General features: G+C 40.9%; 10 protein-coding genes and 2 long non-coding RNA genes across 23 annotated transcripts; 6 read left to right on the top strand and 6 right to left on the bottom strand.

The window, feature by feature from the left end:
• The first annotated feature begins 11,428 nt into the window (after positions 1-11,428).
• On the top strand, positions 11,429-12,546 carry LOC123475434. Its single transcript, XR_006650475.1, has 2 exons — positions 11,429-12,156; positions 12,222-12,546. It is a non-coding gene; the product is annotated as an uncharacterized LOC123475434 (long non-coding RNA).
• Positions 12,493-13,614, bottom strand: LOC116934941. The gene is made up of 2 exons (XR_006650476.1): positions 13,023-13,614; positions 12,493-12,800 (listed from the first exon to the last, which is right to left on the bottom strand). It is a non-coding gene; the product is annotated as an uncharacterized LOC116934941 (long non-coding RNA).
• Positions 13,615-14,055: 441 nt separating this feature from the next.
• LOC116932151 (double-stranded RNA-binding protein Staufen homolog 2) lies at positions 14,056-17,424 on the top strand. 4 transcript variants are annotated; one of them, XM_032939929.2, is made up of 13 exons: positions 14,056-14,218; positions 14,428-14,675; positions 14,734-14,809; positions 14,870-15,224; positions 15,280-15,485; positions 15,544-15,650; positions 15,725-15,817; positions 15,878-16,039; positions 16,109-16,232; positions 16,296-16,585; positions 16,646-16,732; positions 16,793-16,891; positions 16,962-17,424. In XM_032939929.2, exons 1-13 carry the CDS (start codon positions 14,173-14,175, stop codon positions 17,061-17,063), a joined length of 1,995 nt encoding a protein of 664 aa, XP_032795820.1. In that variant the 5' UTR covers positions 14,056-14,172; the 3' UTR covers positions 17,064-17,424. The 4 variants fall into 4 exon arrangements, with proteins under 4 accessions (XP_032795820.1, XP_045034006.1, XP_032795819.1 ...); XM_045178071.1 differs by having other exon boundaries at positions 14,057-14,218; positions 16,109-16,585; XM_032939928.2 differs by having other exon boundaries at positions 14,057-14,218; positions 14,870-15,246; positions 15,311-15,485; positions 16,109-16,585.
• A 1,899-nt stretch (positions 17,425-19,323) lies between these two features.
• Positions 19,324-25,097, top strand: LOC116932136 (nuclear pore complex protein Nup153). 2 transcript variants are annotated; one of them, XM_032939881.2, is made up of 7 exons: positions 19,324-19,527; positions 19,591-19,834; positions 19,901-19,993; positions 20,058-20,324; positions 20,401-20,546; positions 20,605-20,968; positions 21,035-25,097. In XM_032939881.2, exons 1-7 carry the CDS (start codon positions 19,456-19,458, stop codon positions 24,334-24,336), a joined length of 4,488 nt encoding a protein of 1,495 aa, XP_032795772.2. In that variant the 5' UTR covers positions 19,324-19,455; the 3' UTR covers positions 24,337-25,097. The 2 variants fall into 2 exon arrangements, with proteins under 2 accessions (XP_032795772.2, XP_032795771.2); XM_032939880.2 differs by having other exon boundaries at positions 19,591-19,837.
• On the bottom strand, positions 24,508-27,585 carry LOC116929699 (guanine nucleotide-binding protein-like 1). Its single transcript, XM_032937023.2, has 10 exons — positions 27,396-27,585; positions 27,036-27,331; positions 26,813-26,980; positions 26,597-26,746; positions 26,408-26,533; positions 26,302-26,329; positions 26,149-26,240; positions 26,000-26,084; positions 25,859-25,899; positions 24,508-25,800 (listed from the first exon to the last, which is right to left on the bottom strand). The coding sequence occupies exons 1-10, from the start codon at positions 27,514-27,516 to the stop codon at positions 25,150-25,152; spliced, it is 1,758 nt and encodes a 585-aa protein (XP_032792914.1). The 5' UTR covers positions 27,517-27,585; the 3' UTR covers positions 24,508-25,149.
• A 134-nt stretch (positions 27,586-27,719) lies between these two features.
• On the bottom strand, positions 27,720-35,569 carry LOC116929673. 2 transcript variants are annotated; one of them, XM_032936974.2, is made up of 6 exons: positions 35,283-35,569; positions 33,357-33,452; positions 29,224-33,257; positions 28,751-29,166; positions 28,224-28,680; positions 27,720-28,160 (listed from the first exon to the last, which is right to left on the bottom strand). In XM_032936974.2, the coding sequence occupies exons 1-6, from the start codon at positions 35,329-35,331 to the stop codon at positions 28,044-28,046; spliced, it is 5,169 nt and encodes a 1,722-aa protein (XP_032792865.2). In that variant the 5' UTR covers positions 35,332-35,569; the 3' UTR covers positions 27,720-28,043. The 2 variants fall into 2 exon arrangements, with proteins under 2 accessions (XP_032792865.2, XP_045034004.1); XM_045178069.1 differs by having other exon boundaries at positions 28,766-29,166.
• Positions 35,570-37,025: 1,456 nt separating this feature from the next.
• LOC116929732 lies at positions 37,026-38,823 on the top strand. The gene is made up of 2 exons (XM_032937073.2): positions 37,026-37,220; positions 37,335-38,823. The coding sequence occupies exon 2, from the start codon at positions 37,359-37,361 to the stop codon at positions 38,262-38,264; it is 906 nt and encodes a 301-aa protein (XP_032792964.1). The 5' UTR covers positions 37,026-37,220; positions 37,335-37,358; the 3' UTR covers positions 38,265-38,823.
• On the bottom strand, positions 38,811-43,691 carry LOC116929692 (sphingomyelin phosphodiesterase). Of its 2 annotated transcripts, none has more exons than XM_032937012.2 (10): positions 42,996-43,691; positions 42,154-42,240; positions 41,407-41,850; positions 40,786-41,318; positions 40,511-40,683; positions 40,219-40,410; positions 39,973-40,143; positions 39,533-39,916; positions 39,299-39,475; positions 38,811-39,056 (listed from the first exon to the last, which is right to left on the bottom strand). In XM_032937012.2, the coding sequence occupies exons 2-10, from the start codon at positions 42,203-42,205 to the stop codon at positions 38,999-39,001; spliced, it is 2,184 nt and encodes a 727-aa protein (XP_032792903.1). In that variant the 5' UTR covers positions 42,206-42,240; positions 42,996-43,691; the 3' UTR covers positions 38,811-38,998. The 2 variants fall into 2 exon arrangements, with proteins under 2 accessions (XP_032792903.1, XP_032792904.1); XM_032937013.2 differs by having other exon boundaries at positions 42,154-42,236.
• A 1,518-nt stretch (positions 43,692-45,209) lies between these two features.
• LOC116929745 lies at positions 45,210-46,437 on the top strand. Its single transcript, XM_045178073.1, has 5 exons — positions 45,210-45,349; positions 45,416-45,565; positions 45,635-45,709; positions 45,785-45,949; positions 46,044-46,437. Exons 1-5 carry the CDS (start codon positions 45,249-45,251, stop codon positions 46,225-46,227), a joined length of 675 nt encoding a protein of 224 aa, XP_045034008.1. The 5' UTR covers positions 45,210-45,248; the 3' UTR covers positions 46,228-46,437.
• A 1,105-nt stretch (positions 46,438-47,542) lies between these two features.
• LOC116929737 lies at positions 47,543-50,070 on the top strand. The gene is made up of 2 exons (XM_032937078.2): positions 47,543-47,813; positions 47,875-50,070. Exon 2 carries the CDS (start codon positions 48,667-48,669, stop codon positions 49,525-49,527), a length of 861 nt encoding a protein of 286 aa, XP_032792969.2. The 5' UTR covers positions 47,543-47,813; positions 47,875-48,666; the 3' UTR covers positions 49,528-50,070.
• A 1,827-nt stretch (positions 50,071-51,897) lies between these two features.
• LOC116929707 lies at positions 51,898-53,773 on the bottom strand. 5 transcript variants are annotated; one of them, XM_032937037.2, is made up of 6 exons: positions 53,471-53,773; positions 53,334-53,408; positions 53,119-53,271; positions 52,912-53,055; positions 52,743-52,846; positions 51,898-52,685 (listed from the first exon to the last, which is right to left on the bottom strand). In XM_032937037.2, the coding sequence occupies exons 1-6, from the start codon at positions 53,736-53,738 to the stop codon at positions 51,900-51,902; spliced, it is 1,530 nt and encodes a 509-aa protein (XP_032792928.1). In that variant the 5' UTR covers positions 53,739-53,773; the 3' UTR covers positions 51,898-51,899. The 5 variants fall into 5 exon arrangements, with proteins under 5 accessions (XP_032792928.1, XP_032792931.1, XP_032792930.1 ...); XM_032937040.2 differs by having other exon boundaries at positions 52,756-52,846; XM_032937039.2 differs by having other exon boundaries at positions 53,119-53,268.
• Positions 53,774-55,716: 1,943 nt separating this feature from the next.
• On the bottom strand, positions 55,717-58,606 carry LOC116929723 (transmembrane protein adipocyte-associated 1 homolog). Of its 2 annotated transcripts, XM_032937059.2 has the most exons (8): positions 58,491-58,606; positions 58,271-58,435; positions 58,060-58,192; positions 57,838-58,000; positions 57,578-57,774; positions 57,273-57,520; positions 57,077-57,206; positions 55,717-57,003 (listed from the first exon to the last, which is right to left on the bottom strand). In XM_032937059.2, exons 2-8 carry the CDS (start codon positions 58,381-58,383, stop codon positions 56,854-56,856), a joined length of 1,134 nt encoding a protein of 377 aa, XP_032792950.1. In that variant the 5' UTR covers positions 58,384-58,435; positions 58,491-58,606; the 3' UTR covers positions 55,717-56,853. The 2 variants fall into 2 exon arrangements, with proteins under 2 accessions (XP_032792950.1, XP_032792953.1); XM_032937062.2 differs by having other exon boundaries at positions 57,077-57,162; positions 58,271-58,519.
• Positions 58,607-66,731: the final 8,125 nt, after the last annotated feature.

The following is a 66,731-nucleotide window of genomic DNA, read 5'->3' as shown; positions in this document are numbered from 1 at the left end:
GGAAAAACAGGTGTTTTTACATGTAAAAAAAATTCCGACAACAATTTGATTTGTGGTATCTTGTATTCATTTGTTGAGAGAATTCTTTGTTTCATAATGGATTAAAAAACAAGAGTTTGTTTTGCCCTAAAATATCGTGGTGTATCGTTGATGCTCTGTCATATTCACGTATGCCTTCCATGTGATTTTTTCGTAGTCTGTTATCAAAAATCTTAGAAAAGTACAGGTGTGGAAGTGTATATAATTATATTGTGATATTTATTACTGCAATTGTGCTCACAGCATCTTGGGACAATGGTTTTTCTCAAGTTTATATACTTTGTAAATCATTGCTTTTTCTCAATTTTCAAACGACTTTTAAATTGTTCGGTAAATAAATAACTTATGCATTATAGATTTTGATTCGGTTTTGTCAGTAATTTTCGTTGCGTAGCAGTACTAATTTTCAAACAAAACTTTAAATTTGTTATTTATGGGAACACGGTGTACGAACGCTTTTTGCTGGGATCGTTGCAGAATGACGTATTCTCACTAGTAAGAGCGCTCATAACTAAAAATGAAATTTCGTCTGTTCACAAGTAAATGTTTTCAGAAATACAATGTTCCAAAAATAGACATTTCCATTGATAAAAATAGTTTTAAGTAAAGCTATATTATTTTTACAAGTAAACATGTCTATTGGTAATTAATGCCATAAATAACAAAATAAAAATTTTCTTATTAGTAACATGATTCACAGATAAATATATCCACTAGAACTTTTTCCCATTGCGACTATGTTTCAGATGTAATTTGTTTTACAAGTAACACGGAATAACATCATTTATACTTAACATTTTCATAGGTAACATTATTTACAAATAAATATATCCACTAGAACTTTTGCCCGTTGCAACTATTATTCAGAAGTAATTTGCTTTAGAAGTAATTTGTTTCCTTAGTAAAGGAAAATTAATTATTTTTTACATATATTCATAAGTAACATATTATCACAAGTAACTTGTTCAGTAATAATAATTTTCATGAATAACATTATTCACAAATTACTTTATCCACTAGAACACTTGCCCATTGCAACTATTATTCAGGGGCCGTAGTCTGAACTTGGATTGAGCCTCAATCCAGATTGGCCTCCATTGACTTGACATGGCCAATCCATTGGCTTGAGCCTCAATCCAAGTTCAGACTACGGCCCCAGACGTAATTTGCTTAAGAAGTAGTTTGTTTCAGTAGTAACTCAAAATGAACTTTTCAAAATATATATTCATAAGTAACACTTATCACAAGTAACCGGTTCAATAATAATTTGTTTCAATAGTAATAAAAATTAATCATTTAAATTTATATTCATAAGTAACATTTAACACATGTAACTCGATTCTTTAGTAACAGTGTAACCCTCTACGTATTAGATCGATAGTAATATCGATATTTTTCCTCGCGGCGACTCTTATGAAAAACTATAAGGCTATTTGGACCCTATTCAACTATTCCGTGCTGTTTCGTCAACTTTCCAGCAGTGTATCGTATTTGTCGATTAAAATAAAATAATTTAAAAATAAAATACAGAAAATACGTATTTATATATATATTTATATTATATTATATATTTTATTACGTATTTGTATTTTGCTGTTCCTTGTTTTTAATTTAAGTATTTTTATTTGTTATTTTTTGCTCAAAGTGATTAAAATACAAATACTATTTTAAAATACTTTTACCGTCCATGGTCATAAACCCCTGGTTCCGCCACTAGGGCTATTTTTCCTCTCGGGAAAGGGATACCCTCTTGCGGGGTCTACTATACAAAAAAGCCGGGTTATAGGTTGGGGCGAAAGAGTGATTTTCTACCCGGTGGGACTGCCATCTAGCGATAAGCGATTTTCTGCATGGAGGAAAACAACACACCCGCAAGAGGCACTCAAAACTGGGTGGAAAATCACTCTGTCGTGGAAAAAAAGTACTTTGTATTTTATTTTGTATTTTATTTTATTTTATTTGGTATTTTAGGTTTTTGAAGAAAAAATGTATTTGAAAGGACGAGTATTTTAAAATAAAGTATTTTTATTTTAAAGTACTCATTTTTTTAACAAATACGATATACTGCTTTCCAGCGTATCAAACTAAATGAAATTTTACAAAATCTATTGTAATAAAAATATATACAACCCCGGTATATATCTTAGATTTATATGTTTTTTTCAAATTTCACGATAGGGATTCTTTCAAATTTCCCGATAGGGCTTGTGCATAGTGAAAATTCTCGCCAGATTATGTATAAACTTACCTTTGTTCACCAGTGACCGGTTACAGGTAATTCACGTTATCGTATCTTTTTGTGAGAAATGGCTTATCATTGACTAAATATAGTTTCTTATGAGGAAACCATTCTTGCAAGATAAACGTCAAGAACGCAAAAACTGTCAAAAGTATGGGGTTGAACTGCTGAAACAGGTGTCGGGCCGAATAAAGTCCAACGTTAATGGGTTTGAGCCCTATAGAAGGTACAGTATCCTGCACAAAAATCCGAACACCGATTCAATTTTTTAAAGCCACCTGTTGGCGGGGTAAAGGGTTTTTGTTTGTTTTTCTTTAAGAGGGAGGGTAGACGGGGTGATGGACAAATAGGGCAGGGCTGGGTAAGTCTAGAAATTTTTTTTATGCCTCAAGGTATTACGCTTTGAGGCAAGTAACAAGTCAGGACATTTTTGCAACCCCCAGGGTGATGTGTTTTTTTAAAACGACAGTTGGAAATGTTGGTTTTAGGCTGTGTAATATTCCTTACCCAAAATAAATTAGAGAGCTGCCTGTGCACAATTATGTCGATACCGATGGCATATGTGTAGAGCCTCTGGATGCGACGCCGTAGATCAGTGTTCGATTCCCGATAAAGAAATGCAAAATATTTCATTTCTTTATAATAATCTTCATTCGAATATGCTGATGATTGATATATTTTTTTAGAACGAAGTAAATTATTATTTTTAAGTTATTTAATAAACAAAAAAAGCACATATTGCTCGATGAAAACTTATTTTTTATATGAAAAAGAATTTCTCGTAAAGTAAACACAATAATTCATCACCTCATATGGAATCGAACACCGATCTCTATCATGACATTCAGAAAGGCTACACCTACGCCATTGTCAACGACAGACTTGCCAATCGATCAATTTTTTGAGTTTGATCGGCGATCAACTCATTTCAAAATAAGTTGATCGCCGATCAAACTCATTTTAGCGATCAATTTTTCATTTTTCATACGCCATCTAGCGGTGAATAAAACGAACATGTACAGTAAAACGAAAAAATGTTAAACATTGCGAGTTAAATTATGGGAGCATATTTCCACAAATTATCAGTAGATGGCGTGGAATAAGAAATTTTGAGCGCAGAAATGAGTTGATCGATCGATCATTTTTTGAGTTTGAGTTTGATCGCGATTGAAAATTGATTTCGATCACGGCAAGTCTGGTCAACGACGTAAACATTCACAAGCAGCTGGAACATAAGCTAAATTGTTTCGGTAAGCAACATTTCCAAGCCAAAGCCCTAAATTTCCAACTGACGTTTAAAAAAACAAACCACCCTGGGGGTTGCAAAAATGTCCTGACCTGTAACTTGCCTTAAAGCGTAATACCTTAAGGCATTTTTTTTAGGTCTTGACTTACCCAACCCTGCCCTGCCCTGCCGTGTCCATCACCCCGTCTACCCTCCTCCTTAAAAAAAACAAAAAATCCGCTACCCCGCCAATAGGTGGCTTAAAAAAATTAAATCGGTGTTCGGATTTTTGTGCAGGATACTGTACACACGGCGGACGTGGTACGAGAAATATTTCAAAAAAATTATATTTCTTCTGGCAAAACGCAAATTTATTCTATAAGGTGGCCCAAACGTGAATCCAGTTTAATGAAAAGGAGTTACTGCGGCTGGCGGCCAGAATTCTTCTTTTTTATTCATCTGATTTGCTCATGCTTATCGCTGTGGTTCACTAGATTATCCTCCAGTTGTTTTGTCGACCGTAGAAAATTCTAGCTTGCTCAACACCCCCTCCCCCTGTTGCTTATGTACAACTATCAAACCACCCTCTAATCAAATGTTATGAGCATGAACGAAATTTGCTGTTGACTACCGGTCTACCCCGATTCAGCTGTTAATGCTACCAATGTTTGAAAAGTTCTCTTTTGTTAACTCTGTTTTGGAATACTATATACAGCAGCGATCCTCCTTCTCTTCCGTCTTCTTCATCTGCCACTTTCTTTTGTGTGCCCGGCTTATGTTTTTTGTTTGGGAAATGGCACACTCCCTTTTGCCGCTAAACTCGGTGCAAGCCCGCACCGTTCAACCTTTCTTTTTTTGGCCGTTACTGCGTTTTTAGTTTTATTGTAGGTTTTCACCCTTCGATTTTCTTAATGGCTTTCCTAAACCGCATTCTCGAACGCGCTCGAACGTATTACTACACATACAAACACAGGATGACGCTCAAGTACTTCACAGTTGCTTGTGCCGGTAAACCTAGAATGGAAGGCAAAGAAAAATACGAGAAAAAGGGAAGAAACACACACGTTATCTTGACACGATCCGTTCCAACACCAATAGATTAAGTCGTGCATGTTATTTCCACCATTTTCTGTTCAACTATTTTTTTTTCTTCACCTCAAAAACTGTTGCCGTAACTTCAGAATTGGAAGCTAAGGATTAGATCGTATGTTGTCGTACAATTTTTCAACGCCATTAGCTTACGACTCGACGAAAGTTACAGGCAATAGGGAGTTGTTGTTTTTCATTTTATTCGTTCTTCCCGTTCAATGAAGACGATATCCTTTTCTACATTGAGTCTAATTTTTATTTTTTATTCCTCCTGTTTTTTAGCATTCAACGGATGAAAAATCATCTTTTAAAACGAGCCAGTCCCAGTAGCCTACTTGTAAGGCTTCTCTTATCTTGGAGAAACCATGATTTGGTAGGCTATAATAGCATTTCCATAAATCACAGACTATGATTTTGAAACTCTGCCAAGCTAACACTTGGTATTGCCTTAGAAAAATAATTTAACTTTGACCAAAGAAACCTTTAATTTTGTTAAAGTGTAAGTTAAGATAGAGTAGTGCTGCACATGACATAGAGGAACGAGATATACAACAGTCCATGAGTATGAGGTGATAGTGTACAGTGGGGACCCAGAATAAGGGCGGTTGCGATAATGCCAAAACGGATAAAACGATTTGCAAAATAAAGCAATTGCAACTGCCCTATAGATATCTATGTACTACGTTTAACTAAATAAAAACAAAGAAAAAACAAAGAAATTTGAAATTTGAAAAAGAGAAAGTGCGTAAATTTCCTCCAACCTGTTAAAATTGTATGTTTCTAGATGGACAAAAACCAACGGATGTCTCCCTCATCCACATCCGATGGATTTTTTTGTTGTCTGGTTTTCCACCAAAAATGTATGCCATCTGTTACGAACGTTAACGTGCATGTAACGTCGTAGCAGAAAATAAGGGATGACAGGATGAATGAAAAAAGATGGAAAAGATGATGGATGGGAAAGAACACTTTATTTCTTAGTAAATGCGATGGGGGAGACAATTTTTACCGACGAGGTAACAGAGGACAATTGAGATGACTTTCTTACTCTATTACTAAATGGATACTGAACTAAAAGGGGGGCAAGGGCTCTTAACTTTAACATAAATTTAGAGGGCCCTGGCCAACCACGATCCTGCCCGTGAGGGCAGCACCGTAGGTGACATTATCCGAAAATACAATTCTTTTGGATAGCCAACGAGCTTAAAGGCTTTGTTATGAGCAATGGAACCGTTTCCAACCTTCACAAAGTAACACAAAGATTCTTCTATTGTTTGTAGAAATTTCTTTGGTAGAGCAAACCGATAGCCATAAAGTTCTAGTACATTACACACAAGGTATTGCCCATTTCTTGTGTATCTCTGCGAAGTATAAAAAGGAAGCAGCATTTATTATAATATGTAAAATACGGCAGTCTACGGCCCTCCATATTCTATAACAAAATGAAACAACATATAAACATAATGTATCTCAATGTATTTTTTAAAAATACAAAAAATACAAAACAAACTAATTTGTCTTCGGTTTTTTGGTTGGCCGTTGCCAGAGTTGGGGGGAGCGCGCTCTGAGCGGCGCTCAGAGCGACGAGCGAAGTCGCTCAAACTGGAAAAACGTGAGCGGGAGCACGAGCGAAGACCTCCTGAGCGGAAGCTCAATGACTGCAACGCCATCTAGTGGTCAATATTTAAAACTAATTGGATGACGGAATATTTCCAAATGCATACTCTCACTCAGACTACGCTTCAATACTGGGCTCAGCAATTCAGCATCAGCAGTCACAAATCATATTCATCATCTCGTTCTGTGCTTGTGCCAATCAAGTAATTCAGAAGCAGCCCAAACAGGCATTTTATTTATCCATGGCCTCCAATCAGAGAAGTAACAAGACAGGTGAAAGAGTTTTTAATGAAATTGAAACAGACTGTAATTCTCAATCGTCTGATCACTCTGATGTCTCGCACACGTTGTAAGTAACAAAATAACGTTGGTTTTAATATTTATGTACTGTCACTGGACAGCACTTTTGACAAATTAGTTTTTTTGAAAAAAAACCGGGAATTCCAGTAAGAACCCGTAGGATATATCTTCTAAGTAAGTTGTAATGCAGTTGTAATGCCAAAATGAAGACGGAAATATACAGATTTCATATGGCATTTTTTGTACGTGAGCGAAGAGCGCGAGCACTAGCGAGAGCGCGAGCGACAGCAAGAGCGCGAGCGAGAGCGCGCTCACTTTTTTTTTGCGAGCGAGAGCTGAGCTACGCTCACTTTTCAGCACTGAGCGGAAAGCTCTGAGCGCGCTCTCAAATCAGTGAGCTACTCCCAACTCTGGCCGTTGCCTTGGATTAGGGCAAGTATTTGCCATATGGCCCTTCTGTAGACACTACAAAAAAAACAAAAAATAAATCAATTTTGTTAAAATAATAATAAAAAAAACATCACTTACGTTGTGGCAAATCCGGTGTTTGGCAACCTTGTCCATATGCCGAACCCTTTTCTTTTGGATTTCTTTTTCTTTTCTTTTTTTTTTCGTTTTCCCTCTAGATTAGGAATTGCAGATGGTGGAGTCGTAGAAGCAGGAGACGGAGAAGCTGGAGTCTTAGAAGCTGGAGACGGAGAAGGTGGAGTCGTAGAAGCTGGAGATGGAGAAGCTGGAGTCGTAGAAGCTGGAGACGGAGAAGCTGGAGTCGTAGAAGCTGGAGACGGAGAAGTTGGGGACGGAGAAGTTGGGGACGGAGAAGCTGGAGACGGAAAAGCTGGGGACGGAGAAGTTGGGGACGGAGAAATAAGAGGTGGTAGAGAAGATGTAGAATAAGATGTTGAAGAATGAGATGATGGAGAGAAAGATACTGGACGTGGTAGAGGAGAAAATGCTGGAGAAGGAGATGATGGAGTCGGAGATGGATATGATGGAGTCAGAGATGGAGATGATGGAATGAGATGATGATGTGTCAACCCTGACGCACGGCAACGTCCTTGACGCGTCGTACGCCCAATCCCCAAGTCTTATCTTTTTTCATGGAAAGCAGACTGCCGTCTGCTGTCTCAATTGAATTACCTCGAAATTCGAAAGAGACTCATGCCTTGATCAGTTATAAACGTGTTTTTTGTGAGTAAATAGTGTATATTGTCACGCGGTAAATTGTCGTCCTTTATACGATTTACTGTACGTGGAAGTTCTTCTTGTCTACCCTTACTATTCGTAAAATTCTCCTTGTTTCCCCTTTTTCTTAAACGAGAAAATACATCAACGTGATCCTTACGCTTGTTGTTATCAGAACAGCACAAACGTTCTGTTGTAAGAAAAAGGGGTAAGAAGAGGAAGGCTCAAGGCGGTTAGACAGAGAGAGTAGGAGGGGGCAGTTTAGTTTTGAGTGTGACTAGTGGTGGGATTGTCGAGTTAAGCCGACAGTGGAAGTGTTTTTGGGAGTCTGCGCTTCTTCGAATAGTTCGAGCCAGCTTTCAAAATTACATTTATTGAGACTGAAAACAGCCTAAGTGATTGCGCCCGTTTACAACGTGACATTTGGTGGAGATGCAGGGTAGAAGCTGCTGATTTTACAGCTTTATTCGACCACACAAGAAGACCCGTTAGTCAACATGGAACGCAGAAGAGTACAGTTTCGCGTTGAGGACATGGAACGCAACCCAATACCTCCTTTGGTCAGAGCTCAGCTTTCCCCTGATCCAGAAGTTGTGCGTCGCGACGGAAGACGTGTTAGAGAACGAGAGCCACCCATCTTTCGGAGCGACCCAAAGGAAGATTCCGTCGACTGGTTGTTTCGTTTTGAAGAAATATCGTCCTACAACCAATGGACCCCCCAACAGCAGCTCAGCAATTTTGGAATGTTCCTTGAAGGTATAGCACGACGCTGGTATTTAAGTTTAGCGCCACGACCCACCACCTTTGCTGAGATCCGTGACAGATTTCTTCTTGCATTTAAACCGCCGAATTATGACTTGGATTTGGAAGCCAAGTTACGCTCACGTGTACAGGGTGAAAATGAACAAGCAATAAGTTACTGTCATGATGTTATTTACCTTTGCTCCTGTGTCAATCCGCAAATGAGCGAAGGTACTAAATTACAGCATTTGCTACGTGGGTTAAAGGGTTCATTGGTCAAGAAAGTCTACCCATTTCTTAAATCGGATGAACATAATGTTCAAGATTTCATGAGATTGGTTCAAATTCAATGTCAAGCCGTTTTATTGGCTGAACAGTCTACTGCGGAAATATCAACGGGTACCCCCTTAATGACGCTACAGACCCACCTGGCCCCTCCAAGTTCTCCTTTTGTAACCAAAGAAGAATTACAACAGTTTAAAAAGGATTTAACTTATGAATTACGCGGAGAATTAAATTCAACGCTGAAAGATCTAAAAAAAGAGGTGAGCAGTGATCTTAAGGAAATCGGAAGAGAACTCAGCCTCCAGGTCCGTGATATGTTCGACCGACAAGAAAGCCGAAACAGAAAACCTATGCAGTAGGAGAGGTCGTCTGGGTACATCGGCCGGTACGGAAAAAGGGGCGGTCTGAAAGGTTGCTCCACTCTTATTACGGACCATTTGTGATAATTCAGAAGCTCTCCGAGGTCGTCTATGGTGTTAAGAGTCAACGAGGACAGAAAACAAAAACTGACCGTGTTCATGTGTGTAACCTTAAGCCTTATGTTTCCCGAACTAACGTTCATAAATCACCTACCAATCCTATTCCCCTAAATCCCAGCCAGGAGGGCGATGCGATCGTCGCGGAGGTGGACGATGCGATCGTCGCGGAGGTGGACGATGCGATCGTCGCGGAGGTGGACGATGCGATCGTCGCGGAGGTGGACGATGCGATCGTCGCGGAGGTGGACGATGCGATCGTCGCGGAGGTGGACGATGCGATCGTCGCGGAGGTGGACGATGCGATCGTCGCGGAGGTGGACGATGCGATCGTCGCGGAGGTGGACGATGCGATCGTCGCGGAGGTGGACGATGCGATCGTCGCGGAGGTGGACGATGCGATCGTCGCGGAGGTGGACGATGCGATCGTCGAGGATGTGGACGAAGCGGTTGCCAAAAACAAACCTGAAATTATCCAAAATCCACCAACCCATTCCTTCTCAGCCCCACGTCTCATCTATGACAACCTGCGATCAAGACATCACTGCTGATGGGTTCAGAAAAAATCTATCGTAAAAAAAAAATAAAATAAAAAAAAAAATAAATAAGGGGGAGAATAATTTGTTCATCCACTAGCTTCCCTTCCCCTCGCATTATTTTTGTCTTCAATTTATTTACCCTCCAATCCAATCGTTCTTTATGACTAATCTGGGATTTTGTGTTCAATTGCTTTGTTTTGAATTTCCATGTTAATTCTGTCAAGTTCATATGGCTAACAAATATGGGATTATGGGAATCATTACCCTTCCTTCCTCATTTATGATCGGGACGATCATTTCAGTCGGGGGGGAATAATGTCACGCGGTAAATTGTCGTCCTTTATACGATTTACTGTACGTGGAAGTTCTCCTTGTCTACCCTTACTATTCGTAGAAATTCTCCTTGTTTCCCCTTGTTCTTAAACGAGAAAATACATCAACGTGATCCTTACGCTTGTTGTTATCAGAACAGCACAAACGTTCTGTTGTAAGAAAAAGGGGTAAGAAGAGGAAGGCTCAAGGCGGTTAGACAGAGAGAGTAGGAGGGGGCAGTTTAGTTTTGAGTGTGACTAGTGGTGGGATTGTCGAGTTAAGTTGACAGTGGAAGTGTTTTTGGGAGTCTGCGCTTATTCGAATAGTTCGAGCCAGCTTTCAAAATTACATTTATTGAGACTGAAAACAGCCTAAGTGATTGCGCCCGTTTACAACGTGACAATATTGTGAAGAATTGTGGAAAAATGACTGAAAATTTCAAACTATCGACCCATTCAAACAGACTTGAGGATTGGGCATACGACGCGTCAAGGACGTTGCCGTGCGTCAGGGTAGACACCCTAGCGGTATTGTACCAAAGCGCAACAGCCGCTTTGGTCCCAACCCTACTCACCCGATAAAGGAGTGAAAAACATCTATTGGTTAAAAAAGGTTTGTTGCCATTATAAAGATAGATGTAGGGATCGGCCCCGATTAGCTATAATCGGGTTAACCGCCCCGCCCCGAGTTAATGCAATCGGGGCTGAATGGGGGTGCAATTTCTTCATATGGGGCGGGGCGGGGCAAAAATCGGTGTTAACCCGCTTGCCCTGACGCCATTTGCAAAAATGGTGCCTGAATTCAAACTACGAATTTGGGTCGGGTTTTTATCAGGGCAACAGGGGCGAACTCCTCGATTTACATCATAGTAATCGATTTCGACTCGATCGATTATGTTTTTACGTCGATCTATTGATTGTAATCGGGGTGGCTTCCCCGATTAGGCACCCCGATACAACCCCGATTAAGATCGGGGTTCAAAAATTTTCACCCCGAGCCCCGAACGTCCAGCCCCGAGCCCTGAATTTCGAAACCCGATTGGCAAAATGCGCCACGATTAGGGTCGGGGCCGATCCCTAGATAGATGTTTGATTCAGTTGATGTGGTTTGAAGGGGCTTCGCATATGCTACGTCCTTATAACCCAGACACAAGTGTACCTGCTGACGGCTGCCAGGTGTCAACTCTCAAATTTCATTTAAAAATAAACTTTAAAAAAAAAAAAAAAACATCAACCAGCTGATCGTCTGCTTGAAACAAAAGAAGGTGGCATCCCGTGATCCCTTGTAAAAAGGCATTGAAAAAGGGTTGGCCTAGGTGACGGAGACTTCTTGGATTAATATCGTATATATTACTTAACTTTTCTTCAATGTATAAAGCCAACAGATAATCCATCTCGCGATCGTACCAAATATCGCGTTTCACTTTCTCCTTCATTCCGTCAGTTTTCGGCCCCATTTCATCCAAATATCACCTGTGCAAAAACAACACTGCAAACACATCAGAATAATTTTTAAATACTTATGTCATGCTTGTTTCGTGTAAATTCGGGTGCTTTGTTTTCAGAAATCGTTTGCAAGTTTCAACGTCATTGGCCGAAATTAGCCCCGCCTTACTTTTAACAAGTTTAGCGAAAAAAATGCTAAGCCGACATAAGTATCAAAAAAAAAATTTCAAAATCACGTCTTAAGTGAAGAACGATAAGTTTTACTTATCGAGCCGAACTTGACTTATGTCGGCTTGGCAAAAGTTGGCTTAAGTCGACTTTTGGCTAAGCAAAAGTACGGTGTTCAAAATTCGACCCCTGGTTGAAGCACGATAAGCGCTAGCCCCCTCGGAAAAGGGAGACGGCATGCACTCTTTTGGGCGAGTTACCAAAAGGATTCCAGGGTAAACGACTTTTGGTTGCAGGTTTCCGACACTTGGACATCTGGCACACGACGCCAGGACATCTGCCCATCGACTTTAGGAATAGTGGTTCCCGACATTTGGACACACAACAAAATGTTGCTGAACCCAATTAGCAGAATACTCGACCAGTACTCAGCGACGAAAAGACTTCCAGTTAAACGACGAGTGGACTCCTAGGCAATCGACGTTCGAACTCCCGGGTAATAGACGTTTGGAATCTTTTTGTTTTTGTTTTCTTTTTTTTCGAGTGTTCTTTACGACATAGGAACTCCTCATCCAGCGACAAAAGGACTCCCAATCCAGTGACGCACGGATTTGCTTATTTGTTGCAGCTGAAGGATCGTTAAGAACATAGGTATTTTTAATTGACTATGATTATTGTATAGATATTTGTGCTTACATTTATCGGCTGGATAACTTATTTATTTTTATTATAGAAGAAAAGTTTAATTACAATTATGTAAATATTGTACTCTGAAATGGAACGAACATGGGTAACCATGTTTGTTCCAGTCAGACTTCAGAACACAAACAGATTGTAGTTCAAATGTTAATGTATTAAACAACATAAATACAAAATTCTTCGTTCACGGTTGTACAATTTTTCTGGGTAGATTCACATATGGCAATCACGATCAAACGTAAATTTAAACAGTGCTTGGTTACACTTCGGCAGGACATAAGGAAAAAAAATAATAATAACTTAAAAAATAACACAAGGCTTAAAAAATAACACAGGCAAGGAAGCCCCTTAAACAACTGCTTGCCGTCCACGAACTCCAGGCCTTCGCTGGCCAGACATTCTTGCGATTTCACAAAATTCTCGACTAATTCGTAAACAACACTTTGGTTTTCGTTAAAGGACATGTCCAAAAAGTAAATAAAACAATGACACAATGATTGCAAGTGGCTCTAAACTCACGTAATTGTATTCAATTTTTTTACATTACAGTAATAAGAGAATCTATAATCTAGCCGATAAATCCAAGCTATAAATAGAAGATAAATATAAGCTAGACAATAATTACAATGAAATATGAAGACCAATCGAATTTAAAATACTTACCGAAAGAAAAAGAGTCCAAACGTCGCTGGCCCGGGAGTTCACTTGTAATCTCGTAAAGGACTTGCTGGGTTCAGCAACATTGATTGTCGCGCCCAAACGTCGGGAACCAGTAGTCCTAACGTCGCTAGACAGATGTCCTCCTGTCGCGAACCGGTCGTCCAAGTGTCGAGTGCCAGAAGTCCAAGTGTCGGAAAACCTGGAGTCCTTTGGGCAACTAGCCCAAAAGTCCCTATCCCCCCTCGGAAAAGGGAGACTAGCATCCGACCTTCGAAGGAACTTCTGTCCTCTTCGTTCAGTGCGCCAGGCGGATGTGTTGGGTACCTCTTAGAAAAGAACCAATCACACGAGGACATTCAATGGCGAAGTGAACCAATCAGAGAACAGCTTATGAACTTCAAAGCAGACGAAAAAAATTTCTCAGCTTTTGGCTGCTTGTGGCTCTCATCACTCTTATCACTAGGTGGAGCTGATTCGAGAGAACATAATTAGGCCACACCTCCCCGCTATTCCTTCGAAGGTCGGATGCGGGTATCCCTTTTCCGAGAGGGCTAGCGCTTTGTCGTGCTTCAACTAGCGCTCGGCCCCGCGCCAATCGGGGAACGTTTTAGTGGATTGGGTGCGGGGATGATCTTTACCGGTGCGGTGATTTCGGTGATCGGTGCCTTCCCCGATTATCAATGAATAGTGATCTAAAATGGCAGTTGCCCTGCGGCCAACAAGAAAAAAATGTGACCCTAGTCACGTGATTCTCGTTGGCCTATCAGAACGCAAGGTCACTGGTAAGACTAACCCCCTATGGCTGAAGCGTTGTTATCGGTGCAGCACCGATTATAGCACCGTTCCGCACCGAAAAAAGAAATCCCCGCACCGAACTTCCGCAATTGATTTTTATCGGGGAAGCTTAGCGGTGTCCCCGATTAGAATGTGATCGGGGCCGAGCCCTAGCTTCAACCAGGGTTCTTTAACCATGATCAGATGCAAAACACTGCCCAGTTTACACCTGGAAGTCCGCAGTTTACCCATTCCGCTTATGCATTTTACTCTGACCCAATCCTACCATATTGTGGACACAGCGAGGAAATTCTGATTCGACGAAATACTTTTCAATTTTTGTATTTACGTTTTAAAATCCCTTTATGGTTTGTGTGTAATGCATCGTATTCAAGGAAGGAGGTCTAAAGAAAGTGCAACATTTGGTAGGGATATTGACGTTAGTAAACAAGGCACAGTTGTATGAGATTGTAACAATAGGTTTATCGCTTAGCGTTATTAAATTGTTACTTCTTGTATTATAACGTTAAAAAAAAATAATGTTCGCTTTGAAATTTCTTGCTTACTTGTTATCCTGTGCAAGAGTTTATTAGGAGAGTTTTTATTTATTATTTTTATTTTGTCAAATATACAGAGCATGAAGCCAATTGGAAACAATCAAATGTCACTCAAGAAGCCCTGTCACCAAAACCAAGTTCAGAACTAATTGAAGAGACAGACAATGCCAAATCACTGGAAAGTGTAGACTGCACTCAGAAAAATAAGGAAAGTGAATGCAACTATGTAAATAATTTATCAACTATTTTGCAACAAATGTGTGAACAGTCAGGGAAAAAAAAAACTCCCATGTGTCTAGTCAATGAGCTGGCTCGTCACCACAAGGTAAAATCCTATCAGTCACAAAAATTTCATTTGAACCTTCTTTCTTTTGTCATTCTAGATACATCCCCAATACCGTCTGACAGAAGAATCAGGACCTCCACACCAAAAAATTTTTGTTGTAAATCTCAAATTGGGTAATTGAAAAAAAAAAACTGTATAACATGTATTCCCATTTTTAACTTTAAGTTATATAGGTGATGAACAGTATACTGCATCTGGGCAAAGTATTAAAAAAGCCCAACATGCTGCTGCAGAATTGGCCCTTCAAAAAACCAACTTCATCCTTCCTGAACCTAAAAGCAAAGTGAAACACATTGTAAGCTCTAAGAGTGACAAACCTGTTACCCCAACAGTGGAACTAAATGCCCTTGCAATGAAACTGAATTTTCCACCTGTATATACAAATTTGGCACCACTTTCAATTAAACCGATGATGCCTGAAGAACTACCACCCCTCTGTAAAGGGGATCATCTCCTAAGTCAAGTCGATCAAAAGGGGAAGTTTCTGAACACGAACTTTCAACGTCCTTTCATGTACACGCCTCAAAGGTTTCCTTCCAATTCAAACCAGGTATACCATTATTCTGAACTAATCTATGCCTAGATTTGATTATCCTGGAATTGTATCGAAGAAGTATTACTTTAACCGTCATCAACCAACACCACTGAGACATCGAGTTACTTTGGCAGTTGGTCAAGTTTTCGTGACGGGCGAAGGACCGTCACCCCAAGCAGCACGACATCACGCTGCTCAACAGGCATTGGAGCAGTTGCGAAACCAAATACCGGTTAATAAAGCACAACTGGATGGCAAGTTTTCTTTTAACTGCTTTTGTTGTTCGGAATTGCAACGGTATGTCTTACACAGATAGTCCACTGATCAGTGAAGCAGATACGGACACGGATTTAAAATCTCCTGTCTCCCTAGCTCATGAATTGGCTCTGAAATTGAATCAAACGGTGGAATTTGCATTGGTAAGTTGGTTCGCTTCGCCGTGTGCAAGCCTTATGGTATTTGTGATGACTAAAATTCTGGTTTTCTTGTTTAGTTGAATGAGAGTGGGCCGCCCCACATGAGAAATTTCGTTGTGCAGTGCAAACTTGGAGAAGTTACAACACAGGGAGAAGGTAACTGTAAAAAGGTAAGCCGTCTTGTTGTTGAACGCTTGACCGTTACATATCTACCATTTCGTTTCTCGTAGATGGCGAAGAGAAAAGCGGCAGAATTAATGTTAGATGAATTAAAAAAAGTACATGGAAATGGTATCTTGCGCCCTTGTGAGGGAAACAACATTAGCCAACCGCGCATCCGCGTTAAAAGCAAATCAGGCCTCGCAAGGAAAAAACCTCGAAATTTGGTCAAGGTGCTTCTACTGGCTATCATTTAATTCATTTTCCTTTAGCGTAGTGGCTCTATATTGCGTAATTGATAGGATGTCACATCTGCATCGAACGGAAGTCTTGGTACAATACCCCAAGACCCAATTTCGCAACTGGTACAGTTACAACAGGCGCGGAGGGAAAAGGAGCCAGTGTTTATTGTTTTATCAGAACGCGGTATTCCACGTCAGTCCCCCGAGTTTGTAGTGGAAGTTACCGTTGGTTCAATCACTGCAACAGGTGTTGGAACCAAAAAGAAAGAAGCGAAACGTGCTGCAGCTCTTAAGGCTTTGGATGCTCTCAGCGATACTAGAAAGTTATCGCCGATTGAAGGTGAAACAACTGTCGAACCACTTTCTTCCGTATCAAACGCATCAGTGTCTACTGTCAATTGCGCTGGTCGTCAAATGGTTCCTGGCCTTCTCTTAATAGGAACTACTCCTGGCAAAAAAATAGATCTTTGCCGCAATACTAATGCATCGACTGTTGCTGGAATCCAAGAATCTTCGCAGCCGGTCATTCCGCCTAAAGTATGTCTATTCATTTTCATGTTTTGATCAATTAGCTCAATTGTGGAAAATCTATTCCAGAATTCTGGGGGATTGCGTCCGGAGATTCGTCTGCGCTACTTAGCCCAAGTTCTTGAATACGAGGTTGAATTTTCGGATTTCCCGAAGGTATGGAATTTCCGTTTACAATATAATACTCTTTGATTACTCGAATCCCCAATTGTTTAGGGTAAAAAAGGAGATTTTGTTAGTCTCGTGACGTTAAACACGAACCCGCCCCAAGTGTCCCACGGGCTTGGTGCCACTTTGGAAGAAGCTCATGATAACGTATTTATCCCTTGGCCAAATTAATAATGTAACTTAACGTAAATGAAATATCTCAAATTTTCGTATGTAGGCTGCTTCCAATATGTTGAAATTAATTGCCGAAGGGGCTCTTGATGATATGGCTGGCCCAAACAAAGCAAACGCAGATCAACGAAGTTCGGAAAACCAATAATTCAAAATTGCCCGGAATCCTCACAACATGCAAATTTGTATATTTTCTCCGAGCGATAGTAAAGCTGCGGTCTAAGTATAAATTTTTTTTTTTTCCCTCCTCTTTTTTCTATTCCTTATAGCCTTTTGCTACGAGGAAAGTGAAAATCTCTTTTTGTTGTATATCCGTTTTGGCTTCTTCATTGTAGTGATTTTTTTTTCCTTACTCGCCGGCTTACAGTGTCCTTTTACATGACTTTCTGTGAAAACAAAAATATTGATATTGATTATCAAAGAAATCAATCAAGAATCAAGTCAGTTAGCATTATGCCACTTCACTTCTGTAATGAAAAATGTAATACATCGTCGAAATCGGATGTAAATTACTGCTGTCATATTGAATTGATATAGTAAAGATAATATCCCAGCTAGAGAGATATATCTCTAGGTAGCACCATGATTCATAAGAATTGTTGTGATAGTTACTTGCAAAATCCTACGAGTCATTACGTGTTGATACTCAAGTGGAAGAATACCTTAGTATAGTCTTAAGTGATTCAATTTCCGCACGATACTGTGGTATGCATTCGCTAATAGATTGCATATACCTCAAGGAAATAGGGGTTAAACATGGATATAATTCCTGTAGTGCTAATTAGTACATAGTTGAAAAATAGTTAATTTATACTTTATACTGCACCATATGACATAGCACATGGGATAACATATATCGTCCTTTTACATTACAACTAGAAGGACAATAAGCATTCAATCCGGTTGACCACGAGTGAGAAGAAATAAGAACCAAACTGAGCATCAGTGAGTGATATTTGAAGTAGGCTACTGTGTCTTCACAAGTTGAGTGAATAATTTTTAAAGGAGGAGTTACTATTTATGCACTTTCCTCGCAGCGAAAATTGAAGGACAGCCCCACGTTTTAGTCATTTTAACTTTGTCCTCACTTATCCAATATAATTTTTCAAATACGAAATTGCTTATAATCGTATACAACATAGGGTTTATCTTTACTATTTTAATAGAACTGTGGAGAGTCCGTGCTACAACGAACATAAAGTTTACCATCAATACCAAACAATGTCTATTAGTTGGTGAAACATATAATATGACGCAACCTACGTAAACAGCATAACTTACATCAAAAGTAGTTCAATGTCTACAAGGATACTTACATTTTAAAAAGGAAGATGGGCATTTTTAGAGATGGAAAATTTCAAATGGAAATGTAAAATCTCCATATGGAGAATTCCCGTTTTCTACATGGAGGAGTACGGTCAGCAACATGGAGGAATACGAATCCTCTTCGTTTTGAAATGACACTGGAACGACGAGTCTTTGTTATTGCGGCAGGCAAGAGAAAATTAGGGTGACACTTGTTCTTGGCTACCTATTAGGTCCCTGGTTGTTATAGCGATTCCCTTATTCGAAGGTAGAAACTTTCAAAGCATTGAGCTATCAGTTACATAATTCTCTCACAGAGAAAATCGATAGTGATATCTCTACTTTTTAGTAAGTTGTAACTTGGCTCTTAATTATCCGATAACATTTTTAAAATTACAAGTTTTCGATAATCGTGCGACCAATGCGCTTAAATTGCTGCTTGATGTGGAGATAGTACTAGTTCATGTTCAAACAGCATTGAGTCAGACAAGTGATAGACAGGTAATACATCCACGTTTACACTCGAAACAACCGTCTCATGTTTGGAGAAAAAGTATGCTTCCCATAGTGCATTTTTCGATGTCGTCACTTTGTGAAAAGTTAAACGATAAATTCCGAAACCAACAAGCGCAGAATTTTGTGTTATTCCAAAGAATCCTGCCTCGTTAACATTGGCCATAAACTAGAAATAGCAAAAACGAATTTCAAAAACGGCTTTTTAATGAAATAATCCAGGCTACATGGCTTGTTTTTATGCTATTTTGTGCTTTTGACATAGCATTTTTGGCGGTTGAAATTGATCGCCATTAGTCAGATACAGAAGATTGATCAAGCCCAAACGGGAAGCTAGTTGTTTTTAAAACTAATACCTTTTGATTTGACTAGCAAGTACAGCGGTTATTAGTAGAATAGAATATTATTAGAATTATAAAAATTAAAGATGAACTCAATTGTGCCGCATACACCTATCATGAAGTATACCATTTATAGGTATACTTCATGCACCTATGTTGCCCCACAAGCAGATACTGCCATCTATCAGTAAATGGTATAAGCTCTCTTTCTGATGTGTTCTTCATTTGTTTCGTCTAACCGCCAATCAGAAACTTTGAATCCGCCATCTTTTCTCGACACTTTTCCTCGCCGCGTGTGGGTCGTTGTGCGACGGGTTAAAAACTTATTTCCTTACATCACTATCAGGTTCCCATTATTGATTGACACTTTGCGAAACAGTCATGTGGGAAGACAATTTAGGTAAAGTCAAGGCAAGACGGAGCAAAAATTCTAAACCATACGAAAGACCAAAGGTAGGACTTGTTCAATTGTACGTGTTTTCTTGCCCTCAACGCATCCGGCTTTTTCTCAATCAGTCAATTTTAAGACGAGTAACGGATTCGGTCACCGGATTATTGCCACAACCTTCTTGGCTGGTCAATTGGTTGCAGTCAACATCTCCTAAGAAGGAAGATGATGAAAATGAAGAAGTTGAGCAGGAACAACCTGTGCCGTCAACGAGCTCAGCAAGCAATGGTGGAAGTAGTTCTTACCAAGAAGGAGTGGAAAGAGAATCCTTCATATTTCGCCGACCCCCAGGAACATTTAGAGAGCAAAACAGTGGTGATTTTACAGTTAATGAATTATTTTTAACTGTATAAAACTAATATGATTTTTCCCTTACAGGAAGAGCCGTTCCAGATGTTCCTGCCTTGGACTTGTTTCCAGAGCCAGTTGTAGTTGAATCAACCTCTAGGGAACAATTAGTTCAGACAAATGGTTTGTTCAAAAAAAATTTTTGGATTTTACTGTTATCTTTATGTTTATGTATGCATTCTTACAGGTGATGATGACTCTAACTCGGAGTCAACTAGTGGGTGTTCCTCTTTATTACCCCACCCTGAACATAAGAGGGAAAACAGAAATGTTGGTGAACCTCTCAGTATAAATCAATCTTCATTACAAATTATTGGAAGCTCGTTGAGCAAATCTTTAGCTGTTGACCTCAAAACCAACCGTGGGCGTAAAACCCTTAGCCTTCACACATTTGGTCAAGAATCAAATTTGTCTGTCAATGCTACAGAAGAATCTAGATTTCCGAAGGTTATAGGTGAGTCTTTTTAAAGATGACAGTTGATTTATTCTTTTCCTGTTCCAATCACATGAAAATTATTTTGAACTTGCAGATGAAACTGCTGTCTCCTTTTTTGACAAAGAAGATACTTCACTTAATCGCTCTGCAAACAAACGAGATATTTCACTTCCTCAGTTATCGTCTTTTGGTAGCAAAAGGCCACGTTTCAATGTAACTTCCTTTGGCCCAACCGCTGCCGTAAGTGTTTTGTTTCCTCGAAAAAAGAATCGTAGTTAATAATTGGTGTTTTCTGTAGGAAGCGAGACGGTCGTTGTTGAACGAAAGTGTTGTAGACTCGCCTTTTTATGCTGGTAGAACGACTTACGGTGGAGCTTCAGCTTATCGCCGTGCGGCCCTACAACCGTCTACCACATTATTCCCATACGTACGGAATCGAATTCAGGCTAGACCTGCATCCGTTTCTTCAGCTCCACCTACTCCAAGTGGTTCTGTTTCGACAACAATGTCATCATCTAATGTGGTACTCAGTAGCTCAGCACAACGAATTCTTCAAGCGCTTGAAGCGATGTCTACACCAGTAAGAGATGCGAAGAGAATTCCTGCAACATCCATCAGCAGACGGTCGGTTTCTTCGCACGACGACGAACTTTCTTTTACCGGTAAATGTCTGAGTAGTTGCGTAGTAGCAAACCGACGAATTAATTATATTTTTCTGGCATCGAAAGGATTCGGTTTAAGCCGACGACGGCCAAATTTGGGACCTCCAACGTCCAAACTATCTGTTGGTACTCCGGCACAGATCGTTGCCCGACAAGCGCCAACAAGTATCCATCCGCTAGAATCAGCGGCAGTCTCGAGTACCCCCATCAGCACACAGGCTGGTGGGAAGATGCGAATGCGAACGTCTGCCCCTGTTCGTAAATCAGCTCCCCGTATTCAGGAGGACGAACACAATGAAATAGAAGAACTCGCAGCTGTTCCGATGCCCCTCGGTTTAACTAGTTTACCTAGCTTCAGTTTGCTACCGTCACTCTCGGTGGCACCAACACAAACCGTTGCTTCCTCTTCAGTGAAAACATTAGCGTCTGCAGGAACCAGTTCTAATGGATTAGTTAATTCCGCTGCGATAAGCGTTTCAGTTTCTCGTCCAACTTTCACATTTTCGGCGCCCTTGGTTACGGTCAGCTCATATGAAGTAGAAACAACGACAAGTTCGAAACCGCCTAGTTTCAACTTTAGTTCTCCCCTACTTGTTAAGCCTGCTACTGGAAAGGCAACCGAGAAGGGGCCTGTTCGGGCGATGGAATTAAACTTGAAATCAGGTAGTGTCCTTGAAGTCCTTAAAGAGAAAACTCAAGATGTAGCATCTGCAACAGAAACAGCCACTTCACAGATCCCAGCAACTTCAGGATTTGGAGAGAAATTCAAACCGCCCACTGATTCATGGACGTGCTCTGTCTGTTGCGTTACAAACCCTAAAAGCAAAACTTCATGTCTAGCATGCGAATCTCCTGCCGTGGCATCGAAACCAGCAAGCACTGTACCTATTGCCCCCAAGCCTACCACAAGTGGGTTTGGCGATCAATTCAAAATGGCCTCCACTCAATGGGAATGTTCAGTTTGCATGGTCAGGAATTCGGATACAGATAATCGATGCAAATCTTGCGAGGAACCTCGCCCGGGAACTAAGTCTGCCGTCGCTCCATCTGCGGTTTCTACTTTTAAATTTGGCGTCCAACCGGCACAGACAAGTACCAAGTTTGGAACGGAATCATCATCAACTTCGTCCCAGACAACAGGATTCTCGTTTGGATTATCGAACAAAAAAGAAGATTCTTCTGCTGGATTCAAATTTGGCGTCCCACCTGAGGTCCCAAAAGAAGTAAAGGAAACTCCCGGATTTAAGTTTGGAAATACGATTGAACCCAAGAAAGTAGAATCGGTTCCTGTTGTTGCATCCATTGAACCGGCCAAAACTGAAAAAGGCGGTTTCAAATTTGGTGCATCAATCGAGCCAAGCAAAACAACCGCGGAACCAATTCGTGGATTCAAATTTGGAAATGATAAGAAAACAGAAGAAACAAACGTTACCACCCCTATCGTGTCTTCTGAGTCTGCTTTAAAGCCTATCCAGTTATTCGGTTTCAAATCGTCCGAACCAACAACAAATAAAGCAGAAGAAACGAATATGGTAGGTCAAAGCTTGACCTCAGATTCTTCGGCAAAATCTGAAACAGAACCACAAATCTTTAAGGTCCCGGCCCTCGTCCCTCAGGTAGCGACAGGGATCAGTGCTGCAGCAACTACTACAACCCCAGCCTCCAAAGCGAGCCCCATTTTTAGCTTTGGTACAGCACCTGTTGTTCCGGCTCCCAAAACATCCTTACTTGAAACGGGCAGTGTGATGGACATCCTAGGGAAAAAACCAACGGCTCCCTTGGTCGTTGGTCAGACACCTGTCACCTCGGCGCCCACATTTTCGTTCGGAGCAGGAGATCAAGCAAAGACTTCATTTTCGTTTGGCAGTGGAGAAAAATCTACTCTGAAGCTGGGAACGGGGACCACTGGAAAAGAAGCGGAAACTTCTAAAAGTTCATTGTTGGCACCGACCACATCATCGACCTCTTTTAATTTTACTGGAGCTGCTACTTCAGCATCTTCCGAAGCGCTGTTCAAACCTACTGCAGCCCCCACTTTTAATTTTGGTGGTCCAACTACCTTTGGCGGTGTGGCTGCAAGTACAGCAACCACTTTCGGTGTTCCATCAACGACTGCCACGTCTTCGGCGTTCGGTATGAAAACTGCCGGAACGGTCGCAACAGCTTTTGGTTTACCATCAGCAACTACTGCACCTGTAGCTTTCGGTGTGCCAGCCTCAACAGCCGCCCCGACGACGTTCGGTTTACCAGCGATATCGACGGCTGCTACAACTTTTGGCCTGCCGACTACTTCGGCCGCCCCGACAGCTTTCGGTTTGCCGACCACTTCTGTCGCCCCAACAACTTTTGGATTACCCCCCACTTCGGCAGCTCCGACGGCTTTCGCTTTACCCACCACTTCGGCCGCCCCGACAGCTTTCGGTTTACCAACCACTTCGGCTGTTACTACCGCTGCAGTTGGATCGCTGGTGCCGTCAAGTTCTAGTTCCATTTTCACGTTCGGTTCAACCACAGGAGCTACTACGACGTCGTCGTCGTCTAGTGGGTTTTCGTTTGGCCTGGCACCCTCATCTTCGCAAGCACCATTCAGTTTCGGAGCCTCAGCACCACCGCCGTACCAATTTCCTAAAGAAACACCAAAACTTTCCAGCAGCAGTGTTGGTGGATTTGGATTTGGCGGGCCTGTAACAGCAGCAACGACGTCGACGACACCAGCAGGAAGCGTCTTTTCTTTTGGATCTGGCAATGTTGCATCGGCGGCCGCAGCAGCAACCCCGTCAGAGGCACCTAAATTACAGTTTAGCTTTGGAACGCCTCAGGAAACAGCAACGTCTACGGCTCCTAGTTTTGGATCTTTTGGTGCCAGCGCCACTACTAAGACCACAGCTGCGCCATTTATGGGTTTTAATTCGTCAACGTCTTCTACCCCGGCATTCGGTGAAATGGCTACGAAATCTTCTGTTACTCCTTTCGGAGCCACGCCATTTGGTACTTTACCGCCAACAGGTTTTGGAGCCGCCGCCACTTCCTCATCTTCCGCGTCTCCATTTTCATTTGGTGCCCAACCTTCCGGTGCCACCGCTCCTGCTCCTACCTTCAATGCCGCATCTAGTTTCAATTTTGGGGCACCCACCGTCGCATCTCCTTCTGTAGTTCCACAACAACCGACTGGTCTTTTCCAGTTTGGAACTGCTCCTACACCGGCGGTAAATTCGGGTTTCAATTTTGCCTCGTCTCCGGGATTCACAACACCTGATGCTCCGTCTCCCGGATTTGCTTCCGGTTTTCATGGAGCCAACCCTTTTGACAACACGGGCAGTGCAGGTGGGCCCAATCGCAAAATTCGCAAAGCAGTTCGACGACGATAAGACAGCCCATTGGGTAACCCGACGATTAAGCGCTACTTGATTCTACAAAAATGTTTCTTTTTTCGATGTATGTATGTGTGTGAGAGAGAGTATACGTGTAGGTGTGGATGAAATTCCCATATGTAATTACTTCTTTTCCTCTTTTTCTTTTTCTTTTTTTTTTTTTTCCCCCTTCATTTTTCTTCATTTTTCGAACTTTTTACAAGTGGCACTGAACTTGCTTTTCACATTCTAATTCGGGGCCAATTGAGAGCTTCGATGCTCTTATTTTTTTAATATTAAGAGGGACACGTTGTTGACCCGTTGTGATTTTTCTGTACAGTAAATGCGAAATTAGATCAATCTGGTTTCTTATTCTTGGCTTACCGAAAGAATGTGCATGGTATTTTCTATTCGGCCGATTTTTGTCTACACTTCAAATCTCTTTACCAGGGGTTGAATTTAGAAGAAAAACGCTAAATCCAACCTCTCAATTCTCTGGCTTTTTTCTTACCTAAACAAATTCACATCTAGAAGTTGTCTCGCAGACTGGTTAATTTCTTCTGAAATGTAGGAGATTAATTGATAGTGTCGGGAGTTTTTACTTTACGTGGAGTTGAAAAGTTTTGTAAGCTGGAATGACTCTATTAAAATAAAAATGTATCTCCTCTTCTTGCTCAGTGGCTTCTTATGGAATCCATGGCGATGTGAACTGATGTTATTATGGAAACTGAAAAGCGTTCCGACTAGTGCTCTTTCAAATAAACGACGTTCATTTGTGATTCAATTTATCTTTTATTAGTATCACGTAGTGCTTTAGTTATTAAGGCTTATTTAATCGTCATCTTCCAATAGAGCAAATTTGTTGGTAGATGCAGGGACTTTATCACCATCTTCACTGACGTCTTCGCTTTCGTCTCCGCTTTCGTCTTCGTTTTCATCTGATTCCGCTTCATCCACCTCAACCGCTGCTGTCAACCAACCATCGTCTTCGTTTTTGCCGAGTGCTTGAATGTTGGTGATTTCCACAACATCGGGATGTGATTGCCATTTGCCCTCTTCTGCTTTATAATTTGGTGGTCGCAAATATAAAGAGATTCTGCCTTCCAAACTGAGCCTGAGAAGGTGGTTGGCGGAGCGAGCCACGTCTGGGCGGGCTGCCTTTTTAGTCATGAATCCTCGTTTCATTGCCCATCCTTCACAGATGTCATAAGCGGACCATTCGACGCCCTCGTTCGATTTTTCACCGCTAGGATGCTCAATTTTAAGCAACTCTGGCAAATTCAAATATTTTCCGATGTAGCCAACAGCCGTGTACGGTTCTCGAAGATGGGCGATGGGATAGCTACCAACCAACACTTGCAACGTCCGTGGCAGTTTGGAAGGGAAAACCAAACCCGGACAATCACACAATTTCACATTGGGCGTCAGAAAAATAGTCTGGAAGTGTTTGGTGTGACCAGGTGTTCTGGAAACGCTCACGACCTATAGAAAACATTTGGTCATTTGTGAAACGAACGAACCTACACGCTACAAGACTTACCTTCTTCCCCATCAAAGCATTAATCAAGGAACTTTTTCCAACTGCCAGATATTAAACAAATAATAGTTATTAAGATAAACAAACAAGTAAATCAATAAAATTTTCAAAATTGCGCGTTGTTGTAGAATGATTGTGTGATACCGTTTGGCTGACCAACGCATCCGATAGTCAACATGCCGCTTTGGAATCGTTCTTGTTGATGGTAACCTACATCTGGTTTCTTTACCTATTGCCAAAATGGATGGATTACAGGCCGAAATACTAAGATTTGAGTTAAGACGGGTAGACACCTGTTGGATAACTTCTCCAATTTCCAGTTCTTCGTCATCTCCTTTTGATGCTATCTCCTCAGTGATTTTCGATCGCCATGCACTTAGATCAACTAAATCCAATTGCACTCGTTAATTATATTTACCACAAGATACGAATATAATTAAACATGCCTTGCATTCCACAAACGTCTTCGCAAACCTAATTACAATGGCATATTAGACTGGGATGTAAGATGAACAACAGCAAAAAAGGATTCAAAAGAATGTAAATACGTACTTCAAGCAATTTAAGGGCTCCTTCTGCAGCCATTTTCATGGTTCCTTTACGCCGTTGCGCCTTCAGACCAGATTTCCGCTCTCCACCCCGTAAGTTATAAGAAGGCAATGAAGTGAAGAAAACAACCTGATGAATAAAAAACCGATAATTATTTATTTTTAAAAGGCGCCAAATATTATGAATGATTACGCGTAACAAAGGAAACTGCGTCTGAAAGTAATTTTTCCATGCCGCTAACACGGACGCGGGTACCAAGTCGATTTTGTTGAAGACAAGTATGACATCTCGTTTAAGCTGCTGTGAAACGTAATGGTACAGGGACGGAGGAAACAGCAAGCACTAGATAAAAACGAAAGGAAAAAAATGACAACACAGTAATTAAATTGACAAAAAAAAAAGACTTACTGGAAACCTAGCATCAATAACGACTAGCAAAATGTCTGCCATTTCAAGTACACGCCACAGCTGCCTCCATGTTTCCAGATTCAATTCAAAGTAGCTTAGTTCAGCAAGCGGAAATGTTTTTTCAATCCCATCAATATATTCCCGAAAATATTTGTTTTCTTTCATGTCCTGTATAAAAAATTATTTAAATATGAACCTGTTGCAGCAATTTAAATGTAAATACCAGCATTTGTTGTGTTAGACTATAGTCCCATTTTGGTCGCTGAGGAAACTCAAGACCAGGAACAAAACAAAAATCAGTTCCCAATTCAAGACCTGTCTCTGGTTCAGGTATGATAGCCTGTCTTGCCAACTCTTTCCTTGCTTCAATTTCCTCTTTGGTTTCCACATGAAATTTCAAGTTGTATCGGTTGATATTTCTGCCCCTTCCAGGTTGCAAGTTAATTGCCTCTGTGGAACCAGATGCTGCTGCTGGTCCATCATTAGTCAACAGGTGTTGGGCAACATAGTTCTTTTTACCTATTCAAGACAACCACGTTGCTAAAACGTTAAAACATTATGTGCGCTTAAGACAAAAACTTACGTCTTTCCAAAAAATCGCCATCTCCTTGACTCTCTCGCTCTCTGTTGACTTCACGTTTATTTTGCAACTGTTTCTTTTTTGCCTTGGCCGAAAATGCTACACGACGACTTGGTGGTGCCATTTTAACTTGCAGTGGAATGGAAGTATGGAACGAGGAATGTTATGGCGAAGCAGACGATTTTTTTTTTTCGTTTGTACGAACGATGCCAGTCTAACGTTTAGTCTTGTTGTCAGCGCTGATTAACGATACACGAATGATCGTTCCACATACTATATTACCAGTAAATGACACAATTAAGAAATGACTAAGTATATAATAGCCCATATCGAAAAATAAGTTTATTAACAAGTTGATTGAGCAGGAAAAATTAAAAAGGGTCATCTATACATGCCGGGTCAATCTGATATGTTTCTGAATTTGACGCAATATGAAGAGCGTGTATAAAATTATCGCAAAGGATATATAAGCAAAATGAATAAAGATAGCGACCCAAATAGTAGCAAAAGCATTTACACAATAACACGCTCGAAACAATGTGACGCTATTAATAAAGATACCGTGGGAGGACAAAACTTCACCGGGTGCAAGCACACATCTACATCATACACACGCTGCCACTGAAAGAAAAACAAAAATAATGCTGGCCATCAGGATGTCCGTGGTCGATGCAAGACCAAATGCGACTCGAGTTGCTTCTGAGTGGTAAATCCAGCATCGCAAAACTCGCAAACAAATGGCCGAGGCTGAGCGTGAGCCAACATATGCTAAAGAAAACAAACGTTAATGACACACAAAGTTGTTGGGTGATGAATAGAAATGCAAATTACTTGTCGGAGCGTGTCTTTGGTTATAAACGATTTCCCGCAAAGTTCGCAGGCAAAGAGGGTATCCTCATTAGTGGAAGAACTAGTCGTGGGACTGTAGTGTCGTGGCTGCATAGTTCCATTTGTCGTATGTGCATGATGTCCGCTGGTGTAGTTGTGCGGGTGGCCGGCCATTGGCAACATCATGTGGCGTGATGCAATCCAGGCCATGGCAGCCGGATCTTGATGCCACTGAGGTGGAATAGCCGGCATGGGATTGAGGCTCATCACGTCACCAAACATCGGTGGCCGTGGTGGCCACGTATTAGCAGACGAATGAGCTGTGGCAGCTGTTGACGGATGATAAAAGCCACGAGGTTGGGCGTGTTGGAGATCACTTGGTCCTCGATTCCACGACGATTTTGTCACTTCCAATACACGAGGTGGAGAACGTCTCGATTCCGCAGCAAGGTTGACAATCCTATTGCCATAAATCATCAAGATACCAACGGGTAAAAAAAAAAAAAAATATTTTAAGCTATGCAGTATACCTGCCAATGTCTGACCTGGGCGGCGCCAATTTGGCGGGAGACTCAGTTGTTGGAGAACAAGAATTGACGGGTGTCGTAGAAGGTGGTGACAAAGGCGGATGTTTTTCCATGACGTGCGATTGGAACGCTTCCATAGAAATACACGACTCTCCACAGACGGAACAAAACATGGCTGGAGGAGCTTTCCTCGCATCCAGTTGTGGAGATACTGGGCGAGGAGTATGATTCGTTTCAGGTCGAATGGGGGGTGTTTGTTTTCTTGGTGGAGCTTCCTCGACTCCCGCTCCATCCGGAAGACCTTCGCTGTCTTCTCCATCTTCATCCAGTTCATCACATTCGTCTGCAACATCCGAAAATTCTTCCGACGATTCGCTAATCGTCCGTTCTCTCAGACTAGCTTCCACTGCGACTTGGGCCTAATGCGAAACAATTATAGGAAAGAAACTTAAAAAAAAAAAAAAAAAAAAACAAACCTCTTGTTGCCATTGCTGAATTTTGGACGGATCTTGTTTGTAAAGACGATGCGCTAGCGACTGAAGACTTTCAAGCGAATTGTGGCAATCAGTTGTATCAATTTCGTTGAGATTGATTCCTGACCGTTCCATTTCGGCATAAGTGCCAAAAGGCAACTTGCCCAAACATTCAAGTTTCATTATATGCATTTTGGAGCGAAGGTGTTTGGCCAAATGTCCGTGAATGCGGAAGGCAATCATGCAATCGGAACATTTAAAAGGGCGTGGATTCTCCGTGCTGGGAGTCCCAAAAGTCAAATTCATATTAACTTTATTAAAATGCGTAACCGATCGCTTATGTTTCTGCAGGTGACCTTTTGTGCGGAACGAAACGGCACAGGCTTCACACCGAAAGGGCCTCTCAAAATAATGAATGTTTATATGTAGCCGTAATTGGGACGGTTTTGTAAACACTTTGTTGCAGATGCTGCACGCCGTTTTACCGTCGTCCGTCAATTTGAACGCGGTCGCCGACGTGGGTATGGCCGCAGAGGTTGACGAAAGAGGAACCACAAATTCCGAACGACTTCTGTCTGTTCTCGATTGGGCGGGGAAGAAGGTGACGACAGGATTTTCCACTACGACCGATGGCGTCATCAGTTTAACTTGATGACGTTTCATGAGTCCTTCCTTTAAGGCCTTTTCCGTCAGATATGCTTGCAACATTCCGCTAGAGGCCGGTTGGGCACCGATGTCGGGTGAGGTGCCTCGTCGAGCTGCTGTTTCGCTAACTATGGGCGAATAAATGGAAGCCAACAGTGCGGAATCCGAGGCGATTGCGTTGGTTGTCGATAAATCTATTGGTTGTTGAGATTTTGGAGGATCTTCCTTCAATTCCTCGACAGGCGGATGTGGGTTTTCCTCGTCCGTCGAATGAAAATGGCTGGCGTACGGATAAGTTGTAGGTTTACAGCCAGCTGGAGCGATAACACCCAGATCGAGTAGACTGCGAGCCACTTCTTGTTCTCGTTCTTCGCGAATGGGTTCACTTGCATCTTCAAATTGTCCCATTGGTAATTGAACGGGTACAATTGGCGTTTCTTCTTCCACTTCATCCTCCTCTTCTTCAACTTCCTCGTCTTCCTCTTCATCGTCGTCCTCATCATCTTCATCGTCCAGATCGGAATCGCCTTCACATCCGCTGGCCAGTTTCATCTTTTTGAGTGTTTCTTGCCGGGCCAGACTGTCTTCGTCAATGTTGGCTTCGTCGACGGTGGTGGGAACGGGCACGATGCCCAACTCCGTACACTTTTTGTGATGGGCTTTGGATTTCATGTGTTTCGTCAGATTACCTTTGGTTTTGAAACTGAAGTTGCATTGCCTGCACGTGTACGGACGTAGATCCGTATGCGTCCGGATATGTTTCTTCAACATTGACGGCTTCTTACAGCGGATGCCACATTCTTCACAGACGTAACGCCCTCTACCCCGACCTCGAACGTACGTATAATCTTCGGTCGATTTATAACCACCGGCAAAAATCCGCACACGTTTCGGTTGTTGTTGTTGTTGTTGTTGTTGTTGTTGTTGCTGCTGCTGTTGCTGCTGCTGCCGAACCGATGGACTGGTGGCTTCCGGAGGACGAGCAGGTTCATTCTCTGTTCGGGTGACTTCAGGACGAACGATAACCGAAAGGTCCGATTCTTCGGCTACCTCTAATTTGAAATGCGTCGTAGTGGGTCTATCTCTGTTCGTCCAATAGGAAGAATGGGTTAAAATCATTCGACAGTGGTCATTGGCTTGAGCTATGCTCGAAGTAGATGGGCGTTGTCTTGAATCGTAAAGAGCCATTGTTTGAATTGGGCTGGACGCTTCGAGTCCCGGTGGCGCCGAGACTGGGGCTCTCGTCTTCCATTGCGAATACATGGACAATTTGGGATGATGCGGGACGTACATGGGCTGGGCCCGGGACAAGCAGCAAAAATAGACTCTGGTCGAACATTTCAGGCCCAGATAAGTGTACGCGTGCCCGTTGAGATACAACTGTCGAAATAATTTGCGAGGACGTGGCGTCTCGGGACTGATGAGCGTCATGCCCGCTCCCGAAACGCACAACATATTAGGCTGACCCGAATGATCCAATCCGGCCATATTCGTCTTTTTCAAATTGAACGTTCCCGGCTGCAACGACAAAGAATTTGGACGCAAAAACTTGGATGACGTCGGTGGATCCTCGTCACCGAATCCACTGTCCGTCCGTTCTTCGGGGTGCGGGGCAATTCCACTAGGTTGATGACTGGGTGGTGGCGGTGGATGCACCGTGATCGAAGGAACGGGACGCGACGTTGATGAGCTACAGATCATGGATGAAGAAGACTGAGTAATCGTGATTGAGGTGACGGTGGAAGCCGGGAGCCATCCACTTGAACTGTAAGGACCGGGGATTCCCGGAATATAAGGCACAGATGGTTGAATGACGCTGCGGGTCGCTTCCAGTCCCACCGTTTTGATAACGGGCAAAATGCGGCATTCTTGCGGCTGAATGCGAACGATGCCACCACCAGAATTCAAACTGGCTTTCGTCACGATGACGGCTTGTGTTTCCGTTTGCCCATTGCTTCGATTCGATTCGGCATAACCCGACGGATCAATCCGCATCACCGTCCTTTGAGGTCCATCGTGGATTTCCACTTCACCACCGAAAAGCGGAAGCGACGTACGTATCCGGTCTTCGCGAAGGTAAGACGATTGCGTTGGTCGAATTTCCGGACTGGACACTTTGAGTCTTTTGGATGGCTGCTCTGCTCCTCCGTCCGGCCGATCATCTGTCAGTTCTGTGCTGGTGTGCGGAATCTCCATTGGTTTGGCTCTGGTTGTCGACGGATTGAGCAGAGCACTCACGGTGAAAGAAGAGGACATTTTCGTTGGCGGGTCAACTTCTTTGCCATCCACCACCGGCAGTAATCCACGGCTTTTCAATAGGATATCTTTAATAATTGAACCTTCTGGATTTTGCGGATTGAATACATCCGACGAGCGGGGCTTGGCAGGTTGCTGTAATAAATTCCGGACGGAATGTCGGATTTGATTGTCCGTCACAGCCGGTCCTTCCGAATAGCACCTTTTGCGCTGGCTTTCATCGCAACTGTCTTGCAGTACTCGCGTTGTTGCCGGAATAACTAGCGGGGCAGTCACGATGGATTCAGCTTGATGCGGAACCAAACTCAGGCTGCAGCTCCTTTCTCTTCCGGTTGAGGCGACTTTCTTGACGGGAGATGATAAGACCAGCGGATTCTTCGCTGTTTCCTTGTTATCGCGACTGGATTGACGGACGTAGCGCCTGGGCCAAATTGGATCTAATGTTTCGACAATGGCTTGATTCTTGCTGATTATTTGACTGATCCTTTCGTGGAGAAACCCTGGGCTGGGTCGATTCGGTCCTTCCACAACATCTGCCGTCTGCGATGTTTCTAAATTGTCTTCGGCATTTTTAAAATTATGAAATTTGGGTTTATATGGCGTTTTGAATTTTTCGGGCGTGGTGGTTGACACCGGAACAATTTCGGCAGGGACGAGAGGTTCTCCATCGTCACTATCGTCGAGCATAACGTTATCGTCTGAGGTATCGTCGCTTCCGCCTTCCACCGCATCGATGATGGCCGATGCTGTGCCTTGAGCAGTTCCACCAGTTTCTTCCAATTTGAGAACATGCGTGCGTGACTTGCAATGTTTATACAGGTTGCTCTTGGTTTTGAATGCAAATCCGCATGGAATGCACGGATATGGCCGCTCATTGGTGTGCGCCCGGATGTGCTTTTCCAGCACACTGGGTTTGGCGCAAGCGTGTTGGCAGTAATGGCACACGTATCGGCCACTTTTTGACGATTTTGATGAGCCATCGTCTTCTTTCTTTGAATCAACCGAATCGTCCACTGTCTGTTCGGTCGGACCATCTGGTTCGGGAGTAGTCGAAAATGTAGCAGCTACTTTTTTGAACTTTTTGTGCAAGTAGCCAAGATCACTGGACTGCGTTGCTTCCGTTGGAATTTCGTTGACTGTACATGCATAGAAAATATTTAATGAATCAATAAAATTAAGGGGAAAATTGTAGTTAACAACGATTGCTACCAATGAGGTAGGAAGTTTTTCCGTACCTGGCTGAGCAATTGGTGGGGAGGCCACTACGATTTTAGTCGTCGAACGTGGAGGCGCCATGGTTTTCTTATTTCCATTGCAACGTCCATCTTCAACTGTAAGAAAAATAAATTATTGCAAGGAAATCGAGGAGGGAAATCCCATTGGATTGAATCATCGGGCGGGAAGAAACGCCAAGAGGGGAGACAGGTGAAAAAGCCTTGAGGTGATAAGGAAACCTTGACAACGGGGGCTCTTGCCGGATGACCTGTTTGGCAAGGTCACATTCCATCTAACCGCCTCACTCTAGCACTTTGTTTATTTACAGAGTTGACGATAGCCCCTCTTCTGGCTAATGCCCTGCAGGTATTTGACCGATCAAGAAATACAGGTGACTAATTTTGTGTACGTAAAACTTATTCGCAACGCCTACGACGCACATGAACATTAGAAAATATTCCTCAGGACGTAACATAAAAAAAAAAAAAAAAAACACAATAACACATCGGCGCCTAAATGGCGGATCTATCGAGAAAACCAGCATTCAAAATAAAGAAGAAGAAAAGGAATGCAGTCACACAACCCGAGTCGCCATTAAATAGTCAAAAGCTCTAAAGAGCCAAAAGCAGACAACTTTTGGAGGGATCCGTTAGAGGAAGAAAAATAGACTTGCGGTGACCCCTATCAAACAAAAACAGAAGCGGCATTAGAATATTTCTGAGGTCAATGTCCAATTTATTTTTCTATACTTTACTGATACGCAAAAAAATGGATCAGATCTTTTTATCAACTAGCCATCGGTTTTATCAAACTTTGGTAATTTAAATTATGGCAAAGTGGCAACATTGCGCGTGGGTTGAATGAAAAAAAAAAAAAGAAAAAGAGAGAGAAGGAAGAGACGTGGCTGTCGGCGGCGGGAAAAAGGGGAGGTGGGGAGGGGGCGCGCGCGCATTCCTCTCGTTTCCAATCTTTTGCTCGTGTGAGGACCAATCACAAGGCAGAGTGAAAATCCCTTTCCTTCAACCCACCCGGAGGCTGTCAAGGTTGAAGGCAAGGCTGGTGGGAGGGAAACCCTCCTTGCGAAACACCCGGGCTTCCCTACAAGGTTGAACGTGGTGGCGTGGCCGACCGCCATTTTTTTTCCTTTATCCTTCTTTCCACAACATTCCGACATCAGGTGTGTGTCGGATGGAATTTCGGAGAACAGGCCTAAAAAACATGAGAAACCCCAGGGTTTTTTTTCTCACCAACAACGGATTTCTTGGCTTTTTGCCCACACATTCTCCGCCGTCGACGCCATTTTGACAAATGCCAACTTCATCTGGCGCCCGTCGCCTAACAAAAAGTCGAACTATAACGGACGGCTTAAAAATAAACAGCAATCATTTGTAATATTCCAGTCCATGCGAGCCAGTTGAATTGTGATACGAATATTGCTACGAGACACTTATTGTATGGCCCCAGTGTACTCGTTCAAGGACGCCTAGTGCTGCCACCAATCGGTCTAAATATAGGGGGATTCCTCAAGTCCTTGACACTCAACATTGCTCGTCTATATTGCTTCCAACTTTTATTTAATCTACTATTGTTCTAGTCCTCAATAAATTGTTTAGGCCTGATAAAGTGAGAAAAAGTAGAAGAAAAATGACGAGAAAGAAGAAGACGGGTTGGAAGGGGACGCAGTCTGGTGAGGGTCTGGTGGCCGGCACTGTGCCAACCTTGGGCGACGAGGAGGAGGAGGTGGTAGTGGTGGGGGGAATTCAACCATTCACGACTCATCGTGGCGACTCTCAAACTGACTAGAAAATGTGGAAAGCTTTGAAAATAACTTTCGTATCAAACTGGTTGAAACTAAATTTCGCCCCAAAGTCCCGACGAGTATTCAAGTGGTCATTAAAACTGAATTAGCGCGACTACACCAGAGTTGAAGATGACGCATAACTTACTAGTTGTGCGACGTCCAGCGCTGTTGGTAGATCCTCTTCGTCGTGGCATGACAGGTGTTGAGACACTTTTGTCTGACGAAATAGAAAAAAAAATGTTATCTTCCGACTATCTGATCCCCATGGCCATTGCAATTTTTTCGACAGGTGATTCACAGTCACATGACACCAAACCAAGAAAAAGAAATTCCAACTAAAAATCGGTTGTGAAACTGAAACGGTGTGAGCGCAGGCTCGGGGAGTTCCAACGGGGTGAGATGCTCCCGACTAACTGGGGGAACCAACTTTTGGGATTTGTTTTGAAACGCCGGGGGAAACCTCTTCTCTCTCTCTCTCTCTCTCTCTTTCTTCCTTTTCTTGTGTGAAACGAATAAGGATAAAGGGGAGGAAGAGGAGGAGTGTAACATGGGCGACGCGACCATTCACCGGTGGTATTTTCCAGCCCACAGCCACCCCATGAGCGGTGCATATGTACGTCATTTGGATGTTTTCTTCTTCCATAATCAAAAATCTGCTTGACCGATCGTTCATTTTATGACGAAAGCAGAGGCCTTGTATTGTAATACATTTTTCAATCCATGTCTATCAATGCATATGGTACATAATTTAATGAAGATTTTATTTTATTTTGTGCATACGAACTGAGTCAGGAGAAAAGTCCACCAAGCCTAACCTTATTCATTCGCCCAACCCACCCACTCTTCTCTGACTAGATAGCCCACTACTACCAAAAAGCAAAGACACGTTAACTGCGTAGTTCTCCCATTCCCCCTTCCCTTCTTCCGCTAGGAGCTTCAAGGCGGAAAAGGGGGAGGGGAGATTTTTGGGAATCACCGCACTTTATTCAGAAGGAAAAAATATGTATTACAACTGACACACACGAGCATCTAACGAGCAATCTCGAAATTACATCTTTCTGTCCGAAAGCCATCTAACGTCTACGTCGATTACTATGATGCAGCCAAAAGTAAAAATAGCTGATAACCCAAAAAATAAAATGTTTGAAATTTTAGACTAAAAAACTATTGCAAAATAAGTAGGCAAAAGCTAAAAAACCAAACAAAAATTAATTGCTGGTGGAATGGCACTGCACAACTTCCGCGCAAAACAGAGTATCTGTTCGAGAATTTCCGCTTTCCTAAAATAACCCTGAAACGGTTGTCGCTTACCCTTTCTCTGCCACCAGCGAAATGTAAGGCGCCATTCTATGTAGGACGTTTACGGAAACATTTCGGAACCCTGCCAATGAACGTGAGTTTATATCTGTATTGGATGCAATGTAACTTACTCACACATGACTGACATTTTGTGATGAATTAATATTATTTGCTAAATTTCCTTACAAAGCAGATTATACATGGAACGTTAGAATTTATTAAAATATTATCGGACTCATTCACTCTCATAAAAATTGAATTCAAGTCTAGGCTGAATACTCCCTCAGATAAAGATATTTGTCTTGTGAATTATGACTGGTGAAATATATGATTTACGGAAGAACAATTTGAGCCTGGAAAAACCAACAGAAAATCGTGTTCCTGCAAAATATCACAATAAATGAAATTACAGTTGTTTTTTTTTCAAAAAAAAATCTGAATTTCTAACGAGTAACGAGGCAAAAGAATGAAAACTCTTGCAGTCTTGCTTTTGGCCAGTGGTATATACAATATACGATACCCCTGCTGCGCCAGTGCGCCCTGCCTGGTTTTGCTTCGTTGCTTGGCGAAAAGAGTTTTCAAAAGTACATTTGGCAATGTTGGATCATACCGTTTCAATTATACCGTTGGGCTTATTTCGAATTCAAAACCTTGCCGTCGACGCTCAGGGGCTCACGTCATGTTATCACAGTGAGGCAATTTTAGAATTAAAGTAACCGATGTCTAGGGTGGAAAAAGCTGATTAGCGGCTGACACTCTGAGAAATTTCTTTTTAAAACAAAAGGTAAGATAATTTTCAGCAACTTACTGCGAAAACAAAGTTTCAAGGCCGTTTCGCGTAACTTCGTAAAATATCAACCGTCAAATTTGTATTGATTGTTTTTGCTTGTCCGCTAAGGTATTGAATTCCACCCCAAAGAAAATGGCTGGAAGATTTCCTGACAGTATAAGGGGTAAACACAGAGTCACGCCACTGATGACAAGCAGTTTCTCAAGACTAGGTGAAAGCTCTTTGAATCGAACAGCAGATTCTGGTTACCAATCCAGCATTGCTTCCTCGAGCAGATCTTTTACACCCCTATCAGATGTCTCGGACTCGTCACGACTCTACTGCAGCACTCCACTGACAGAAGATTCAATTTTATCACATCAGATATCCAATTCAACAGTGTTGCTGGAGACCCCTGTTCAACCTGTTTTGCCGAACAGGACATACTTTTCAGAAGATCGGATCCCTTCAACTAGAGCAAGTCTCCCGGTTAATGTAGATGCAATAGACTATCCTAGTGACGTCCTGAGTTGCTTGATCAGAAGTCATTCCATACCCGCTATCCAAAGGGTCTTTAGATGCCTTGCAGATGAAGATCTGATGAGGCTCTGCCAAGTGTCAGACGATTATTGCCGTGCCGTATGTGAATGTCCACCTGCGTTAAAACGGCTATCAAAGTTTCTTATCGTTAGCCATCAGAACGGCGAAAACCGAACAACATCGAGCCACAACAACATAGAAAACCGACCGCATCGAGGAATTCTTCGGCCTATTCAAAACGTGATGGTGGTTGGCTTGCCAAGTGGGACCGTTTGGACGGTGCCTTCTCCATTGGAGGCTATCGATATGAGCAGAGTTCCTCACCAGTTTCGAACGCTGGTTTGTTTAACCAAGACGTTGTCCGAACATCACTGCGTCATCTACTGCCGCGCTTGCCGTTGCCTTGTCGCCGTTCGGTCCAACCAACAGAAAACCGAGGAGTGCACCAACTGTAATCGTTTCAGACGGACCAAAAACAGCCGGCTGGTCACCAAAACCAAAGCCTCGCTATTCAGATGAATGAAACATATTAACTAGCAGTGCTTAATGTTTTTTATTTATTATTATTATTTTATTTTTATTTTATTTTATTTTTATTTTTGTCTCAATTTTTTTTCCTTACCTCTTGCCTGTTCTATTTTTTCCTTCTTCCGAGCACCCTGTGCTGTTAATCTGCGCACTGCCCGGTTTTCTTTTAACAAAATACTCCCGTTGTACATATTTCGAATTCTTTCCTATTGTCATCTTGTTTGTATCATATTCTATTTTCGGTTGATGCACAACGTCAGAGAACCTTATTTTTATCTGTCATAAAAAATTCTTCCTTTAATTAAAATCAAGCTCAATTGTCTTGCTCATTTATCGTGTAAAATGAATGCCTTAATTCTGGTATTAGTAAGGGGAGTCCAACGACCCTATCGTTCCAACACACGGAAATTGGCATTCCTCTTTTGTGCCTCGGTGCCCTTGTTTTCAAACAAATATATCGAACAATCTTTTATACAAAATAAATGCTCTCTTGTCTATACTCATGTTGATGTAAAATAATCGCGAACAAATACAGAATGCGGCAAACACACCATATTTTTTTTATTTTTTTTTATTTTTTTTTTATTTTTTTATTTTTTTTATTATGTACACAGTCAACAACAACAAGACGTCCATCCGGTATAAAACTTTTCCAATCCTTTTAATATAGTATGAGGGCGAATATCACTTTTGAATCCAGGCGAGAGGTTCTGTGATGGGAGCATTTATCCAAACAGCGCTGGCAGATGAGGTAACGTAAAGCCCAGTGCCAAAACTGAAACTCTGCCCAATGAATTAGAATAATTACACGTACATTAAATGGCACATAATATGATGATTCAGTGCAGCGGGAAATCAAAACCTACAAGCTGCTTTTGATAAAGGATAGAAACCAGCACCGGATAAATTCCACCACAATAGATTCCCAATTGTTAAAGCGTGTAAAAATCTTTGGAAAGAAGCAGAAGATCACCTAATAACCAGCCAACCTGCCCCATAAAGTGAAAACAGATGAAATAGCAAACCCATTAAACAGCCACGTCTTCCACGAGGAGCTCTTTTTCGTGCTGTCAATTCGCTCTTCGATTTCTTGGCAGGTCAATTTTCGATCATTTGAACGGCCAGATTTTAGATCGCACAGTAATCGTTTCTTGCAATCGGCATCGCAACTCGGCCGTACAGGAGATGCTTTCCAATAGTACCTTAATGACAACATTTGAGAAATCAACAAATCATTCGAGAAGATTACTAAATATTACTTGTAATAAGTTTGAAAGAGGTTGTCGTCGTAGGTCATACGATGAACTAAATGGTCCCAATCTTGAGGTGTCAGCGATGGCATCCGGAACGCCTCGCGGGCCGTGTAAAGTCGATACCAGCGGGGAGAATCGACATTGTGCCGATTGGCTTCTTGAAGATCCATAATCCACGTTTCGTGATCGACAACCATGCGGGATGTTCCAGCATAATTTCCGTCGACGTGGTAAATCCGGTAGCCCGGATTAAGGCCGTAGTAAGGTGTCACCGAAGGACCGATATAAGCGATGCTGGAAGCCCGGCCACGGTAAACTTCGTCGTAAAACACTTCGTATTCATCGAAATGAGTATGCCCGAAAAACTGGCCTGCGATGGTCGCCTCATACCTAGCGAGAGACATGTGCACTGGTCAATCAACAACGAACCAACAAGATGATTTTACCTGTTGACGATCCGGTAATAGTTGTGTGACCAAACTTTGAGGCAATCGCTGTGGCCGGGGGGAATATGGCCTAATATATGTACTTTTTCGCCCTTGAGTTCGGCACTTTGGAGTTCGTAAACTAACCATTGAAGCTCTTGGGCTGGATCTGTGCTATTCAATAATAACCACCTGTCGAGAAAAGAAGAAACGGGATATGTTTATCAACTGCTAGTTTCTTGGCATCTAATCGGGACTTGGTCACACCAATTTTTGTTGTTGCAATAATTCATATTGAGTGAAAGCATCCGGAAGCCTGGGCTGACGAGAACTGAATAGAAGGCGCCTTTTCGGACGGTTGGTGATGTAGAATCGGGTAACCATCTACGCCAGAGAAGATCTAGTTCATCGTACAACCAATCCATTGTATGAGTAGCCTCGATATTCGGAGGAGGAAAACTAAAACCAAGAAAAAAACAAAAAACAAAAAACAAAAAAAAGACGGTATTTTAAAAATGTTAGCATTTTGGTTTTTTTGTAAACATTTCTGGTAGCTTACCTGTTAACGGGCGCACTTTCATGGTTGCCTAGTGCGGGAAAAATGCGAGCGTTGGGAAAATAATAGGTCAGCTGGCGGACCGTCTCCCGTAAAACGTAGAGATTATCGTTACGCGTCTGATTCCAGACGTCGTGAGGTGGAAGATCACCCGTCCAAATGATGAAGTCAATATCCTTGGGTTTTTAATCACGATAAATAACCCAAAATGTCATAATCAAAATTTAATTGCACATTTTCTTTTTTAGGTGGGAGAGGGGGAGGGAAGGAAATCATACCTGATGATAATTGGCAATATGTTGCAGCATGCTTTCAATGGTGTGTCTTGGTGTATCGCATTTGCGGTAATCTCCCCAGCGTCCAGCTCCGTTAGTCGGCGAATCCGGAATGCCGTCCGTCAGTCGGCAGCAGAGTGGTTCGTTACAATTGGCTGTACTTCCTTCGTGATAGTAGGGATCAAAATGAGTATCGGACAGGTGAAGGACCTTCAACGGTTGAGCAGCAACACCGCCGTTGGGTATTTGTTGGCTAATGAGAGCCGGTTTTGGAATGGGCGGCAAAGCGACTTCCCAATCGTGGTACGGGTTGTACGGGATGGCACACACGTCACCGATGACGAAACCACAGATTTCGTCAGCCGTGAGAATCAACCGCGACAAAACAAAGACAACTTCTTCAGCCATGGCGAGAATAATGCCTTCGCAAACTCGACGTGATTCGATTTTGAGACTCATGCACAGTTTGGTGGCTGCATGAACGATTTCGTCTGTCGACTTGCCTGAATCAACGTAATGCTGCAGTAGACCGACACCTGTAACAAACAACAAGAATCGTATGTAACGGTGGGTTAGACAATTTGAACGAGGCAATCGCCGTTAGGCGGCAGCGAACGACTGTACCTGCTTTACAAGCTGAGCAAGAAACGGAAGTCATGACGGAAGTCTCCAATTCTTTGACGACTTGTTTCAGGTCAAACAATTTGACGGCATTGCCCAGGAAAGCTGGTAATCCACGCGCCCCACGACCTCGCCCTTTACGCCACGTACGGTCGTTGGGCTCGGGAAGTTCGTTTTCGATTTCCCATTCGATAGCCGTGAAATTCAAATGCTCCAAATCAGCCAGTTGGGTCCATTTGCGTTCAGCTTGATCGACAACAGGAGCTATCAGCTCTAACTGAGCTTCTAATCGTTGAGCCTTCTTATCGTCATTGGTGCGTAATCTCTCGACGACAATTTCTTCCGCCAATCGGACATCTTGTTCGGATGATTCTCCATGTGAATAGTATTGCGATTTTTTTTCCCAAAAATCCGAATTTAAAGGCAAAGGTTGGTCAAGTGGGTTGCCTGTGCGCATAAATCAACAAGGCGCATTAAAAACCGCAATCTTATCGGGGTCAGGCGATCAAAAGATCGCCTCTGGCCTAGAAATAGAAGAAGACAGCAACGACAAACAGATTTGCACGAAAATAGGTCACACATTTTTTACTCGACACATTTTCACAATCATCAAATAATGGGTCTTTATACTTTAGTGAAATCGTAACTGACTTTTCAAAAATAAATACTACTAGAAAGCAGCTGTCTTCACTTTCTCCAGAACTGGCCCTTAGACGTATGATTATTGATATGTTTTTATTATTTTCTCACCATAGACGGCAATAAAAGACATTGAAAATGCCACTAGGACGTACAGAATCATGATGATTCCGATCAGCTATCCAGTTGTATTCCTTCCTTTTCACGAGAAAAAAAATAAAATGAATAAATACATACATACATAGTTGATGAACGCATTCGTACTGAGAGCAACAGAAACATTAAATTTAAAGGTCCATGACCTTGGCGACTGGCCACAGGGGTTCATGACCTCTTGAGGAGGTACAGTGGTTTATTTTCTCACATACTCGAGAAAGTCTGTGAAATTCGCTAGCACGAGAAAGAAAGCATTTGATGAGTCGTTGTCGCTGGGCATAGCTGAACGGTTCAATAGCAAAACACTTTCTAATAGGCTTTTCTCTGACCACTGCTATTTCAGAAGATGAATTTTCGACTTTCTAGTTTGTTTTTTCGTTTTGTTTTAAAGAAAGGCACGCACTAGGAATGCTGGATCAGACTGACGGCCACTGCCCTCCGCACACGCGGAAGTAAACAGCCGATGGTCGTAGGGGAAAAAAGGAAAGAAGGTAGGAGAGAGGGAGGGGGGGGTGCCGAGACACATCGGCAAAGTACCGTTACGAGATCAGCCATTTTTCTTCGTCGCATAGCAATTCACGGCCACCACACCGTTTGACTAACGAAACGTATCTAGCCAACTTGTTGACGTCCTCTAAAAAACCCAATTTTCGACTTGACGCATGAATGTAGGGCAGCACAAACAAGTTCAATAACACTTTGCGTCTCTCGATCCTGTGTCACTAGCCGAGAAGTCAATAAGAACTAGAAAAAGGCCTTTGCCTCTGAAAAGGGTCAGAAAATGACGACAAACTCACCTGTATTGGACTACACGCAGGGGCTTGGATGTGTTGAAATAATTGGCGAAAGGAAAAACAACTTCAAATAACGTACATGATGTTGTCGATACGAGGAAAAGTTTCTGAAAGATTTGGAGAGGAAGAACACGACACCTATCTCAAAATCGTGTGCGACTCGGACCACGGTGGACTTGCAACTGGCGGTCCAGTGGGTGTTGCACTTGCACTAAAGAAACCACCAGCAACTCCTCTAGTTCTTAAAGTTTGTTCTTCTCTCCTACGCTCTACCAATGGGAACCTCTTTTGCGCCGTTTGTTTTCCCCCTTCCTATTCTGTATACAGCCAATGATACCGTTAGGTACCACGACGCTAACAAAAAATGTTCTTACAAAAAAAAAATCTGACTTCGTGAGATTTCTTTTCCCCCTCAACGTCCAATTTTGTTATGCTTTGTTAACGTATAGTATAATTTTCTTTGGGAATTGTTTGTCGTCAAACCAATTTTATTCGACTTGACAATAGTAATTGTGGCTCAGAACTTCGCGAAGTACAAATCGGAATTCAAAACGGGGCCCACTTGAAAGGAGTAGCACACTTCATTGAGACATTGCGGTCCTCAGTTTACGATACGATTACATAATCACTACAGTTAAACCAAGCAAAACGTCAATTTATTGCGAAAATGAACTAATTTGACTGAAGTCATCATAACGATGCTGTCTACTTGTTGTTTGCGTTTACATAAGGCCATCTGTATGCCGAGTTTCACACTATTTTCCTTCACAGTTCAACGATGAAATATAAATTGGTACCAATGCGCCGAGGCTCCTTGGAGAGGTTCCCGAAGGGCTTCTGTTACCTGTAAAGTATGGTTGTGGCGTAAACATGTTTGCAATCTTGTTTGCGTGTTTGTGCCATGCATGTATTTGTTTGTCGCTTGTTTATGAAATATGGGGACGTGTGTAGGAAAAGTGGTTTTGGGTTTGTTGGGAGACCGTGTCAAAATGTAGGCAATGAAATTTAAAATGACTATTTCAGTCGTGCGATAAAAAGAAAGCCTCCAAAAATGAATTTAAGTCAAGTGTTAAGTACTTGGTAAAAAAACGCTGTTGCGGCGATAATCGTTTCTATTTTGTTTCACAATCTGGCAACGCTTTCCTCCCTCTAATTTCTCTTCCCCCCTTTCCTTTCCCTTGTCAAATCTATTTCTAGTCTTCGTCTGCAAGTCCTTATTTCTCACGTGTCATTTTTCCTTTCTGGTCACTTGTTGAGTGTCAATTTTCCGTGATTTATACCAGCCATCTGCTAAGTGCATTCAGGTTCGTTTTGCAGACAACAGTTCTTCTAGTTCATCAAACAACTTCCTCTGTGGATGGCCCCCCACCAATGAAGATACACTGGTATCTCACCATTCATAGCCATAGACTATATTACACATATATTAAAAACCTTTTTAAGTTAGTCATAGCAGCGGTTCGAACACGGGACTCTAGATTCATAGCAAACAGCATTACCACTCTGCTATGTGCCCTTACATTCTAAGACCGTCAAAGTTTCCCAAAGTGATTTAGGGTGAGACAGTTAGGGTTGGAGGGGAAATGTGGAAATGGAAACGAATGAAATTCGCCTGCTAAGCTCAATAGATGGCTTTTGAGTTTTTTCTTAAGGTACATAGAACTTATTGGGGAAAGAATGTTACTAATAAAAAATTACGGATAAAAATTTTTTGAAACTTTTTACACGGGATAGCATTAAATTTTTCCTAAGAAAAGTTTATTTATTAAAGTGATAAAACAAATAACCGGCAGCCATGATTTCAGCCTTGTTAAAATAAAAAGAAAGCAGATGACGAAATGGAAAAGGGACGAAATGGAAAATAAACAGTGATTGGCTCATTGCGTTAATTTTATTTTAATGTCGAGTGTTGAAGACTAGCTTTTAATTTCAGATTTTTTATTGTAATTGTACGAAATGCCCCGCCGACGAAATGGTTTGGATCAATCGAAGTCTTTAGTGAAACAGAAAGAACTATTAAAGGAAGAAAAATTGATTGATGAGGTAATGCAAAATAAATTTTTTTGTTATTCTTTATTACTACTTATTTTAACAACAAATATGTAACCATATGTGTTACACAAAATAGGAAATAATATCAAAAAGTTGTTATACAAAAAAAACCAAAAAAAAACAGATGAAACCCCAAAAATTGGTGAATTGTTTGACAGGTAAAATTCAATTAGGAGTAGTAATTGCTATTTAGTGTTCTGCAAAATGACAATTCTATTGTATCATAGGTTACCATCACGTTCAATGCTGAGAGGTGAACCAATAGATCTACTGGTGTCAAATGTTAACATTTTACTGTCTGTAAGGTACTTGTGGAATAATCCTGGTGTAGTTTTAGTAACATAAGCTGTACTAACATGTTTTTTTTGCAGCTCTTTAGGTAGCTCTCGCATTGATCATAAAAACAAAATTGCCAGATTTGTACAACCAGGTAGGGTAGTTGTACCTCTATTGAACAAAGAAAAGCCTTTCGACAATGTACAGAATCCAAACAAAACTCCTGTATCTGCTGCACCCAAGAAGTCAGTTGTAGTTCCTATCAACCAATCTATTGATTATGAACCTACGCCTAGTTATGGTTTTCTGGGTAGGAGCCAGAAAAGAAGTGTTGGAGCTAAGAAACACTGTTCTAACATTTCTATTACTAATTTATTTGGTGATCAAAGGTAAGAAAGAAAGAGAAAAATAAGAAACAAAAGAAGAAAAATTTAATGCATCTATTTGATCATTTATTTTAGTAGAATGGAAAGTGAGCGAGAAGAAACTCCTTTGGATTTACCAAACCTACCAATTCAACCAAATATTCTGAAATCTTTTCCAATCTCGAAATCATTAGTTCCACTTCTTACGACCAGAGTTCCTGCTGTTGATAAACAGAATCCTTTGATTAACTCTCCTTTTGAGAGGTAACCTTTGCTTTAATCGCGAAGTTTTATTTAAATTTAGATTTTGTTCACGTCACACGCAATAGGTAAACCATATGCATTTATTTCATTACAGAAGAGGAAAATCAAGAAATCAGTTTATGCATATGCCCGAAGAACTCGACCAACTAGATTGGGCTGGATTACCCGAACCGAAGACCAAAGAACAGCTGGATGAGATCATGCGCTTGTTTCACGCGGCAGTGCATGAACGCAATGTAGTTTGTTGTGTGTGCGACCAGTTTCTACGCATCGAATAACATAAGAATCGAACGTCCACGAAAAAGTCGTTGAAGCGTTGTCTGGAAACAAAATTCTTTCCCCTAGCGACACTAAGTCAGAGATTTACGTTGTGAGACCTGACAACAGTTTTGTTTCAGACTCGAACCCCAACTATCTTCAAATCCATTTTCCTGATTTACTACTTTTCGGCAGAGGTGGAACAGGCGAAACAAGACCTTTCAAGTTCAGCTGTTAATTTTTCGATTTCTTTTTTTAAGTCACTCACTATTTGTGGAGGTTGTTCAATTGATTGAACAAATGACAAAGGCTCTTCTTCGTTGATGCTTGGCCGCCGTTCTTTTGTTGACAGGTCCATTGCCGACTCCTGAAGTTATTCAGTAGATGGAAGTATAGTTAAAATGTCAGGCAGATCGTCATTAAGGTCACCAGGATCAGGAATATTTGCTTTCGTGGATGTTATTGAGTTCGAGGTCTTTGTGAAATGCAAATCTGCAAAAATAGTGTAATCAAATGAAAAATATATTAAATATATGTAAACTTGGTAGAATTGAAACCTCTTTTGTAGCTGAAAAAAATTCTTCTTTGAGAACGAGTTCTGCAGCTAACTTGCTTCAATAATAATGAAGGGGCCCAATCTGGATGATGTTTATCCAAGTAGTAGCATGGTTTTACTTTAAGACAATTAGGTACATCAGGAATGGTTATTAGTAAAGGCAAAATAATTTAACGTACCCTATACAAAATGAATACTACACACTAAGTATTTGGTTTTGATGTTATATTTGTTTATGTTTAATTTAGCTATCCAAAGTGCTCTTCTTTGCTCAATAATAGTTGAGTCATGTGGATAACGTTTGTCAGGCCAGGCAGGAATCTGAAAAAAACGTACTGCCCCCACTAACTTATCTCCAACTCTTTTGTTTGGGCACCCTTCGACGATGCACTTCTTATAATAGTTTGACATCTTAGTGAGGCCCCTCTACAAAACCTTAAATTAAAATTACTTCCAAAACACTTACGGTAAAAAATTTGAATTCTAAATGTAACCTGAATAATCTAGTTTATTACCTTGTGTCTAACTATTTTCTATCACTAACCACTTGAGAAATTATTCAACTAGAAAAAATAATCCCATAAGAGACCCTGTTAAAAAAGGGTGTGGTTTTCCTAAGATGGTGGATAGCGACATTGCCGGACTACAGGAATCCTGCTATCCGCATTCTGCAAGAGGTCTAACTAGGGCTCGACCCCGGTTATCCACGGTTCGTCGCAAAAAATTACCCAACCCAAACCGTTTGACTATTTTTCAAATGGGTAAATGGTTCAACCCGCCGCCATCTTGGAAAATGGTGGACATCATGGTGCCAATTCAAAAAATAGGTCGAAACATAAATTTTTTTTCGAGAAATTCTGACACCAGATGGCATTGAAGGACCTTGCTTGACAGAGGACAAATAACAGGTCAGCTCAGGACAGCGACGTATGTAGATCCCAGGTGCAAAATGCAATATTTTATTGACAATGGTTGGAGCGATGGCGGAGAGACTTCCAATGCTTATGTTGGAATAGACGAGGATCTCATAAAAACAAGAGTTACGCCAGCGTAGGGCTCTCGATCTTTTGAAGTCTTGGCCAATCTCTTATTAATAAATTTTACTCTTTAGGATACAAGCTATATGGAAGGAGTACAACGTAGAACCATGTAGTGCATCATTAAATGGTAATGACCTGGGCGAATCTTTAGATAGCGGGAAATGCGTTGCATGTGCGAAATCGAAAATAAACGAGGACTATCTCGTTAATGTTGTTTTTGCGTCATCGTACCGCCATCCGTCCAACAACTCCCAAATGGATGAACTGCGCGAATATGAAAAGGAGGAGACGGAACCCATTGCCGGTGGTCCGTACAGAGTTTTTAACTATTGGGCCCTACGGTCTAGTCGATGGCCAAAATTGTCTGCCATGGCAAAAGATCTGCTTTCGATACCTGCCACCAGTGCTGCTAGCGAAAGAGCATTTAGCACTGGTAAAGATATCTTTGGAATTGCAAGAATGAGTCTTCATCCCGAGACCGTCGAAGCCTTTGTTGTCAAACATTAAGAAGATGATGTCAATCAGGCTTCGGCCAGGCGTAGGCCAGGAATCCCGCAAGTTGCAACATTGGTTGCTTCGTCTTTATTTGTTTTTGTTTCATTCTTGCTGGTTGGCAATTACTTATTTAATTTTTGCTTCGCGAAAACAAAAATATAACCGGGAAATATAATTGTTTCTAAAATTCGTTCAACACTAACTGTGTGTGACCTTGTGTAATGAGCGCTTTCATAGTAAATAATGATTTGATAGCTGACAACTTCTAATGAAGGGGGAAGGTAAAAAAGAGGGGGACATTAGCGTCTAACGTGTGTCTAGTAGAACAGAGCATCCTCAGATCTTTTTTTCACTCTCTCGTAGTAAACATGGCTAAACATCGTTCCCGTAAATCGGCAAGATCCAGTTCGAGTTCCGACTCTGATTCTTCTTCAAGTTCAGGTAGCTCTGGCTCTAACTCCGATTCAAGCAATTTTTCTGACATCCAGAAGGCCAAAAACAAGAAATTCCAACTCAAAGGCGAAAAATCGGCCATCCTTTCCAAGTGGATCATCAAAGGCCTTAGTGAAAAGGACGTCAAAGCAGCAAGAGAAGCTTTCAAACCTTCTCTTAAACGTGACAAGAAATACGACGGTTCAGACCTTTTCACTAATCCAAAACTAGACGAAAGTTTGTATTCCGCCCTTAAAAAAGCTAGAAATTCTGCAGCTTCTGTCGTTAATATTGATCCTCAGGAGAAAATTTATAGGAAGCAGACCGATCTCGTCTTGGATTTAGCCAAACATATCCTGTTTATGGCCAGTCAGGCCAAGAACAAAAAGAAATGTAGATCAGACCGTATCACACTCAAATCTGCATTGATGCTCTGGTCCCACCTTTTTCGCAACATCACGCAAGCCAGGCGCTTTAACATCTTATCACAGGTCCACTCAGATCACACTGTCCTACTTAGTCGTGCAGCGGAGAAGCTCCCTATAGGAAGCGAGGACCTGTTCGGTGATAAATTTATACGGGAGCTTTTATCACAAGTGAAGGTGGCAAGTCGAGTCAGCACCTCAGTCTACGCCACCCCAGCATCTACATCGACTCCCATCAAGCCTAGTACGAGCAGGACACCGGCATCTACTCCTTCAACGCCGCTACAGGCTCGTCACACCGCTACGATAATCGTGCTCCCTCAAACGCATCAATGGATGCCATCCAGCTCGCTCTGTGTTCAGCCTAAGTAGACGCCCTTATAGAAAAGGGCGCAATAATAGAAACGGGTGGAGAAGATGGTTATATCAGCAGATATTTCTTAATTCCAAACAATTGTAAAATTGATCAAGCGAGCGGAGCTCGTGAGGAACAATTCAGATTGTTTATTTGTAAATAAATTATTTGTCAAATAAAAGTGAGACACTAACTGTCTCTCTCCCACCCGCTCCCAGAACCACATTTATTTAACCGTCAAATTTTATTTTATTTTATTTCAGTGGAAATAATCACGGGTACCACCACGGCAAGAGGAATGGACCCAAAACTAACGATAACCCGGCTAACAACTCTTCGAACGAATTTAAACAGTAACAAATCGCTAACATTATGTATAGTCGACGCGTCGTCACTCAATCCACCTGTTTTTTTTTTGTCGGCGTGAGCATATCTTTCGTTTGTGCTTTTAAAATCTGAGTATGCTCTGTTCTACTAGACACACGTTAGACGCTAACGCCCCCCTCTTTTTTACCTTCCCACTTCATTAGACGTTGTCAGCTATCAAGTCATTGTTTACTATGAAAGTGCTCATTACACAAGGTCACACACAGTTAGTGTCTCACTTTTATTTAACAAACAATCTGAATTGTTCCTCACGAGCTCCGCTCGCTTGAACAATTTTACAATTGTTTCAAATGAAATTCTTGATGATTTTTTTATTTCTTCATTAATACTTAATTATTTTCAATTAATATTTCCGATTATCGAAAAAAAAGGCTTTGGAAATGACATCGAAACCGGGTGAAACCCGGGTAGCACCCGGATACAACATCATAGGACCGTTACCCACCCGGATACAACTTTTGACTCGAAAACACCCAACCGGGTAGCCACAAAATCCACCCATTGGGCTCGGGGCCGAGCCCTAGGTCTAACCGATCACATTCTAATCGGGGACACCACTAAGCTTCCCCGATTAAAATTAATCGGGGAAGTTCAGTGCGGGGATTTCGTTTTTCGGTGCGGAACGGTGCTATAATCGGTGCTGCACCGATAGCACCGCTTCAGCCATAGGAGGTTAGTCTTACCAGTGACATCGAGTTCTGATAGGGCAACGAGAATCACGTGACTAGGGTCACATTTTGTTCTTGTTGGCCGCAGGGCAACTGCCAATTTAGATCACTATTCATTGATAATCGGGGAAGGCACCGATCACCGATATCACCGCACCGAGCACCGAAATCCCTTCCCCGATTAAGATTATCCCCGCACCGGATCGACTAAAAAGCTCCCCGATTGGCGCGGGGCCGAGCGCTAATTGAGCGTAGCAAGCGAATTTTCATTCGTCTCCACTTTTTCCCCTACGACCCAAAATGCCTCACCCTAGATCCCTTCGGGAAACAAAGCAGCTAGTCCAATCGCTGACCAAGCTCCGCGGCAATCGTGTAGTTTTTTTGGCGATCGGTTGGGTTGTTTTGGATTTCTGCGCATGTCTTTTTCTGTACATTAGGCATTCAGTTCGGTTTTCGGGCCGAAACCAGTTCGAAGAAAAACGTGACGGGTTACAAAACCCGGTTTAAACCCCGATTACACCGCTTGCTGTCCAGTTTTCCCCGACTTCAACCTAGAAAATTTAGTTTAATAGTTAATTATATTTCTTTGTTTTGGGAGACTAGCATTAAAAAAAACATGGCATCTGCATTCAATTGGGATTCGATATCGCCAATCACATTTATAAATGGCATCTCATTCAACATTAGGGTTTTTCTTGGTCTTGGAAAACAGAAAATATAAATTATACTTGAAGTTATACCGTGTGAGTCAACATTTTTTGCATACAAAATACGAAGCTACAACTTGATGGTGGCCATGTAAAGACCAACCAAGCAAAAAGTGAAATACATATGGCACCATATATTCGAACAAAAAGGCCACAATTAGTCTATCAGATAAAACTTGACTAAGTCCACTCTATACAGATTTAAGAACCAATTTAACTATGGTTGACCTATGAGCGGTCAACTTCACTGGTAGGTGAATCAGGCTCGTTCTTTTGAATTTTGGCTTTGGGTAATATAAGCCGCCATTTTAAAATTGTCATACCTTTTACGCCGGATGTACCGAATCGAATCGGCTGAAAAGTATAGACAGGGTTGTTACGGTTGCTCAACTCCATAAGAGGTAGTCCCATAAGAGGCTGTCCTGAAAATTAAATACGTTCTCAGAGCCACCAAGCGGAAATTTTTGAACTTTTTCGCATGACATAAGTGTAAAATTTTTTCTCCAATTTTTGTATAATGGAAGAAGTTGTACAACGTGTGTAATTTTTGTGTACCGAAATAGGAAGCTTCAGATTTCCAATTCCAACATGTAGAAATTACAGTATTAATAAAAGAGTGTTAACATTTTATTTTAAGGAGGCTGTATTTACGCATGTTGATTTATTTTTGCTAGCATGTACATTAGACTTTAGTTTAGAAAGGGTTAAATCACGGTACCGTTTGGATTCGAAATGGAAGCGAATTAGAACGTAATCCATGATCAAATGAGGCAGTGAATCAGGGTGGTTACTACAACAAACGGGAATTAAATTAAGTTCACAAATTTTTGAAATGACTAGTTCGTAGCTGTCCCTCAAGTATATGTGGCGGCCGTCTTGAAAATGTCTCCTGATGATTCTCTCCACTTCTCGAAAAGTTTGGAACATGGCTGGAGTTGCTAATTTCAGCCCACCACGAGTACTGGACAGAGTGAAGTCGGCGGCTTCAAATTGGTGTGGCAAATATTCTTCTGTCGTTAACATCTTAGATTTGCAATCTTCACACTCAATGGCCCACCCACGAGTATTCAACAAGTACCCACACATGTAATAAATTAAATTATTTTCAGTGGTATCACAGTTTGGATCTGCTTCCAGCTTCTCGACGTATCGTATCACAAGTTCTTTTTCCATCTTCTCTCGTAGGGAATGTCTCAGTTGGGCAGCAGACTCCGTGCTGTCCTTAAATCTTTTAAGTAGACATTCTTTGTACTGGACTAGGATTCGCATGTTTTCCCCCTTTTCTCCCTCATCTATATTGGCATTTTTAACCACCCTTTTAGTCGGCTGGTAGAGAGAAAGGATTCGGAACACTTGTAGCCAAGAGTGTGCCGTTGGCGTATCATTGACGGATCGAACGATGCCAAAAAATCGCTAAAAAAGACTAAAGTTAATAATAAAAAAATAATAATTTTGTAATTTTCACAGTACTTCAACGGGGTCTTGGTTCCAACGATGTATACCGAGGGCAGAGACATCTTCAAAAGATTGGTTGTTGGTCGTTGATGAACTAGGTGAATACACAGTCACACCTGCTTAGAATATGAGAACAACATTTTTAAAAAATTACCAAAATTTTAATTCCTAATGATGATACTACCTGACGTTGACAGAGAGGAACAAAACAATGAAAGAGACGGATCAAATACGATATCATCAGTGTCTAGTTGGACTGATGATGATATAATGGAATCCATATTTATCGTAGTCTCCATTCTAAGATCTCCACCCACAGCATCAGCTTCTATTAGCCCGTAAGCAACAATGTCTATTAATTATATTTAAATTAAATGAATATTTACTTTACCAAATGTAGTGGAACTACCAATACAATGAGGTGATGCAGCACTTGCCGCATCTTGATTGATAATTATTGTTTCTTCTGCGGGTTTCTTGGTTGTTTTCTGCTTTGGTCTGGTTGTTAGTCTGGGAGACTGATTTGGAATAACCTTTGCATCTACTGTAGAAAAACACATTATATATAACAGTTGAATAGGTTTTTTAGGAATAGTTGTTACTTACTGTGCTTTGTTTTTAATCCAGACAAATTTTCCATTTTGTCGACTAGTGCTTTACGCTTCTTTGGTTTCTGTGATGCTGAAAACAAATAAGATCATTAATACATTGTAATTAAAATGAAAAACACGCTGTAAACTTACTGAGGAAGTATTGTGGGATTGCATTTTCAGCAAGCCTCCACATTTTGTAAGGACAAAAATAGTCCAGCACGAAAAATCCTTTAATAACATCATGTGGAGCAAAATGTGTTTCACACAATCTGTCCCCAACAGTAATTCCGCCTACTTTTTGCTGCCAAGATTCCAAATTAGTTTTGTTTACACAAAATGTTGAAACTTTCTGGTTTTCCTTGTCGTAAATAGCTTTACAAATAAAACAAAATCCAACAAGCTTTACTGACGCCGCCATGTTTTCTTAGGTAGAAAGACACTAACCGTCACTGAACTAAACTTTGTTTTATTTTCGTTACCTAGATGGCGAAAAGAACGAGTTTAATTTCTATTCCCATTGGCTGCTGGCAATTGACGTCACATGAAGAAAGGCTCCTCCCCTTTGAAAAACTAGGACGTCTTCCAATGTAAAGAGCTCTTATGGCGTTGAGCAACCGTAACAACCCTGGTATAGAGCAAGTGACTGACGCGTACCCCCTACTGTTTTACGAACGCACCTTACTATTTTAAGAGAGAAATTGCGGCTGGCAGCCATGTTTGTATCTCGATAAGAACATGTGAAGCAAAAATTTAAGAGCTTCAACCGACACTGGTTAATGAGGTTTTGGAATTCTAGTAGTTTCTCACTGAAAAGTAAAAACACGCTCGTAACATTCTATATTTTCAAACAAGGCCTAGAATGTTACCTACATAGAATACACAAGACACAAGACAAAGAATACACGTATCCACGATACAACTTATTTTCAAATCAGATCCATCTTCACAAAAAAAGTTGCAAAACGGAAAACTTCCGAGAAAATAATTGCTTAAAATGAACCAAGTAGCTATCTACTGACTTGTGCGCAACTTCAATTCTATTCAGCTACCAGCTAAACAGGGAATGGGAAAATTGATCTTTTAGATAGGCGAAAAAGGAAGTCTCGTTGAAGCACCTTATAGCTGATTTAGCGTCAATTTCCTGAATCCCGGCTGAATCAGCATTTGTTTGCCCTTTAGAAGAGCGGCCGAGATCAGTCTAAACTACTAAGTTTTCATTCCTGGAAATTCATTCAGTTATGAAGCTTTCTTTACTTATCAATTGCATGAACATCTCTTTGTGGAGCAATCCTGACACTACCTACCTGCCCCCGCATTAGGGCGTAAATCTCCAACTCAGAATGCTGAGAGGAGAAGAGAGACGCAGCCATCTCAGGCTGTTCGGAATTAGAAGCGAAAGCACTGGGTCTCCACCAGTCGACGGTAGATCATTTTTGTGTTGATAGTTGAGCTATCAATTACGTACTTTTCTTACAGGGAAAATCGATTACGACAGCTGCGTGCTTTGGGGAGTTAAATTTTAGCACTCTGTCTACACAGTACGATTCGTCTTAGCAATTTTATTACATTGACACGAACAATTCGGGAACGGGAACCATAACACTGGTGAACCGTCACGGATAATTGTGGAACAGCCAGTTGCTGTTTCAGATGAAGCAGGCAAATCATTGTCATGCCACTACTGGCGAATACGACCATTAGATCTAATTCAAGCACCGCACGTTATAACTGTGACAATATACGTAAATAACCAAATAACGTTATTATCGTTTGAAGATAAGTGCTGCTTAATTTATTATAGTACCACAGCCTCGTATTTATATATATATAATCACTTAATCAGTCAGTTATCGAAGTTCATATAAATAACTATGTCAAGTATATCTCGCTTCGATCTAGATGGGAACGGTAAACCGAAGCACAATAAGTGACATAATAACTGATGTGAAAAGTGAAAAGCGGCAAGAGCGAGGGCAAGAGTCAGATGAGGTACGGTAATTCATTTCAAATGGGTTACCACAACAACGAGCCTCTAATTCAGATTGCATAGGGGGCGATAGGGGGCAGCCCATTAAGGCTTTACAGAAATGGTATCACATCAAGTACTGGGTCTTCATCAATCAACGTTAGCATTACGTTTCCGTCGTTTTTGCTGTCGAATTTGTATTCATTTCTTGCATCAGAAAGAATTGAGGTTGACAGCACCCAACCCTTGGTCATTTATAACTTAGCTTCCACTTGTCCGATTAAATTTCTTTTCACAGGAGATTGTAGACAATTGTCTGCATAATTCGGTTGATGTTTACAATGTTATCATACCCTTAACGACATAACGTGCTAGTCACCTTGCCCAAATTCTTAAGAAAGATAGCTCGGACGAAAACTTATCCATAGGGCAGGGTTGATCCATGTTGTATTAAAACCAAATGACAAAGTTACATAATTGATAATGAAACGGACGTAGATAAATTCGTATAAATATCATAAGTATATGCCATCTCTATGACTAGTATTCGCATAAGGGTGAGCGCTTGTGTCATAAGATTAATTAAAAACTCACGTTTGATTCTAGTTCTCTTTTACAAACAATTCAATTACAGCAACCAAGTCGTGTATGGGAAAACTTCGAACGAACGTAAGCCGCCATGACAACCATCACCTCAGTGACGTTGTTCGTATCACTGAGTTAATTTTTCTTCAGAACCAAGACGACAAATAAAAAATCAAAATTATAATTGAAAATCCTCCTTACTCTCTTTCAAATTGCTAACGGATATTGGAAACAATATTTTTCCTTAAGCTTGTTATCAGGATAGAGTGAACTTTAAATGGCCATATAATATTCAGAAATGGTGACATGCGTGGTATAGTTCCATGACAATTTCCAGTGACAGAGGATGAAACATTTTTACGTGACTGGTTATCTTTTGGTTCAACTACGTTACAGAGATATGCACGTAGCGCACCGGGGAGAAGAAAAGTATGACTAAAGCTTGTAGTGAAAAATTTTTTTTTCGGTTTTGGATCTTAACTTCCTTACCCGGAAACCCGCAAGCTGCAAGCCAACAAAAAACAAATCAGTTCTGAACCAGATCTTTAACCCTTCATTTACCTATACTTCAGTCAATGAAAATCAGTTGAAGAATCAGGTAAAATACCGTCTTCCCATTTAGATCTAAGGAAAATTACGGAAACATTTACAACTTTCAAAAGTTTGCATTAACCCACTAATGGGGGAAAGTTGATTTGCAACATCATTGTAAAATTGTTTACAACTTCAGTTGCAGCAACCGATACTCTGACTTTTCCAATGAGAAGTCTTAGCATCTAGGAAACTGGACAAAAATTTCATTTTTGTCCACCAACCAAATCAGACGTAAAGCGATGTCGCATGGCGGCTTATGAGCGTTTCTCAAATTACCGAAAATTTTTGGTGGCTTCTTTGATAGTACAAGTAATATTTACGAAAAATCACGGTAAGCGTTTCAGCACAACGGGATTCAGTTAAGCAGATTCACATACTCCCTTTTCTTTTACTGATGGAAAGCGACCGACTGGTCAGCATTTACACTAGAGATACTATAACCTGTAACACTGTCAGGGCTCCGGAGAGACACTGCATACAACGGATGAATCGGAGTAGAGCTCGTATCCAATTGAGTGCTATCATAGAAGCCATTGGCCTGCAGAACCAAAAATAAAAATCACAACCTAATAAGAAAATCGAAAGTTAACCACAGGGAAAGATGTTAATACTTGATAAATGTAGTCCGAATCCGCTTTCAGCGATGAAAACGAATGTTGGTGAGGTAGGGAAACACTTTCCTCTTCTCCGGAGTCGTCTATTTGGGATTTGTATGAAAACAGAAGAACAGGTTGAGCGACACTGTGACAGAGAAATACTATTAAACGGATTGCAGCTTACGAATACAAAAAAAGTAACTCAAACTACCTGAAAAAATCTGCCAAGAACGTATAGTAGACGAAGGGCGTCAGAAAAGTGTAGTAAAGCAGTGTGGTAACATCCACAATACATAGACCACATTCCGTCACGCGATATAGAAGAAGTCCGCTGCCGACACATTGGATTCCATTAAGTACAGAGAGCATGCCAACGTAATAATAAAAATTTTTCTTGGTTGGTAGCGCAAGTCGTTCTCTTAATCTTGACCATGGTAACAAAGTTATGATTGCATACACCTTAGAAAAAAAATGTTTTAGAATTAAACTGTTTGACATGGTTTCATTGTCACTTACAGATGCAAAAACTATGGAGGAAACAAACCAGAACATCATTCCACCATGACCAAATAAATCATAGTCCTTTGTATGAACATGAAATGATTCATCAGGGGAAACAAATTCTAGAGCTCCTTGACTAACTGAGAATGCTAGAGAAATACATGAGGTTGCCAACAGTACTCTTCGAATACTGGTTTTGCTTTCAAGGTGCCCTACAGAAAACTGTTTTTAAATTTTCCAATTTACTTATTTTTAAGTGTGCATTCATAAATTACCAAATGCAAGACCAAATATGACTACACTCATTTCAGTTGAAAGGAGAAAAAAACGCACTATTATCCACAAAACTTTATCTGCATAATCTCCTGCTGCTAAGGAGGCATTTACTGTCATTGAGACTACACATCGAATTAGACTAATTAAAACATTTAACACCACCTAGAAAAATAATAAAAATTGGAAGAATGAATAATAATTATTTCAAAAGTGGTGTTTACCAAACTAAAAAATGTGGCAAATATGGGGCTTGATGTAGCTCTTAATTTCAGTCTAGCTCTGTTGAACTGGACAAGCATAAACAAGAAGAAGATAAAGTTGGGGACAAAAATGGCCAAATCCCATATTCTGACACTGTAAAATGTAACAACAATAAACATTTAAATAAATATACCTTGAAACATAAGGTCCCAACAAGAACTTTTTTTTTACCGTGATAACCCCACTTCATAGTAAAGAACCCATTTGCAAAAAAATTCTTCATCACTAGGTACAGCTTCAACTGTTGTGTTTTTCTGTGATTCCAACGGATTGCCTGTTTGCATCTTAATGACTAAAGGCGTCAGGCAAATTTAACACAGAAAATTGAACAAGTCACTGGAAAAAAAAAATACATGTAAAACAAATTCCAAAACAAACTACAACCACAGACCAAGAATGGGGCCGCGGTATATCGTGTGCGCGTACCGTGTACCGTGTACTGGTATATCGTGGAAAACGATCGTGGAATGGCTTGCTCCGCCCCCAAAGGGGAGGAGCCTAACCAACGTTTTCCACGAAGTACGCCTAGCAGACGACTGTCGTTGGATGGTATATCGTCAACATGGTCGCAGACTACTCGTCGATCCTTAGCGACGAATCGCACCGTCACTTTTTCTACTGAGGAAAGTCGATTCTTATCGACTAGTCTATAAGAGTCGACTTGTTCATTAGAGCGTGCGTTTTTGATAGCTAGTTTGTAATGATTATTGTAGGCCTATTAAATCGTTTGAATCTAGGGTTTAAATATAAAAACGTTTGCAGAATACATTTATTTTAAATTCTTGTGTGTATTGTTGATGAACGCTTGATTTTAAAGTTAAATTTAAAAAAGGTGATACTCTCACTTGATGCTGGACTAGTGATGCGTAGGATAAATTTACAAAAGTGGTACAGGAATATACATAACTGAAGTTTTTTTAAATTAGAAACGTAAACAGTATTTTTAAATATATATTTCGATCTAATTTAATCTAGATTACGCGAAAAATTGCTCGCTAACCAATGGACAATGTGGTAATCGACTCCTATAGACTAGTCGATGCTTTCGGCTTCGAATCGATTTATTATTAATTTTAATTTTAATAACTCCAAATTCTGTTTATGAGAACTAAATCAATGAATATAACGTAAATTTTATTTCCTTGTATAAATGGTTGATTGATAAATTAATTAAAAAGATTAATTAAAAGATAACCTAGCTCTAAGTTTCATATAGAGTTGGCTAACGTCCGAAGTTGCCAGTTCGATGAAATTGTGAAAAAAAAATTGGACACGAACTAGTAACAGTTCTTGCATGGCGGCTTACGGAGTTTCGCCCGTTGTAGTTTTAGTTTTAATTTTTTCCATTGAAATTATCTTCCGTTCCATTCATAATTGGATCACGAAATTCCTTCGTTATCAGGTAATCTTGTAATTTTTATTTGACCTCGATATAGACTGTACTTTATTTATTATTAATTTTTTTGTAGACGTGTTTACTTTCTGTAGCAGACAAAAATGGATGTTGTAGAGGAAACTGGCGGGCTGATAAGGGAGCCCATAATAACAATCTGTGAATTAAGTGACTATGCACAGGGACTTGATGAAAAAGACAAACGACAGTATGTAGAAAAACTAGTTAAATGTGAACACTGTTCACTCACTGTCTTCCGAGGAAGCTGGCTCTTCGTCGCAATCTAAGTCTTCTTTAATTAATAGAAAGGTGTTATTATGTTCATCTGAACTGTAGATCAGTATCATTCTGCTTACCTGAACATCCGGCACGGGAAGAAGATGGCACTGCATCAGATGCGCAAGGAGTATTTCCGAAAAGACGGAAAGCTTTTACGAAATTGCTTCCGCTATCAGTTACGGTCGCAGTAAGCTTTTGGGTGATTCCAAATTCATTGTTCATTTCCTCCAACAACTTAGCAAGGACGTCGTAAGAGTGCTTTCCTCGGATCCGCCTAATTGCCAAGCATCCACTCCGTCGTCCTAGATCAGCTTCGTCCGTGGCTTCTTGAGTGACCACTTTCCGCCCTGCATCACGAAAACTTATTTTTGTTTGATTCAGGCAAGGCTCTAAAGTTTTTGGTGTTGAAGGTGAATTTGAAGCTTTGCTGTCGTTAAGCAGGGAAACATTGCAATCAAATTCAGCCAATCGGAGAGGACGATGGCTCTGTAAAGAGGCATATTAAATAAATAAAACAATTAAATAGCTTCAAAAATTTTAATTGGTTACCTTCACGTGTCGTCGTATGTTAAAACGTGAACGAGGACCAGCACGTATTATTGTGGGGGTAGATTTGCTTCCACATTTATGTAAAAGGCACTTGTAGTCCAGCATTTGTGATGTTCCTTTATTTCCTCGACCAACAAACTCAAACATTTCCTTGGGATATTTGAGATAGTTGCTGTCAGAGTTCGCAACGGTCATGTTCTTTGTTGGAGATCTAAATAATGTGCAGGCCACATAATTCATTTAGCGAATATTCTTTCAATTTAACAATTTAGTTTACCTTCTAGCAGTATAAGTGGAAATAACTTCTAGATCATTGTCTTCAGCCACTTCAGGTGATATAGTTGAGGTGCTGGGACGCAGAGAATCATTGTCACATGAACTCTGCCCAGTGTTGGGGGACTTAGTTTGGCTAATAATTTCGTAATATGAATTAAACATTAAAACAAACTATAGGAACAATGTTTAGAACAGTTTACTTACTTGTTTCTTGTTGGAGGCATTTTCAGATTATTCATAACAGATCACTATTGTTTACTTTGATTCGCACTTGAATTGTTCTGCTTTTGCCATAGAAAGTGTAGATAATAAAGTCGGAAGTAGTTGTTAGTCTTTTAGCTGATAGTTGGCACGAATGAGCGCAAAAAAGAGCGTGAGCATCAACGCCTGCGCTCGCGTTCACGCTCGCAAACATTTTTTTCGAGCGCACTTTCGCTCGCGCTCTCAAGCGCGCTCGAGCGCGCTCCATTTTTGAGTGCGCTCAACCCAACCCTGCCAGTACGTAACTCCCAACTAACATATAATTTAGGATCAGATGTAGAAGTAGAAATTCCTAAACTGATACGTAATCCCGTTAAAATTTTTAATAAGGAAATTATAGCTTTAGTGGACACTGGCGCTGCCGCTAGTTTAGTATCCAGTAAAATATTGCTCTAGAGTGTAGTGAGAAATTAAAACAAGTAAAAAATACGAATCCCCCCCATTTTTAGAACGGTGTCGGGACAAAGCCTTCAATCGATAGGGAAATTTGAATTTTCAGTTGTTATTAACGATAACCATATTAATAACCGTCACTTTTATGTTATGAACAACATAAATAAACAATGCATCTAAGAATTAGATTTCTTATCTAACAATAATGTGAAGATTAACACTAGAAATCGTCAAATATGTTATGATCACTTTGGAGTAGAACATAATTTTGGAAGTAATACCATGCCCATTTATAGCGTAACATTTAGCAAAGCAGACATCCAAATACCACTAGAGGAGACTGGAGTAAGCCGGGACGGTTTTCGTTTATATCTCCCAAACTAATCATTAAATTAATTTATTATTTTGTTTTTATGTATTCCATACGGTAATGTACCCCCTATATTTTTTATATAATTTGAATATAAACCATTTTCCCATATAAGACCTTTAAAGTTTTCTTAGATTTGTGGGAGGAGCCTATTTTGAGGGGTAAGTGAGGACACTAGGGTGGGTGGTGAGGGACGTCCTCCATTTTCGCCTTAAAATTCATTAAACAATTTTGTAAAAATGGAAATAGCGTCCCACTGCAAAGACTCTATAAGTTAATAAATGTTTTAATTTGATTATTGTATTAATAAAATTTTTTTCTTATATTATAAAAAACCCTTATTACAAGATAGGTGGGGGTTGGGCTTATTGTAATCGATTAATATGCTGAATAATCGGATAGCTTGTGATCATTGTAAGGAACAGTAATGGCGTCATGAGCTCGGTGATGATTGATGGGCTTGAAGGCCAAACCCGCCCACTAATGTCCCATTTTAGTCAAAAACAGCTGTCCCGATTTCCCGATAAAGACTATTTTTTTAAAACGTTAATATTATCTACAGTAATTGATCGAAAATTATAATTGTTGTTTTTAACAATAAAGAAATGATTAAGCTTCATTTCCATATTAAATTTACATGCCATTTGCGATTATTTTTTTCTAGAAACATTAAATGGCGGAGACAAAATTAACTAAAAAAACACGTTTTTTTAGTTTTGTTAATAACTGTTACAGTTATTGACAAAACTCAACCAAATTTCATGCCAAAGTAGATTGTATGTATCTAAATAACATACTAAAAAAATTTATAATTTTATTAAAATCTACTATTTTTCCCCCTACTGTCCCTCTTGACCCGGTGTCCCGGCATACTCCAGTCTCCCCTAATCCCAATTGATAGGGAAGACGAAGGTCTTACACAACAAGATTATCGTAACTTAGAATCCTTCACTCAATTAGACTTTAGTAATAAAACTAAGCAGATAGCTAAGATTGCTGAAATTTACTCAATGTATCAGACGACATACCAACTAAAATTGAAATTTTACTAAAGAAACACGAAGGTCTTTTCGCAGACCAAGAATCCAACTTGGGTCTAGCTACACAAGTGAAACATCACATCAACATAGGCCATAACGCTCCCATTAATCAAAGACTACGAAGAACACCGGAATCCCTACAACTTGTTGTAAAGACTAAAATAGAGGTAAAACTAAATAACAAAATAATAAGAGAAAGCCACAGTCCTTTTGCTGCAGCCATAGTAATGGTACCTAAAAAAGATGGAGAAATGCGAATGTGCATCGACCACAGAGCTTTGAACAAAATTACTGTTAAAGATAAGTATCCTCTACCTAGGATAGATGGCACAATTGACGCGTTGTGCGGATCTGTTTATTTTTTAACATTGGACTTACTAAGCGGCTACTGGCAGATAAAAATAGAAGAAAGTGATAAACACAAAACAGCTTTCATTTGTGAATTTGGCCAATACGAATTTAATCGGATGCCGTTTGGTTTAACAAATGCTCCCAGAAATTTTCAAAGAGCCATGAATAACATCTTGAAAACGGTATTGTACAAATTCGCATTGGTTTACCTAGACGACATCATAGTGTTCAGTAATTCAATTTCTGATCATGTGACACACTTGGAAGCAGTTTTTAGACTTTTTAAACAAGCGGGTTTAAAGTTGAAAAGGAAGAAGTGCGAATTTTTTAAAGAAGAACTAGATTATTTAGGATACATCGTATCCGGGAAAGGAATAACACCAAGTACAAAGAAATTAGACGCAATTATTAAATATCCCATTCCCAAAAACGTAAAAGAATTGAGCTCATTTTTAGGTCTAGCTCGCTACTACAGAAAATTTATTTGGCCTTTTGCTGATAAAGCCCACCCACTAACTGCACTCACTAGAAAGTCAACGGAGTGGAAATGGGGGGAGGAACAAAGGGACGCCTTTGAATGTATTAAGAACTGTCTCATCACTAGACCTGTTCTAGGATATCCAGATTTTTCTCGAGAATTTATCATCTACACGGATGCTTCAGGATATGGAATAGGAGCAGTCTTGGCTTAAATACAACCTCCACCTCAATCAGCGGATTTAGCGAAGTCCGACGGACTGGAACTCCGTGAATCAGACGGCGTAGAAGTCGTCATAGCCTATACCTCTAAACATCTGAATGACCGCGAGGCCAAGTGGTCAACCACAGATAAAGAGGCACACGGAATAATCCACCCCATCGACGTGCTTAGGACTTACCTATACGGGCGTAAGTTTACCGTAGTTACAGATCATAGACCTTTAGAATGGCTAATGAGTAAGACAGAACCAGCAGGAAGATTAGCTCGATGGGCTCTTAAGATCCAAGAATTTGATATCATTATTGGGTACTGGCCAGGAAGGTCACACCAAAATGCTGACACTCTTAGTCGCACACCAATAGTGCCGTTAGCGAAAGTAGAAACAAGGTTAACAGGTTGAAAGGAGAAATCAGAAGTAAAAAACAAAAAAGTAGAAGCCAAGGAAACTGGAACAAAACAAGTAATTTTTGGAATTAAAAGCGATCAGTCCAAGGACACGGAAAAATGGATCGAACTCCAACTCATAGACGAGTATTGCCGAGCAATATTACAAGAAGTGGCAAAGGCCAATCCAAGTAAGGACGTTAAAAATAAATTTAAAATAAACGAAAAAGGATTATTAGCAGATATCAGAAGAAGAACTGTAACGCCAGTAAGACTGGTGCCACAAATTTTAAAGGAAAATAACGATCACGTATTGGCAGGACATTAAGGAGTAGGAAAAACGTTAGCTAGACTTCAAAGACAGTATACATGGCAATGCATGCGTACCGCCGTAATAAATACGTTAAAAGTTGTTTGATGTGTAATAAAAGAAAATCGGTAGGTGGAAGTAAAGCACCATTGCACCCTTTGCCTTTAGTTGAAGGAGTATGGGAAAGGATTGCAATGGATATAGTGGGCCCAGTTCAAGAAAGCGCTAAGGGATGCAGATATGTATTAGTTATTCCAGATTATGCCAGTAGGTTTGTTTTTACCAATGAGAAATAAAACTGCACAAACAATTGCGAAGGTTTTAGTTAATAAGATATTTACTAAATATGGATCTCCAGAAGTAGTTCTAACAAACCAAGGTACTAACTTTCTATCTAGCTTGATACAAGATGTGTGTAAACTATTCAAAGTCAAACAAATAAGGACTACGGCCTATCATCTACAAACCGATGGATTGGTTGAGAGGTTCAATCGAACTCTCTGTGACATGCTAGCTTGTTACGTCTCAGACCAACCTGCTAACTGGAACAAATACCTTCCGTTCGTTACTTTTGCCTACAACACAGCAAAACAAGCTTCAACTTAAGAAACAACATTCTTTCTATTCTTCGGAAGAGAACTAATAATACCCAATGATATCAAGATTAACAAAAGATACGAGACCCATGAAGATACCAGTATGGTGTATTCACAGCAGTGGGAAAAAGCTCAAAAACTGGCAAGAGAACATTTCTTCAAATCCCAAACAAGACAGAAAAAATACTACGACGTAACCACGAAAATTACTAAATTCAACATAGGTGACTACGTATTACTGAAGGCGCCACCGCAGCAGGAAAATTCATAAATCGTTGGAACGGACCATTTCAAATTTCACGAAGCTTCTCGGATATCAATTACGAGATCCAGCACACTGAAAACAAAAAAAATGAAATCTGTGTTACATACCAACCGTCTCAAACTTTACATCCCAAGAAAACAAGAAACAACTAAAGAAGAAGAAATACTACAAAACCTACCAGAAAATGTTGAAGCCCAACGACGACCAACAATTCACCAACACCGACCAGGCCGACCAAGGAAACAGCAGCTAGTACATCCAGTGAAGATGAACATCAAACCATGCAGGAACGAAAGAGAACCAAAAGAACAAACAAACCACACAATACCTAACCATTACCGCAACCAACTCCAAAACGATCCAATAACGAACCACCGATACAACTTACGAAGACGATATCAAAGACCAGATTACTAAGCCATTTCATTTTTCATCACAGATGCAGACATTACTCTTCCTTCTTTGCCTCCTTCATTCACCTAACCCTACTTACCCTATCTACGCATCCGTCTGCGATTAGAACGATATGAAAATACGAGGAATCCTGGACTTCGAATCGCCTTACTACTGTGACAACGAAAAACCTGAAACACAACAGTTACCAAGGATACCAACTGCTTACACATTGGTGACTAAACAAAAACCAGCAGCTACTTGGAAACGATGGGCATGTCGACAGTGGACTGAAACAAAGAAAATAACCGGATCGTTCTGGATCGGATCCTTCGATACAGTTTACTCACAAGAAACAATATTAATAACCCCTCTGGACTGCTATCGGATAGTCAACGATAAAAAATGTGGTGACAATAAAATGCAAATTGGACCAACGGGACTCAGTTTCACAGCCACACCTACAAGAGAAGGTAAATGGTACGCCATCAAGGAATATCAAACCCTCAACTGTATAGCGGAACAGATCACGATAAGACAGGAGAAACCAGATCACCCAATTAAAAGCCCTTTCGGATTACTAAACACCTCCCAACAGGAAAGACAATTCATCCAAAATCAAAATACGTTCGTGTGGGGAGAAAGAACAACCAACAATTCATACACCTAAACTTGACTAAAAGGAAAAGGATACCTGGAAATTCCTCGAATACCGGAGTCGGATAACACTAGCCGTCTCTACGACACCAGCCGACAGATCGAAATATCGTTTCTTAACAAACCAGATAAGGACATCGTACCAATAGGACACAAAGTGGTTGGAAACCCTCTGACGTACTTGACGTTTCCTGCAGAAACAACAAATATTTTATATGAGACGTTCAAAACCACGCTAACTACATGCCTTCAAAATACCGACCTGGATACTTCAGTATGCAACGATTACAGAGAATTGTATAAGTCTAGAACAAGACGTTGGACTCTTAAAGTTGTCCAATTTCTATTCAACAACCCATTAGAAGATGAACAACTTGGGACTCGACTATACAGCATTTCCTACGCCTGGGGAAAT

Source organism: Daphnia magna, linkage group LG8 (genome assembly GCF_020631705.1).
Source record: "Daphnia magna isolate NIES linkage group LG8, ASM2063170v1.1, whole genome shotgun sequence".
Lineage (NCBI taxonomy): Eukaryota > Metazoa > Arthropoda > Branchiopoda > Diplostraca > Daphniidae > Daphnia > Daphnia magna.
The sequence above is the reverse complement of the archived record's forward strand: the minus strand, read 5'-3'. Positions and strand labels throughout refer to the sequence as shown.

What these genes read in the sequence shown, in the direction of transcription:
- LOC116932151 (XM_045178071.1), top strand. Translation starts at nt 14,173, where the DNA reads ATGCATCGTATTCAAGGAAGGAGGTCTAAAGAAAGTGCAACATTTG. An exon ending in TAAAGAAAGTGCAACATTTG is followed by an intron (nt 14,219 to 14,427) that starts GTAGGGATATTG and finishes TCAAATATACAG; the next exon opens with AGCATGAAGCCAATTGGAAA. An exon ending in AGCTGGCTCGTCACCACAAG is followed by an intron (nt 14,676 to 14,733) that starts GTAAAATCCTAT and finishes TTGTCATTCTAG; the next exon opens with ATACATCCCCAATACCGTCT.
- LOC116932136 (XM_032939880.2), top strand. Translation starts at nt 19,456, where the DNA reads ATGTGGGAAGACAATTTAGGTAAAGTCAAGGCAAGACGGAGCAAAAAT. An exon ending in AACCATACGAAAGACCAAAG is followed by an intron (nt 19,528 to 19,590) that starts GTAGGACTTGTT and finishes TTTCTCAATCAG; the next exon opens with TCAATTTTAAGACGAGTAAC. An exon ending in CCTTTGGCCCAACCGCTGCC is followed by an intron (nt 20,547 to 20,604) that starts GTAAGTGTTTTG and finishes TGTTTTCTGTAG; the next exon opens with GAAGCGAGACGGTCGTTGTT.
- LOC116929699 (XM_032937023.2), bottom strand. Translation starts at nt 27,516, where the DNA reads ATGGCACCACCAAGTCGTCGTGTAGCATTTTCGGCCAAGGCAAAAAAG. An exon ending in TTATTGATGCTAGGTTTCCA is followed by an intron (nt 26,747 to 26,812) that starts GTAAGTCTTTTT and finishes GTTTTTATCTAG; the next exon opens with TGCTTGCTGTTTCCTCCGTC. An exon ending in ATGCTTTGATGGGGAAGAAG is followed by an intron (nt 25,801 to 25,858) that starts GTAAGTCTTGTA and finishes TGTTTTCTATAG; the next exon opens with GTCGTGAGCGTTTCCAGAAC.
- LOC116929673 (XM_032936974.2), bottom strand. Translation starts at nt 35,331, where the DNA reads ATGCCACGACGAAGAGGATCTACCAACAGCGCTGGACGTCGCACAACT. An exon ending in TTCAGCAATGGCAACAAGAG is followed by an intron (nt 29,167 to 29,223) that starts GTTTGTTTTTTT and finishes GTTTCGCATTAG; the next exon opens with GCCCAAGTCGCAGTGGAAGC. An exon ending in CCCAGGTCAGACATTGGCAG is followed by an intron (nt 28,681 to 28,750) that starts GTATACTGCATA and finishes TTATGGCAATAG; the next exon opens with GATTGTCAACCTTGCTGCGG.
- LOC116929732 (XM_032937073.2), top strand. Translation starts at nt 37,359, where the DNA reads ATGGCTGGAAGATTTCCTGACAGTATAAGGGGTAAACACAGAGTCACG.
- LOC116929692 (XM_032937012.2), bottom strand. Translation starts at nt 42,205, where the DNA reads ATGATTCTGTACGTCCTAGTGGCATTTTCAATGTCTTTTATTGCCGTC. An exon ending in ATATTGCCAATTATCATCAG is followed by an intron (nt 40,684 to 40,785) that starts GTATGATTTCCT and finishes TAAAAACCCAAG; the next exon opens with GATATTGACTTCATCATTTG. An exon ending in GAAAGTGCGCCCGTTAACAG is followed by an intron (nt 40,411 to 40,510) that starts GTAAGCTACCAG and finishes TCTTGGTTTTAG; the next exon opens with TTTTCCTCCTCCGAATATCG.
- LOC116929745 (XM_045178073.1), top strand. Translation starts at nt 45,249, where the DNA reads ATGACAATTCTATTGTATCATAGGTTACCATCACGTTCAATGCTGAGA. An exon ending in GTATCTGCTGCACCCAAGAA is followed by an intron (nt 45,566 to 45,634) that starts GTCAGTTGTAGT and finishes TTTTCTGGGTAG; the next exon opens with GAGCCAGAAAAGAAGTGTTG. An exon ending in AATTTATTTGGTGATCAAAG is followed by an intron (nt 45,710 to 45,784) that starts GTAAGAAAGAAA and finishes TTATTTTAGTAG; the next exon opens with AATGGAAAGTGAGCGAGAAG.
- LOC116929737 (XM_032937078.2), top strand. Translation starts at nt 48,667, where the DNA reads ATGGCTAAACATCGTTCCCGTAAATCGGCAAGATCCAGTTCGAGTTCC.
- LOC116929707 (XM_032937037.2), bottom strand. Translation starts at nt 53,738, where the DNA reads ATGGCGGCGTCAGTAAAGCTTGTTGGATTTTGTTTTATTTGTAAAGCT. An exon ending in TGGTAGTTCCACTACATTTG is followed by an intron (nt 53,056 to 53,118) that starts GTAAAGTAAATA and finishes ACGGGCTAATAG; the next exon opens with AAGCTGATGCTGTGGGTGGA. An exon ending in TTCCTCTCTGTCAACGTCAG is followed by an intron (nt 52,847 to 52,911) that starts GTAGTATCATCA and finishes TCATATTCTAAG; the next exon opens with CAGGTGTGACTGTGTATTCA.
- LOC116929723 (XM_032937059.2), bottom strand. Translation starts at nt 58,383, where the DNA reads ATGCAAACAGGCAATCCGTTGGAATCACAGAAAAACACAACAGTTGAA. An exon ending in TATGAAGTGGGGTTATCACG is followed by an intron (nt 58,193 to 58,270) that starts GTAAAAAAAAAG and finishes TACATTTTACAG; the next exon opens with TGTCAGAATATGGGATTTGG. An exon ending in CCTCCATAGTTTTTGCATCT is followed by an intron (nt 57,521 to 57,577) that starts GTAAGTGACAAT and finishes TTTTTTTCTAAG; the next exon opens with GTGTATGCAATCATAACTTT.